This window comes from Heteronotia binoei, chromosome 14 (genome assembly GCF_032191835.1).
Source record: "Heteronotia binoei isolate CCM8104 ecotype False Entrance Well chromosome 14, APGP_CSIRO_Hbin_v1, whole genome shotgun sequence".
In the NCBI taxonomy this organism is placed as follows: Eukaryota; Metazoa; Chordata; class Lepidosauria; order Squamata; family Gekkonidae; genus Heteronotia; species Heteronotia binoei.
Window position 1 is genome coordinate 5225426 of NC_083236.1, and position 72089 is coordinate 5297514.

The window sequence follows — 72089 nt, forward strand, 5'->3', positions numbered from 1 at the left end:
GAAGTTCTGCTATGCAAATGCCCACTCTGGTGGGCGCCAGGACTGGTGCTGGAGGGTACCCCTTTCCTAAAATGTCCTCAAGCGTCTGCCAAGGAGAGGAAGAAACAAAGAAAGCAAATAGACAGGGGAGGGAGGAGGAGAAGGAAGGAAGGAAGAAACAGCATGAAACAATGCTTGGAGACTGCTCTTGCCAGTGGCTTAAGCTGACTGGAAGAGAAGCTGGCCCCGGGTTCTCTGTGCAGTGAGGAGGTCTCTCCTTGCTGCATGGAACCCTGCTTGCAGGCTTCTCTTGATGGGTGGCTTAAGCGGTCAGGCAACAGATGCTCTCCCCAGGATCTATGTTCAGGAAGGAGGTCTCTCCTCGCTGGACACAGACCCCCCCACATGGAGGCTTCTCTTCACGGGTGGCTCAAGCCATCTGGGAAGATAAGCTGGCCTTCTCGGGGGGGGGGGGCGTCAAGGGGAAGGAAGGTGCCTGAAGCTTTCCGCCCATCCCCCCAGCTCACAAACGCATGCACACCTCCCCCAACAGTGGTGGTCCTTCAAAGAGTGCCCAGCTGCACTGCCAATGGGGAGATGGCATAGAGGCACACAGACACATGTATGTGTGCCACCCCCTGAGAGCACTGGCCCTTTTTCTTGCCCAGCTACTCCTCCCTCTTTCCTGCCTGGCTGCAAAGACAACAGGAGAAGCTGGGCCATGCAAGCTCTTCCCCAGGCTGCCTGGAGAAAATGTCCCTGTGGATGGCCAGGGCAGGCCTCATGAGGTGGAGAGACAGGAGCAGTTCTCTGGCCTGCTCTGGCCTGAAATGAGGCCTGGCTTGGCCTGTTCTGGGTTGCCTGGGGCAGGGGTGGACACTGGGTGGCTGGGTTCCACTGGTGCTGTGTGGGATGGGGTCACCGCAGCTTGTTTCCCAGTGATACCCAAGAGTGGTGAATTTTGCCTCATTCATCATTTATTTATTTATTTATATTTACATTTATATCCCGCCCTCCCCGCCTAGGCGGCTCAGGGCGGCTAACAACATTTCACATATTTAACAAAGGATAAAACTTTAAAATTTAACAATTAAAGAAATTAAACATAAAAACCAGTTAATTAAGTTAAAATATTTAAAATACATAATTCATTACATAGAATAAATCTGGCAGCAGTAAACTTGTTTGGCGCTGGTTCTGCCAGTTTAGATGGTTCCATAATCGTATAGTAGATGGCGGCTGCTTATTCTTAGCAACTCAGCAGATATCAGCATAGGCTTGCCTAAAAAGAGCGGTCTTGCAGGCCCCGCGGAACTGGTCAAGGTTCCGCAGGGCCCGCACTTCCTCCGGGAGCTGATTCCACAGTACAGGAGCCGCGGCTGAGAAGGCCCGAGTTCTGATATTTTGAAGTTTGACCTCTCTCGGCCCAGGGATAGTCAATTTATTTTTGCCCATCGACCTCAGTGCCCTCTGGGGTTCATATGGGGAGAGACGGTCCCTTAGGTAGGCTGGTCCTCGGCCATATAGGGCTTTAAAGGTAATAACCAACACTTTGTACTTATCTATCCAAGTGGTGAGTCAGTGCATGACATGATTCCCAAGCACTTGTGCTTGGTTTGATACACATCCTTTGACCATGCCATATGCATTGTTCAGCAGTGTGGCATAGGGACAGAGATGGCCAAATACAATATTAAACCAGACTTTCACCTTCACCCAGTCCACCCTTCTGACTTCAAGTTGCTGGATTTTGCTTTTGGAGGCTAATATTATATGGATAGAGCGCTGCCAATGGGATGCTCTGTTTCATGCACAGTGTTGGAACGTTTCAGTTTCTTTTTTGGAAGGGGCTCTTCAGCACTGGACAGGGTTAGCAGACACTAAATCACATAGATGATTGTCTGTTTAGAGGCATGCCTGGTTCTGGCCAGTGTGCTAAATTGTTATCTGAGTTGACTAGTTTGATGGGGCAGCTGGTTGTCCCCCTAGCCAGGGGAAAGGCAGAAGGGCCCAGGGCTACTTTGACCTTCCTAGGGAATGGGTGGAGTTAGATATGGTGGCGCAAACTTCCTGGCTGCCCAATGATAATGCAGCAGATTTACTGGCTAGGACTGTGGTTTTAAAGGGCAAGAAGGCCACCTTAAGGAGGTAACAGCCGCTACTGGGCCACCTCAGTTTTGCATGCAAGGTGGTGGTGCCAGGCCTAGCCTTTTCGGGGAGGTTATGTGAGACCTTGGCCAGGCTGCAGCTCCCCCACTGCAGGGTCTGTGTTACCAATAGCACGAGGGCTGACCTGTAAATATGGAATTCTTGTGTTCCTTTAACGGCGTTTCTTTTTGGAGGGTTGACATTAGAATAGAAATGGAATTGCAGGTGGGTCATTAGACTTTGAGGTTTATTTTTATGGACATTGGTGTGTGGAAGATGCGCTGGCTTAATGGGCCGAAGTGGGGATCACTAGGACCTGACATTTCTAGAGTTTTCTCCTATTGTGGTGGCTGTTTGGTTGTGGTCAGAGGACCTTGCTAACCATATGGTCCACTTCTGGTATGATAATTTAGCTATGGTTCACATCATCAATTCACTTACATCTAGGGTTGCCAAGTCCAATTCAAGAAATATCTGGGAGTGTTGGGGGTGGAGCCAGGAGACTTTAAGGGTGGAGCCAGGAGACATTGGGGCGGAGCCAGGAACAAGGGTGTGACAAGCATAATTGAACTCCAAGGGAATTCTGGCCATCACACCTTTTTAAATGTCTTCCTTCCATAGGAAATAATGAAGGATAGGGGCACCTTCTTTTGAGGCTCATAGGATTAGACCCCCCAGTCCAATCGTTTTGAAACTTCTGGGGTACTTTAGAGAGAGGCACTAGATACTATACTGAAAATTTGGTGCCTCTATCTCAAAAAACACCTCCCCCAGAGCCCCCAAAACCTCGAGATCAATTCCCCATTATATCCTATGAGAATTGATCTCACATAGAGAATAATGAAGTGCTCAGCAGACGTTTCCCTCCCCCCACCCCGTTTCTGGCGACTCTGAAGTGAGGGATTGACCTCTTTACTCATGAGTTGCAGCCAACTTCTTCCAAGTAACACAGACACACCATCCCAAGAGGAAGCCTTTCAGTCAAAGACTGAAGCCTCTGGAGGGGGAAAGTCACATGGTGGCTTTGGGGGCGGGGCTTCCCCCCGCTGACCAGCTGACTGGGAGCGGGAAGGAGCCTGGGAAAGTGGAAGAACCCCCGCTGGAACCTGGGGATTGGCAAGCCTACTTACATCCCTCTGAGTTATGATGCTAGGGTTTCTGCCAATGCTTTTGTTAGTAAAGCACATGGCTTAACAGAGGTTAGAGGAGACTTCCAGTCCAGAAGATGTTGGAGGGTTGATTGCATGAAGTAGATGCGCATAGGGATGATAGAGAATCAATTTCTCCCATGGTTCTTAAGGGCCTACATGGGAATAGGGAAGATGTTTGCACTTCAGTTTTGAGGCCTGCCCTCTTCATGTTGCAATGTTGATGGTCTTTTGGGGGGCACTACATATAAGCAAGCTGGTGGTCAGCTCGTTCAGTGATAGATAAGGTTGGGCATTGTGAGTCCAAGATGTTTGCTTTTCTGGAGGCAATGTCCTTCTTAGGATTAGGCAATCCAAGACTGCCCAGTGTCAGAAAGAGGTTGATAAAGTGACTGAAGCTTGCTCTGAGCTTGAACTCTGCCCTGTTACTGCCCTCCATCATTACTTAGCTATTAGGAGTATGGATATGGACATACTATTCTGCCATTTTGAGCAAGTGTCAGTTTTGAGCTGTTATTAGTTGTGCCTCAGAAAGGCTAGGGCTAGAAGGGTTTCAATTTGGATTGAATCAGCTTCTATGTTTTAGGATTGGAGCAGCTTCTATGGTGATAGTCATGACTATTTGGGTCCAACCGTCATGGCTATTTGGGCAACAACCCTCTTGCTGTGCTGGCTGGGGGGTGAGCCACGTATGATGGGTCATCCCGGGGGCAAGGTGGCTCACCCAATGTATGGCAAGAGGGATCTGGGATGACCTGGGCCTCACTGTTACTTTGCCCTTGCCACATGAAAGTTGTAGAGTCAATAAAGTGGCCCTTATTAATCCCAACCTTGTGTCTGCCCCTTTCTTCCAACTGGGGGGCAAAGGCAGATGATAAATAAAGTCAATAAGTAACAAAAATTAAGACCTTTTAGGCCAGAGCACCACCCCCTGCAGTCAAGTGCTGAGGCCCTCAGAGGTTGTGCAGCACAAACACACAGGGCTTGGGAGTTCAAAAGACAAACAGGCCCATTCTCTAGATACAGTTTGGACAAAATAATGAGCTAATATAAATCTTCTGAAATATACCGGAGCCTTTGGGTAAGCACGGTCATCTTAAGCCTTGGAAATCAAGCTTTTGTGGATTTCAAAACTGAAATTAACCCATCTTTAAACAAAAACATTCAATATTGAACTTGTCTTCAAAACAAGAGGATGAAGACTCTGAAGAATCTTCTTTTTATTGGAGAACACTGGGTACCTTGCCCAGAAAGGGGCAGAGAGGTGAATGCTCACCAGCTTTTAGACAGCCTCATGATATGGCAAAATGACAGCAATCTGGCTCCCCTCCCCCCCCTTTTGATCCATCATATGAAAAAGATCTAAATTTTATCTGCTGACAATAATTAAAAAGGAATGTTGTGCCCCTCGTTTTGTAAGGTAAACAGCCCTGTGAATCTTTAGTGAGGCTTGAAATCCTCAGATAATCTGCGGTTATAAAATGTGATGTGCATAATAAAAGAAATGTTCTAGGGATTTATTTCTGGAGAATGCCATTTTAATCCCCCCCCTCAAAAAAATAATAGTTTGTTCTAAAAATGTAGCCAAACACAGACAAAAAAAGGCATCTATCTACCTGTCTGTCTGTCTATCTGTCTGTCTAACACACACACAAACATTTATTACTAGAAGCCCCCCTCTGAAATGTGTTTTCTGTATTTCCCATGATTATCGGAGAGAAAGGAGAGCTCTGGAAAGCAGAGCTCTGGCTGACACTCCTTGTTTAATGCTGCTTACTGAGTGACTGGCATAATGATAAGTGATGGTAATTTCCCTTAAAAACCTTAATGAGCAGATCATTACTATAGAGAAATGGGAAGAAAACTTTAATCCCACTGAGGCTTGTCTCCATGCTTGGCTGTGCAATAACCAGACAGAACTCTCAATGAGATTCCCAAGCTTGTGTTCCCCCGATAAAATTTTCCTCTCCCCCTACTTTTGCAAAGGTAATGAGGAGGTAATGAGGCTTGACTTGATATTTTTTACCCCTTCTCAGTCCTCCATTCCCTTCGTTCCCCCAGCAGGTTCCCATAGGAGAGAGTAAGATGTTGGATTTCTATAAAAAGCTGTGCTGATAGATAGGTGGAGGGGCTGAAGGCAGGCTGTTGGGTCTGAGATTCTGCCTGGTGGGCGGGTGGGTGGGGGTGGGAAGGACTCTGATCAAATCTGAGGGTCTTTCAGTATTGTCCCTGCACTGTGATAGTCTCTTCCAGCAAAGATCATCTGGTGCTGCACCGATCTTGTTGGGCCTGTAGACTGTTTATATTGTCGCTCTGTTGATATTAAATACTGATTTCCCCCTCCTCTCTTCCTCCCCCCACCACTGTGCTCTGTTAAATCTGAGCCAATAATAAAACTTGGAAAGGTAGGCAGAAGTGCTACATTAGATCATTAGCTTAATTTGAGCTGAAGGTCTTTGTTGTAAGTTGGGGGGTGGGAAGGGACCTGGGGACCTTTGCAAAGTATTTTGCTGGCAAGCTTGTTGAGATGTGATTGCCTTTGTTGTGATAATCTAAAATTAATTTGCACTTGAACCCATCTTTCTTCTGGGCTCAATTTAAACACCGTAATAATTATGCACCCGGCATGAAATTGAGAACAGACACTGATATGACAAGTCTGGTTTTTTTAAAATATTCCCCAGGTACTAAAGGCTTTCCCCTCACTTATATCACAAGGTAATAAAACAAAATGTTCCAGTGCAGCTTATGCTTAAGAGAGAGGTATTTGCCTGAGGGGAAACAGTAGTAATCAGTGTATTTCTGCACATTTACTCATGTACTTTCTCAGTAGGGTCAATCTCTTTCTTTTAAAGTGATATTCAACTTCTGCTAATATTGGTCGATTTGTGCCTGGTACCATTTTTTAAAAAAGAAAAGAAAAATTAAAAAGAAGATATATTTAATTCCATTGTACGCTCTCATCACGTAAAAGACTTTATCTCAAACAGCCATTCCAATACAAATACAAAAGGAACATGATGGCCACTGATTCTCTGAGCTGCCGCCCACCTTCCTTGTTCTCCATTTGCAACATAATATTATCAGCATGTTTTTAGTTTTAACCTAGACTAATGGTTTTGGTGAAGAATCTCGTTATTGACAATGAACCCATTTTCCCCCTCCCTTTTGCAGGTTGGCTTTCTTTGGGATTGCAATTTCCAGGAAAATGCAATCAAGGTCAAAGCCCAGAGTGCAAACTCTTTCAGTTGCCAGTCAGTTTAGTGGAACCACACTCCTCTGAGAAAGAGATATTTTTCTAAGTTCTAAAATGTACCTGTGCATTCTGGTCAATAACAAAACGGAAAAGTAGAAGGGGGAGACAATTATGGGTCTGACAAATTTCTATTGGATTCTCTGGGATTTCTTTTAGGGCTGCCAGATTTTAGGTTAAAACAATTTTATTTGGCAACATATGGTAACAAATTATATTTCTTGCATCATTAATAACTTCTTTTATCTATCCTATATATTACTTTCTACTCACCCCTCCCCCCGTTACTTGACCCCCGCCGGTGTTATTTACTTAAAGTACTAATGTTTAAAGGTACCCTTAACTAATAAAAACAAAAAATAATATTCTTCTTTTTTCTAAGACTTAATCATTATCAAAAATTGTCCAATGTCCTTTTATTTTCCACTCTTTTTCTACATATCTTCTGAACTTTTTCCACTCCATCTTAAAAACTTCTGAATCATAATCTCTTAAAATTCTTGTTAATTGGACCATTTCACTCCATGTCATAACCTTTAACAATCCAATCCCATTTCTCTGGTATTTTTTCTTGCTTCCACAACTGTGCATATAATGTCCTAGCAGCTGAAAGCAAGTACCAAATTATAGTTCTATCTTCTTTTGGAAATTTTTCCATTTGTAATCCCAACAGAAAAGTCTCTGCAACTTTTTTAAATTCATATCCCAGGGTGACATGATAGAGGTTTACAAGATAATGCATGGGATGGAGAAAGTAGAGAAAGAAGTACTTTTCTCCCTTTCTCACAATACAAGAACTCATGGGCATTCGATGAAATTGCTGAGCAGACAGGTTAAAACGGATAAAAGGAAGTACTCCTTCACCCAAAGGGTGATTAACATGTGGAATTCACTGCCACAGGGGGTGGTGGCGGCCACAAGCATAGCCACCTTCAAGAGGGGTTTAGATAAAAATATGGATCAGAGGTCCATCAGTGGCTATTAGCCACAGTGTGTGTGTGTGTATAATTTTTTGGCCACTGTGTGACACAGAGTGTTGGACTGGATGGGCCATTGGCCTGATCTAACATGGCTTCTCTTATGTTCTTATGTTCTTCCTATCTTATTATTCATCTTTGCCAATTTCTTAGGAGTCATATACCATCTATACATCATTTTAAAACAGTTCTCTTTAATACTATGACACATCAAAAGCTTCATAGAGTTCTTCCACAAATATTCCCAAGTTTCCATCTGTATTTCTTTATTTACATTAATTGCCCACTTAATCATTTGAGATTTCACTACTTCATCTTCTGTAGACCATTTTAAAAGTAATTTATATAATTTTGATATTAATTTTTCGTTGTCTCCAAGCAGAACTTTTTCCATTTCTGTTTGCTCTTTTCTTATTCCTTCAGTTTTAATGTCATTCTCCACCAAGCTCTTTATTTATTGCATTTGAAACCAATCATATTTATTATTCAGCTCTTCAGCAGTTTTCAATTCTATTTTGCCACTTTGTATTTTTAATAGCTGATTATATGACAACCACTTTTCTTCACCCGTCTCAGCTGTTATTTTTATCACTTCGGCTGGCACTATCCATAACGGTTTTCTCTCATCTCCATATTTCTTATATTTTATCCATTTATTTAGCAAGCTGTTTCTTATATAATGGTGAGAGAAAAAGCTGTCTATCTTTTTCCCCCATAATACATATAAGCGTGCCAGCCAAATTTATTTCCATGACCTTCCAACACTAAGAGTTTTTTGTTTAACAACATTATCCATTCTTTTATCCATACTAAGCAAACTGCTTCATGATATAATTTTAAGTCTGGTAATTGAAATCCGCCTCTCTCTTTTGCATCTGTTAAAATTTCCATTTTAATTCTTGGTTTCTTCCCCGCCCACATAAACTCTGAAATTTTTCTTTGCCATCTATTAAATTGTTTACTGTCTTTCACAATCGGAATAGTTTGAAACAAATACATTATTCTTGGTAGAATATTCATTTTAATTGCGGCTATTGTACCCAACAGTGACAAATTAAGTTTATTCCACTTTAACATATCGTCATCCATTTTACGCCATAGCTTCTCATAATTACAGTAGGGAAAGTGAACAACCGTGTCTTGTACCTTTACTAATTATAATGTCTTCTGTAAGATCAACATTTATACATAGCCTTGCGTGTTGTTCAGTATATATTGCTTTTATCATTCTTATAAAGCTTTCTCCCAGCTCCATTTTTTCCATTACTGCAAACATAAAATCCCAATTTAAATTGTCAAATGCTTTCTCTGCGTCCGCAAAAAATGCTACTTCCTTTTCTAGATGTCTTTCATAATATTCTACAATATTGACAACAGTTCTGATATTGTCTCTTATTTGCCTTTTGGGAAGAAGCCCTGCTTGATCTTCCTTTATAAAATTTATCAAATATTGTTTAAACCGTTCTGCCAAGATTCTTGTATATATTTTATAGTCATTATTTAATAATGAAATTGGTCTATAATTTTTTTACGTTCGTAACATCTCTATGTTCCTTTGGAATCAACGAAATAACAGCTTCCTTCCACGTATTTGGTTTTTTCCCTTTTGTTCTTATCATATTTATCAATTTCTGACGTTTCAGGATTAACTCCTCTTTGAGGGTTTTAAAAAATTTAGCTATATATCCATCTGGCCCAGGTGCTTTTCCATTTTTCATTGCATTAATTGCTGCTTCAATTTCTATTTTTTCAATTGGATTGTTCAAAACTTTTTGCATATTTTCTGCTAAGGGTGCTATTTTTATCTTTTGTAAGTACTCATCCATCTTTTCTTTCCTTATTTTAACACCTTTAAATAACTTGGCATAATACTTAAAGAATTCTCTTTTTATTCCTTCTTGATCTACCACCTGTCTTCCATCCACCACAATTTTATTAATAATTTTACTTTCTCTCTTTTTCTTCAGTTGCCAGGCCAAATATTTTCTGGGTTTGCTCCCTCGAAAGATTTCTGCTGCAATCTTTTCAGATTCCATTCCAGTTCTTTATTTAACAAATGTCTCATTTGTGTTTGTAATATTGTAATCTCCCTTATAATTTTCTTTTTCCCTGGCCTTTTTCTCAGTTCCCCTTCTTTTTTCTTTATTTCATTTTGAATGTCCAACATCTGTTTTTCTGTTGCCCTCTTATCTTTGTTATTCAATGTAATCAATATTCCTCTCATTACTGCTTTATAAGCATCCCAGACTGTCTGAAATTCTATATCCTCTTTATCATTTATTTGGAAGAATGCTTTAGTTTCATTTTCTAGAGATGTCACTATTTCTTTATTCTGTAGTAAATCTTCATTCAATCTCCATCTTCTCAACTTCTTAGACAATTTTGTAATCCACATTATTGGGTTATGGTCAGCCCCAATTTTAGGTAAAATCTCTATTTTCTTTGTTATAAGGCCTAAGTCTTAAGTGCCCCACAACATGTCAATTCTGGAAAAAGTTTTATGTCTTGCTGGAAAAAAAAAGGTATAGTTCCGCACCTCAGGATTAAATTTCCTCCATATATCCTCCAAATTTTCTTATTTGACCAATTCAAAAAAAGACTTTGGCAATTTTCCTTCCTTCCTTATTATTATTTTTTTTACTCCTAAACCTATCCAGTGTGTTCTTAATAGTTATATTAAAGTCCGCCATTATCAAAACTTGGTCATAAGTCAGTTCATCAAATTATTGTATAATGTCTTTTTTAAAAGCATCCTTTGCACCATTTGGTGCATACAGTCCCAATAACAATGGGTTTTTTTTGCATTTAATATTATTTCTACCGCTACAAATCTTCCATCTTTATCTTTAAACACTAATTTCGGCTCCAATTCTTGTTTAATATAGAAAATCACTCCCCTTTTCTTTTGTTCAGCCAATGAATAAAATTCTAGTCCCAGTTGTTTATTCCATAAAAATTTGTAATCCTTTTGTTTGATATGCACTTCTTGTAAACAAACTATATTACAATTTTGCTTTTTAATCCAATGAAATGTTGCCTTTCTTTTTTGTGGTGAATTTAGTCCATTTACATTCCAAGATAATAATTCGTAATCCATCATGGTGCAAATTCTTTATATTCTTCATAAAACCTACGCAGTTCCTGTGTGCTTGTAATTGTAATCCTTTTTCCTTGCAGCTCAAAGCTCAGACCTTCAGGTATTATCCATCTATACCTCATTTCATTGTCATGTAGTTTTTCTGACAATTTTTTGTATGCTTTTCTGTCATTTATCACTTGTCCTGGCAATTCATTCATGATTCTTACTCTGCTGCCTCCCACTATCAATGTCTTTTCAAAAATTTTATTCAAGATTTTCCCCACCATTTCTTTTGTCATATATCTTATAACCACATCTCTTGGTAGATTATTTTTCTTGGCATATAGTGAGTTCACTCTATACATATAGTCATACATGCTTCTAGTTCCTTCAGGATCTTCCTCCAAAAATTCTGCAATTATTCTTATTATATATCCTTTCAAATCAGTCTCTTCATCCTCAGGTACTCTTCTCAGACGTATCTGGGTTTCCATCAATTTGCAGTCATGAATTGCCACCTTTTCTTGCATTTTTAGCAAGTTGGAATCATGTACTTTCACTCTCTCTTCCACCTCTTGCACTTTCTTTGATGTTACCAGTCTCATTTCTGAGATCTTCTATATCTTTCCTTAGCTCTTCAATGTCTCTTCTAATTTCTTTTTTAGAAGCAGTTATCATGTCTCTCACCCCTTTCATCATCCTGGCTTCCATTGCTTCTAATTGCTCTTGCATTTTCTCCATTGAGGCAGTCCTTGCACGGGTTAACTTATGCTCTGACATTTAAAAAAACACCAAAAATTTTGACCTCTCCAAATTAAATTTAAACTATCAGGTTTGATAGAGGCTTGCCCTTTTCAATAAGCCTAATTTCACTGTCCTCAGAGCCTCCTGAGCTCAGATATTAATTTTTGAAGTTTTTTTTCTTCCAAAATGGCAGTAGCGACTTTCTGCTTCCCTTTAAAAAAAAAATTTCCTTCAAAAGGCTTCTAAAATAATTATCAGCGATAATGTCCAATAGTATTTATCTTATAATTGTCACCACTTTCAGCTTCACCAATTTTTAATGTCCCAAACACTTTAAAAACTTTATTTAAATTTTGACCTTCTAGCAATGGCCGCCAATGTTTTTCTATGATATTACAGCCCTAGAGTAGGCTAGCTGCTCAATGATTTCCCTTTTCCATCTGACACTTCCTGCTTTTCTTGCCACCAAATCCTGTTTTCACTGGTAAAAAGATCTCGCGATGTTTGACTTATTTCCTGTGTTCACTGTGAGAGCTGCAAATCTGTGACAATGGGGCTTTTTCACCAAAATTGCAAGTAGACAAAACAATAAATTCCTTTCCACTTTTTAGCACTGTCCTTTAAATTTACAAAGTTCAAATTTCGCCCCTTCTTCCCTTCTTCTTCCAAGCTTTCTGAATCTCTATCTCCCACCTTCTGATTTTATTTTGTTCGACTTTAAATAGTCCTGGAATGAAGATAGTCATCAGTACCTTTTTCTGCAGTTATCCAGATCCAACAACGGTCTTGTATAGCTTTAGATGTTTAGCAGTCTCAAAAAAGGTTAGGATCCTATCAAGCTTATGTCAAATAAATGACTCTGGAAACTTCTGCAGATGATGAATATTCAACTCGTCTCCAGAGACCTCTCAAAGCCTCTAAAGAGCCCCCCCCCCGGGACTCTCTTTTAGCCAATGTAAATCTCCTCAGAGTTTCCTGTGCATATCTTGGACTGATCTCTGACTGAGAAAAGTAGGCAGTAGGCATTAAATTGCCCTCCACTACCCCAAACAGAAGCCCCAGCCTGTTCCCCTTCTGAGAAGCAATTCAGCTCGGCATTTTCCAACCCCGGAAGTCAGGGCTGCCAGATCTTGAATGGAAAATTCCTGTCACTTTGGGGGTGGGGTCTGAGGAGGGCAGGATTTAAGAAGGGGGGGGGGGAATCTCAGTGGTTATATGGCCATAGACTTTACCCTCTAAAGCTGCTGTTCCCTCCATGAGAACTAATCTGTGTAGTCTGGAGATCAGTTGCAATTCCTAGAGAGCTCCAGGGCTCACCTAACGTCTACGGGCAAATCAATCATGATAGTCCTTATTTCAGATGTGTAATGACATTAACATGGGATGGGTTTACCCGATAAAGGAAATCACGGCCTTTGTCTACAAGAACTAAGCAATACTGTTAATGAAGTCATCTTTAATGCATAAGTCGGCCATAAATCAGAAAAGACTTGATGGCACATACTACACACAATAACATTAATTCTTTTTTCTATTATGTGGTTGCAAAACTGGGCATTCGCCACCAAACATGATTACAAAGGGAACTAATCTAAAGACAGTAAACCTCTGAGTAGCAGTGCTAAAAGGCAGCATTGGGGGATGGCTGTGGACTCAAATCTTGCTTGTTGGCCTTCCAATCAAGCACAGTGTGTGAAACAGGATGCAGGACCAGGCAGACCACTCTTCTGATGCAGCAAAGCTCCTCAGGGCCTGGGGTATAAAAGCAGTTTGTGCTGCCAAGTTGCAGCTGACTTCTGGCAAGGGAGAAGCTGTGGTGGTTTGCCACTGCCTTCCTCTGCAGAGCCTCTTTTGGTTGTCTCCTATCCAAGTACTGGCCCTGTTTAGTATCTGAGATCCAGTGAGATTGGACTATGCCATATCATTCCACTTAACATTTCTTTAACTTTTTTTTGCTATCACTGTGGAGTCTTCTGTCCTTCTGAGGTTGGTAAAATGAGTACCCAGCTTGCTGGGGGGAGTGTAGATGACTGGGGAAGGCAATGGCAAACCACCCTGTAAAAAGTCTGCCGCGAAAACGTTGTGATGCGACGTCACCCCAGAGTCAAAAACAACTGGTGCTTGCACAGGGGGCTGCCTTTACCTTTACTGGATGGGGAAGCAGGTCTCCTAGTGGGAGACTTCCTGCCATGGACCTTCATTCTGTGCTACTGCTTGACAGGGCAGCAGGAGAAAGGGCACTGGGTTCACACGTGATGTCATTTCCAGAGCAAATCTGAAATGGATGTCAGTACACCAGTGCAATGCTGTAGGATTCACCCCGAAGGCTCAGAGTCTTCTGCCAGGGTGCCGGCTAAAGTTGGCAACTCAACTACTGAGGATAGTATTGTTGATGAGGAGAACAACCCCTCATCTTGGATGTGTGTCTGTGTAAAGTGCTGCCAAGTCACAGCCAGCTTTTGGCAGCCCTCAAAGGGTTTTTAAGACTAACAGAGGTAGTTAGCCATTGCCTACTCTGGAATCCCTTGAAGGTCTTTCATCCAGTTTCTAACCGGGGCTGATTCTGCTTAGCTCTTGAGAACTGATGAGAGCAGGCTGGGTCATGATGGACTTTCAAACAATGTCAGAAAAAATGAGAGATTGATCCAGGAACCTCACTCTGTGAGTCACCTGGGCCTGCGTGATCGCTAGTCTCAAAATCCTCTGTTGTTACAAAAGGGGGAAAGGGTGTGGAATATCAGGCCCTGTGATCGGCAGGTAGTATGAAGCTTCTGGCCAGATGTGGGACAGAAGCTGGTAGTGTAGCCTTTTGTTTGTACTTCCCCCTCTCCATCCCCAAGAATAACTGGTAAACTTGCCTGGCTGCAACTTATTTATATGTCTAATGGTTGTCCAGATTCAAGAATAAATACATGGGGGGAATTAATTCTAATATGTATTTTAAGTATTCTGTACACTAGGCTTGCTAGTCTCTTCAAATATTTTTGAGACTGTTGGGAGGCCTGACATAGAACAGCTTGGAGGTGAAAGCTAATGGTGGCCTATTCCTGTCTAGGACCTTTCAGACCATTTGGATGAATCACTAGCAGATTCCACGGGTAGCTGTCTTCAGACATGAGCTTGGTAGTTTGTATGACTGTCATACAATGACATAAACTCAAGCAAATGTCCACTGGCCATCAGGAGATGGTCGTTTAAGAACAGCAGAAACAGGAGTCTTTGTGTTGAGCAGAGCAGCAGTCTTGAGGCTACTCCTTGACAAAACAGCATATGGTTATTTCAGGAGGAGACCTGGTTTGGTGAAAGACAATGCAGCTGCAAGCAGATACTCATAGAAACAGTAGATCTGGAAAGTGTGACATTCTCAGTGAAAGGCCCCCCTTCCAAGCAGCACTGTCCTCCAGCCCTCAGTTCTCATGTCTATTCCCCTGATCTCCCCAGGTTTTAGAGACGGGTCAGGAGGACAAGGGTTACTGCACCTGGTCCAATCTTTCTCCGTTCAGGAGAGCTTTTGCCTCTGCTATAGGCTCAGTTTTTCCTCTTCTTCCTCCCTGGACTGGTTATGGAGCCCTTTTTTTTAATGTTCCCCGAGTATCAGCCATACCTTCCTGGATTGAAGTAGAGCTAATTCTGAGGACCTAGCTTTCCCCAGTACTTTCCTCACAGTCACCCACTCCTCCCCTGGGCCAGCTTCAGGAGATCTCCCATGCAAGCCTGACCAGGTGATCAAAGGCTGTAGGTTCTGGGCATGCAGGGTGGCCCTGACAGATCAGTTGGGAGTCTCTAATCTTTGCTGGGATTTCTCTGATCTTCATTGAGGATTCTCTTATATTTGCTGAGGCTTCTGTTTCCCTGATGTTGGCTAATGGCATCATCAACGAGCACCATGAAGCCTGTAGCCACAATGGCTGGTGCCGCCGATTGCCTTTGCCCATGGGACCTGGCATACTCTCCAGTCTTCCTCTGCGACATTCCTCTGTTGGCAAGGTTGGTGGCAGGTAGGGGCCCCAGATCAGCCTTAGCTGTAATAGCAGCACAGGGCCTTATGTGGCTGGCCTGGACACTGATGGCTCTGGGTGCAGCACAGCCAGCCCAAACGCTGATGGCAGTGATGGTGCTGAGCTCAGAACAGTTGGCTCAGATGTCAGTGGCAAGGCTGGGCTCAGGGTGACCAGTCAGGTAAGTGATGGTGTTATCTACCAGCAAGGTAAGGCAGACAGAGTTGCTGTCATTGTTGGGTGGGTTGGGGCCCAAACCTGAGCACCAAGCAAGGAAATTGTACATTTTAACATTATAATAGCAAACGTCCATCATTTTGGATGGTGTCTAGAGAAAACCTTCCATTGTTTGCGTACGTTATTTTAGTAGATATTGGGGAGGGGGGATTCAAAGGGGAAAGTAGCTGTCTTCTGTCTTTCTGTTATTGTTGCTGTCAAGGTAAATCACAGTGACAATCCCATTGTTCCTCCAAGACTGAAAGCACTCTGTCCTCTTGCTGAATGTGCTGAAGTTGCCACTAGTCTACCTTACCTGCAACCCCTGGTGTCACATTTTTATTCTAGCTCTTCTCCAAGGAGCTCGGGGCAAGTTACATGTGTTGTAATAGGCTTCTGAGAGACCCACCAGGTTTCCCAAGAACTGCCCCTCTTACAAAGGAACTTAATGTGTTTATTCATGTTTGTACTACATAACTGCAGCCTTTCCAACAGCCCTTTCGATACATCTACATCTGCTTCTTCCTCCCAGGCTCCACCAGAAGATAGATAACCACTCCTCTGAACATTAACTGTTTATTAACTGCATACTCCTTTTGTATATTCTTTACCCCAACATGTTTTTCCTTTCTTTTGTTTTATCCTCACAATAGCCCTAGAAAGCAGATGTGTGTTCATCTCTCTCTCTGTGTATGTGTGTGTGTGTGTGTGTGAGAGAGAGAGAGAGAGAGAGAGAACCACCGAGTTACCCAGTGAGTTTTTTGGATGAGTGATGATTTGAACTCAGCTCTCTCCGGACCTATCTTGTACTTTAATCAGTATACCATATTGAGATTAAATATGCCATTAAACATTTAAAAGATTTTTTTTTAAGGGAAATGCTATGGCTAGTTAGCCATGAAGATGAAGCACACAAAAGGTAGGAATACTCAAAGAAAACTTCAGAGTCATTCAGCAATTCTATGTAGGGCACACTCCAAGTGATCAAAATCAAGGACTGGTATAGTAAATTGCCTGGGAGGGAATCCAAACCAATTTGAGATAAAGAAGAGAGGGGGAGATTAAGTCAAGACAGTATCTAATGCTTTTGCCAAACACTTCAGCCTCCCCCTTGCTGACATTGATCTAATAGTTGGCCATTTAATTTCCAGGTCTCAGCACCAATCTGTTGTCACCTCAGCTGCCCCATATCAAACTTCCAGGAAACACCCCCCCCCTCCCCAAGCAGACAATCAATAATGGGATCAGTAGATTTTATCTTAACAGAAACAGGGCTTGCCTGCTTTGTTTATGGAAGGCTGTTTCTCTCAGTAGGCTAGACGGGGTTGGTTGTCAGTAGGTGACGGTGATATGTACTGCCTGATTGAATGAGTGTAGATAAAGTCACCATGAAATGTGGCAGTGGAAAGGAAAACATATAAAACTCAAGCAGGTGAAAATATGCCACTCCGTGTGTGGGCTGTTGAAGTTCTCCTCACACTCTGCCAAATACAGTGAGCTTTCATTGTTGTTTGGAGATCACCAATAACTGGGCTTATTTCTAGCCAGTCTGCCTTTGGAAATGTCCATATGGGGCATATATACAAATTAATGAACTAGTTCTGTCATGTATGTTTTTGGCTGCTCTTGGCAGTCCTTTGTCCCTCAATGAAGAGTGAATCGTATGTGCAGCAATCTCAGCTTTCCATTCTATGCATAGCTTAGCTTGATCTATGCCCAGACTCCTGTTTATTGCGAGATAAACATCATGTCTCAAGATTGGACTGTTAGATCTAAAAAAATCCCATTTTCTAATGGACAATCTGGGGTACATGTATTCTAGAAGTTCATTTAGGAAGCACTTTATTACCTCAATTTTGAAAAAGAAAATGTGCAAATGACCCATGTCCTGATTTTAAAAAAAAAGCAATCAAGGATAACATGGTCAACCATATTTCATGTTTTTAGATTAAGTGCAAGCTCTAATGTTTTCAGTATCAGTATGAGCGAAAGTCAGACAGAATGATAAGGTTATAGAAGTTTTTGGATGGCAGAAGTTATCAGTCAGAATGATAGGGTTATAGGAGTTTTTGGTGGTCCAGGGGCCTGGCGGCCGTCACTGAGGCCGGAGGAGGCATGGAGGCTGGCAGAACGGCTGTTCCCCAGGACAAGGAAGATGCGGAGGCTGGAAGCCACCCGGCAGAGAGACAAGCCCGGCCCCAGATCCAAGGCCACATGGAAGATGAAGAAGTAATAGCTGCTTTATTTCAACACCATGTCACCTAGCTCCTTCACCCTGACGGGCAGGAAGGGAGGGGCCAGGCCAACAAAAGCACGTTGCTCCAAATCGTGGCAGGCCCAAACACTCAGCCAGCCAGAGAGGGAGGGGGCTGCTGGGTGTCTCCCTGGGAGAGGAGGCACTGGAGCTGGGGAGGGGATTAAAGGAGGGCTGGGTGGCCAGGAAGGGGGCCGATGATGACTGATAGGAGTGGGGCTGGTACCAGAGGAAACCTCATAAGTCTGCCCAGAACCAGAGAGAGGGTGGAGGCAGAGCAGGAGAGATGAAGGACCAGCCAGAGGGGTGGCGGGGTGCTGTAACCCAGCCCTCCACTCTACTCTGAGACTCCCGGCCACCCAGGGAAGGGTCCCGGGAGGCGGACAAGCGATGGCCTCTCGAGGGGTGGGGCCCCCAGACAGAGCGGGGTGTGATACCTTGTTTCTATGATTTTTACCATAGAGGTTTGGGGAAATTCCTAGAGTGTTGTCTGGCAGTAATTTCACTTCTGGGTCAGCCATGTCCCTCCACAGGTCCCACCCCCGAAATGCCTGGGGGTTGGGGGCAGATGCCTGACAACCCCATAAAGGGACCTGAAGCCTAATCAATTCCTTGAGACCTTTAGCCTAAGCAGATATCACAATGCATTGGATTGTATGACTGTAACTCCGATGTTTTTAGCGAAGTTGATTACCTAGATGGGTTATTATTAGGGGATGAATGGGCAGCAGCATACACTTTGCAGAAATTTACTTAGAAGATCCAGTAGGATAGGAGGAAATCCATTGTGGTGTAGTGGCTAGAATGTCAGAGCAAGATCTAGGAGACCCTCTTTGCTGGGTGACTTCTCCTCAGCATAACCTGCCTTCCAGGGTTATTAAGATGATGAAAGAGAGAGTCTGCACTGCAGCTCCCAACTCCTTGCGGGATAGAGATAGGGTAAGAAGCTGAAATCCAGAGAACTTTAGCAATTCACACCAACAACATTTTAAAAGGGCAACTCCAATATGTTCACAAAATGCAAAACAGGGATTAGGTGTTTAGCAGGAAAGGAAGGCATGTCCAAGGGGAAGAGGGATGGTTTGAGTTTGGGGAGGAGGGGCAGGGAGAAGACTTGCAATAATATGCACAAAGAATAAGGTCTGTGCACTCAAGGTTACTTATGTTTCCCACTTTATCCTAAGCAGGCAAATTAGCACTGGCATTACTGCAGACCCGTCATGACTCAGACAAAGGTGCTAATCATGTTGGAAAGGAAATTTCACAATGCAAAGCATAACAATTGCTTAGACATGCATGATATGTTACCATCTGCTGCTCTGTGATGGGTCCCATTGTGCAGCTCCACATGTGTGGTGTACACAGTTGGAAGGGAAAAAAAATATTTCCCAATGCTATGTGGCAGATACTCTCTAACACACACACACACACACACACACACACACATGGCAATACATAACCAAGGAATAAAAAGGGGGGTTGATATCCATAAGAAGAAGCACATCATTAAATTATAGTCGCAATATTAAGGTATAAATCTAGGATGCTGCAGTTTTCCCAGGGAACATGTTCAATGGTAGAACTCACCATGTGGTGATCAGATGTGAGGCAGTCATGAGATCTGTTCAATTTGAAATTTGATGGGGGATGGATGGGCAGCAGCATACACTTTGCAGAGATTTAACTTAGAAGAGCCAATGGGATAGGAAATCCAGTGTGGTGTAGTGGTTAGAATGTCAGAGCAAAATCTAGGAGACCAGGGTCCAAACCCCACTTTGCTGGGTGACCACTCCTCAACCTAACCTACCTTCCAGGGTTATTAAGATGATGAAAGAGAGAGTCTGGGCTGCTGCTCTCAGCTCCTTGAGGGATGGAGATAGATAGGGTAAGAAGCTGAAATCCAAAGAACTTTAACAATTCATACTAACAACATTAAAAAGGGCAAGTGATTGAAGAGGTGATTGAAAGGCCATCGGACTAGTCTACTTTGAGTTTTGGAAAACTGTGCATGTGCAGAAGTGCAGCTGCTCCAAACAGGCCTGCTAAAAGCTGCTTAGTGAAGAGAAGGGGGCTGCACCAAGGCAAAACTCCCTTAACATTAGCTGATCAATATTGAGTGGTCATCTCTGGCCCTAAAGACTTGGCCTTGATCAGAGTCAGGGCCTTTTTGGCTCTGGCTCCAACATGGTGGAATGAGCTCACTTTGGAGATCAGAGCCCTGCAGAACCTATTGCAGTTCCACAGGGCCTGTAAGATGGAGTTCTTCTGCCAGGCTTTCAGATGAGGCTGTGGACATTTGATATGAAATGCCCCTCCTGCTGTATAGTGCCCCAGACCTGTTTTTTTTTTAATCTGCTTATATGTTTACTTGTGTCAAATACCCAGGACTTGAAATTGGCCATTAGAATGCATTGTGCAGCTCCAAGAACTACTGCTATTGTGTATCTTCTTGTTGTTGTTTTTAAATATTACATATTGCTAATTGGGAATTTTATGATTTTATTGCATATGTATTTATGTTGTAACCTGCCCTGAGCCTGCCTTGGTGGGATGGGCAGGATAGAAATCCCAGGAATAAAATAAAAATAAAGAAAAAAAAGCCCACCCCCACAATAGCTGCCGCCATTTACTGGGCAAAGAACAGTAGGACTGTTACCAGTTATGGAGAGAGAGCTAGCAAGGGTTAGCATGCTGGGGGTTAACATCCACAGTGCTGTTTCTTAGAACAAGGCCACTTACCACCCACCCCAGCTGTTATTAGGTCTTGCCTTCTTTGTTCCCTGTTGAGAGTAACAATAGCTCAGCAGGGGCTGGTTTCAACTATAGGATTGACATGGACAGCTATGAGTGGATTTCCTTGCTGAGTTCATGGCCAAGGGGGACACAAACTGGCAGCCTCCAGATCTAGAGCATATTTCCTTCACCCCCTCTCACTAGTTCGAGTTGGCACCCTCAATAGTGTCAGATGAAGTGACATGCTACTGTCCAGCTGGTAGATTCTGCTGGTGAATCGTTTTTCAGGACTTTTATTAAATGTGACAAATTTGGCCCCATCGGGAAAACAGCATCCTTTACAGTGAAGCCTTAACATTGATAAAGGCTTCATATTTTATAAAGTTTTTAGGTGTGTCTTGTGAAAGAAAGATGTATCATAATTGCATTGTGTGTCCCTGAAAATGAAATCTCTTTCACTGGGACATTGCTGAGTTGAAATGTTCAGTCCTTGATATTCCTCTCCGGTCTCTGTCGTTTCATTAGTATTTAAATGTATGTTAATTTCATCAAGGTGCAGAAAGATCTTTTTCTTGCATATACATGAACTAACTTTATTACTATTCAACTAGCTATTTTGTCTTTCTTTACCCAAGAGAAGCTTCTCATATGTTAGCAAAAGTGAAAGCGAACTGCCATAGCAGAGCCTGCGTTGAAAGGGTCATATCCAATCTTGTTTTCCTGAGCAACGGTGTTTTGCCTGATTGGAACAATGGCATTGCCTGAATGCTAACCAGATCTGCTTTGTGTCATCTAGGGTAGGCTAAAATTAGCACATTCAATGCAGCTGAAAACAGTTGCTGGGGGGGAAGAATGTTTACCTTTCTGATCTTTCACAAAGGGCTCATGGTGAGCCGTTGTGGTAGAGTCATCTGGACATCAGACTAGGATGCAGGCTATGGGTTCAAATCCCCTCTCTGCCAGGAAGTTCACTGGGTGACCTTGTGCTTTTTTTCAGCCTCACCGACCTCAAAGAGTCATTGTGAGGACAAAATATTGATGAGAAAACCCTAAAAGAAGGTTCTTTGGAAGAAGAACTTGATTAAAAAAAAAATTACCAGACAGACAGGCAGATATGAATTCAGTGCCCTTGACTCCTGCTTGGCACTATCTACTCTGTTGCCCTCACTATCCTGGGCCCTATTGCATCTGATTAGCTGGGATCAAACTCAGGTCGTGTGCAGAGAGTTTGACTGCAGTACTGCAGATTTAACACTCAGTGCCATGGGGCTCATTATAATGTTTTTAAATAAAGAGATGTTATTTAAACATTATTGGGAGAAGAAAACGTTCACACATGAATCTTTTATTAATATATGGCAACCTTTGGTAGTGAATAGAGTACTGTTAAATCACAACTGATTCACAGCAATTCCATCCACAGGATGCTCAGGACAGAAGATCATAGAGTTGGAAGTGACCATGGAGATCATCTAGTCCAACCCCCTGCTCAATGCAGGATCAGCCTGGAGCATCCCTGACAAGTGTTTGTCCAGCCACTGCTTCAAGACTGCCAGTGAGGGAGAGTTCACCACCTCCCTCGGTAGCTGATTCCACTGTCAAACAACCCTTACTGTAAAGAAGTTTCTCCTAATATCCAGCTGATATCTTCCTGCCCTTAATTTAAACCCATTATTGCAAGTCCTCTTCTCTGCTTCCAACAGCTCCCTGCCCTCCTCTAAGGGACAGCCCTTCAAATACTTAAAGAGAGCAATCATGTCCCCCTCAACTGCCTCTTCTCCAGATTGAACAGTCCCAAGTCCCACAGCCTTTCTTCATAGGGCCTGGTCTCCAGGTCCCTTATCATCCCAATCCCACTCCTCTACACCCACTCCATTCAGTCCACATCCTTTTTGAAGTGAGGCCTCCAGAGCTGCACACAATACTCCAAGTGTGGTCTGATCAATACAGTGTACAGTGGGACTATGACATCTTGAGATTTGGATGTTATGTTTTTATCACCCCAAAATCGTGTCAGCCTTTTTTGTTACTGCATCACACTGGCTGCTCACCCATACCCCAATATCTTGTTCACACACACACACAAACTGCTACCCAGATGAGCAGAGCTGGTTTGCCATTGCCTTCCTCTGCATGGCAAGTCAGGTTTTCCTTGTCTCCCATACAAGTACTGCCCATGGGCAACCCTGCTTAGCTCCCGAGCTCTGATGTATAAAACAAAAGATTGCGAAAAGAACAAAAAATGCAGTGCATAAATTACTGGTTAAGTGGATAATATCACCGTTACTATGTATAATATCTATTTATTGGTATGCACATTACTATTTGTATCATAGTATACAAATAGTACATACATTTGTCTGTATACACTTTTTTTTAAGCATGCAGTTTTTGCTGCATGTGCCACAGTACAAAAAGAGAAGGTGGCTGAGTGTCCAGCACCTGGCAGGTCACAGTCTGTGTCTAGTTGTCAAGCATGCGGGTTCAATGATGAGTCAAAGTTGATACAAAGACTACGTTTATTGATAGACCGATACTTTCTGTGTAACAGATTCTTGAGAGTAATGCTGCATATACATTGATACAATACTTTTAAGGCTTACTTCAAAAGGATTCCAAAGGATGGGGTTGCGGGGTAGCTCTCACACATAAGCTATCATAAATGTCTACATTCCCGCAGTGTTATCAGGACTCTGTCCTTGCTTTCCCCAGATGTCTCACACTCCCTACCGAGAATGTATCGGAAGGTGCTGATTACTTCTTCTCAAGTTAGTTTCATTTCTCACTACTTCTACTCTTTAGGCAATGAAGCAAGACGGGGGGAGGGAAAGAATAACAAGGTTAGCAAAACTGGGACCTCCATGATACTTCACAGACCAGGGTTAGGTAGGACCCTATAACAATCAATTATCAATGGAATTTCACCATGCTTGACATTAGTCAGCTGTGCATAGTTAGGTGGGCACCCACTGGCTTTTCTGACCAATCTCTGAAGAATTACTGGTGTCCTGAACTGCAGTTCAATGAAACATTCAGCAACAGAGCAAAAATAATCAGAGAAAGAGAGAGAGACAGAGAGAGAACTGAAGCTGCCTCCTTCTCTTAATGCCCTTGACTTTTCAAAGCAGTATTTTGAACTGTTTTAGTAGCTCAACAAGGCACATCATCAAGGTCTTGTCTTAACATGGCTGTCATGATACAGTTTAATAAGTGTTATAAGGCTACATGGTGTGTAGTTGTCATGATGGTAGATGGCACGGGTTTGTATAGATTTGCTGTCAGTCTTTCGGCCTTTCATATGTGACAAAGGTTGTCTGAAGCACAGCGGGAGCATGAAGCTTGCAGGGGTTAAGTGTTCCTTGCCTCCTGGCTTCCCAGTGTAGTCCTCCCTGCATACATACAGCAAGAAGGTGCAGGGTACATCTGTCACCAGGTTGATGACATGATGGATTACCCACGTCATTGTCAATAGGTTCAGAATTACTCGACTCCTGATAAGATGGTCTCTTTCTTCCCTCTTAGTAGCTATTTTCTCCCCATCTTGGTGCTCTCACAAATTTACCAGAAATCAGAAACAGATCTTTCTCCAGCTTACTCTTTATATTCCTATCAATTTCCCCATATGTCTTACTTCTATGATACTTACGCCCCTAAATTGGTTCTGGATTTTACTTTTAAACTCCATGCATTTTAAAAAGTTGAGGCTGCTCTATTTTTACAGTATTTACTCTAGTGCAAGGCTAGGGTTTCCCCCTGGTATTCTGTCAAAACCAAAATGTTACAGTTATTTAGGTTATTAAACTTTTCAGTATATAACTTTGGGGGAGTCGCTCTGTTAAATTCAGGTTTGTCTTTCAAGTAAATACGGTATTTTGAATCCACAGTGTATATTGATAATCAAAACATCTGCTCCATTATGATCTCATTACACTTTTCTTAGAGCAAAGAGCCAGCGTGATAAAAAGGATCAAGCACTGAAGTTGAATTAAGACATTTTGGCTTCATCTGCATAGTGATCATAACTCTTTTTTCCTACCTCAGTGCTAAAATGGCATAAATTTGACCTGCATTCATATTTTTCAGCATTGTTGGAGATTCCTTTCCAAGACTGTCTGTGTAATAAATAGCATTTTTAAATGAATTGTGCGGTGTGCATGTGTTAAGTGACTTCAAGTTGCTTCTCATTTATAGTGACTGTATGAATTAATGGCCCCCAAGGCATCCTATCATTATCAGCTTTGCTCAGATTTTACAAACTGAGGGCCCTCGTGGCTTCCTTGGTTGAGTCAACTGATCTCCTGTTGGGTCTTCCTCCTTTCCTGCTGCCTTCAGCTCTTCCCAGCATTACTGCCTTTTCCAGGGACTCGTGTCCTCTCATGATGTGACCAAAGCACGATAGCCTCAGTTTGATCATTTTAGAGTTCAGGCTTGATTTGATCTAGAACCCACTTATTTGTCTTTTTAAGAGGCTTCTCCTCCAACACCACATTTCAGAGAAATCAACTTTATTCTTTTCAGTTTTCTCCCTTGTCCAACAATGGGGAACACTATGACATGAGTTAATTTGGTCTTGGTCTCCAGTGATGTATCCCTACACTTAAGAATCTTTGCTAGCTCCTTCATGGCTGCCCTTCCCAATCTCAATCTCCTTCTGGTTCCTTGGTTGCAGTCTCCCTTTTAGTTGATGATGGAGCCAAGGAACAGGATTGTTTCATTTCAGTTTCTTCATCGTCAGCCTTAAAGTCGTGTAATTCCTCAGTAGTCATTACTTTTGCCTTCTTGATGTTCAGCTGTAATCCTGCTTTGGCACTTCCTGCTTTAGCATTCAGCAGTAGTCATCTCAAGGCTTCACTATGTTCTGCCAGTTATATGGTGCCATCTACATATCTCAGATTGTTAATATTCCTTCCACCAGTTTTCACTCTGCCTTCATCTAAATTTAATCCAGTTTTCCTTATTATATGTTCTGAATATAGATTGAGGAGATAGGAAGACAAAATACATCTTTGTGTGATACCTTTTCCATTGTGAAACTTCTCTGTATTCTGTCTAACAGTAGCCTCTTGCTACTGTTAGACAGTACAGATGTGTGTCAAAACCATTAGATGAATTGAATGAATGAATGAATGAATTTATTTATTTATAATAGTCTTAGACCAGTAAAAAATTAATAAGAATCCAGGTCATAACAGATAAAAAGCAATACAATAACAGGATGATGCCCTCTAAAATATACGTAAAATACACATAAAATATAAGTTAAATTTAAAGCTCAAAACTTCTAAAATTGGCATTAAAATCAAGGATAAACTAAAAGCCCTATCTAGTCTTCTTTGTTGCTTTCCTAATTCGATAAGCCATCCAGCCAAATTTGACAACCATCCTAGTCAAGTTTTGGTTATTGCCCACCAACATAATTGACATAAGTATTGTTCTACTGCAACCGGGATAGGAATTGTCAATAGGCATGACTAGGGCTTTTTTTTAGCAGGAATGCACAGGAGTGCAGTTCCAGCTGGCCTGGCATCAGGGGTGTGGCCTGATATGCAAATAAATTTCTGATGGGCCTTTTTCTACAAAAAAGTCCTGTGCGAAACAATGATTATGTCAGGGGGTGTGGCCTGATATTCAAATGAGTTCCTGCTGGGCTTTTCCTACAAAAAAAGCCCTGGGCATGACCAAAACTTTTTAAATGTCATAATATAAACTGGAGTCAAAAATTACATGTTCTAATGATTCATCAGCTCCCATCCCACACAAGCAATGTTTCTTCTAACATCTAGTAAATCTGGCCTCCAGTATAGTTGAGGGTATAGCCCCGGGGTGCAGAGTGGTAAACTGCAGTACTGTAGCCCAAGCTCTGCTCACAACATGAGTTCGATCCCGGCGAAAGCTGGGTTCAGGTAGTCAGCTCAAGATTGATTCAGCCTTCCATCCTTCCGAGGTTGGTAAAATGAGTGCCCAGCTTGCTGGGGGGTAAAGCGTAGATGACTAAGAAAGGCAATGGCAAACCACCCCACAAAAAGTCTGCCATGAAAACGTTATGATGCAACGTTACCCCAGAGTTGGAAATGACTGGTGCTTGCACAGGGGACGACCTTTACCTTTACTTTAAAGCATTATACCTTAAAAGAATAAAAATTCTCCTGTGGTTACTGTTATGTAAAAATTTCATATAGGGTCTTAAAATTATCTTGTTAAGTGTATTTACATCAAATACAGGGTTCCTAATCCTACTCACATCCATCTGTCATTCTACATCTGCTATTCTTTGTTTTATAAAGGCTCTAGCCTGAGCAAACCCCAAGGACTGTATATACTGCTTAGAAAAACCATAAGAACTCAATTTGGCTTTTATCTTCTTCAGCTGGGGGGAACAAAATTATCTTGCATTGTAATTTGAGTAAGGCCAATACGTGAGAAAATCAGTTTTAACTAATAATGAAAAGCAAAAGTCCATTATTTTGCCTCTACAAGGTCCGGCCCCTTCCCAGCCGAGCCTGCTTGCAGGCCATAGGCTGGGGGCCGTCTTTGCTCCTCCGGAAGGAGGGAGGGGCAGAAGGATCACCCGATATACGGGTGTTTCGCTGGGCGCGGAGGCGGGGCTATATAAGCCCCGGCTCCCGCCTAATACGCAGTTTGATTTGGGCTCTCTGTGGGAGAGCCACGTTGCTGGTGCTGCTGCAGGGCTAGGCCTGGGCAGCGTTGCGGGAGCACGCGCTTGCGGCGAGCTTACTGATCAGCTGTTCGGCGGCTGGTGGGAGCGGCGCAGCGAGCTACTGATCAGCTGTTTGGCGGGTCTTGGGCGGCCAGGCGCGCTTGCGGCGGCGAGCGGAGTGGAGCCTCTGTCCTCAGCTGTGTGGCGGGGAGGCGTTGCCGGCGAGACGCGCTTGCGGCGGCTGAGTAGAGCGCGAGCGGCTTGTATTTCTTCTAAAAGTTTGGGGGTGGCCAAGAAGGCGGTGCGAGGCGGCTCCTGTTTAAGGGGCCGGGGCTGTGGGCCGTGCATTTGGCGGTCCCCTTTCCCGGGGGTTTTTCCTGGGGGTGGGCCTGCTTGCCTGTTGCTTTAGACCCCCCCCCCCTTTTTGCTCCCTTTAACGGAGGACACAGGGCTCAGGGCTTGCGCCTTTAGGTGCCTCCCCCTCTTGTCACCCTTTCCTTACCTGTGGTTGTGAGGTCTAAGGGGCAGTAAAAAGGTTGCCTTGTGTGCAGAAGACCATCGGGTATTCCTGCCATAGCTATTTACAGTTTTAGTGCCTGTTTGGTGCTGGGGTTTGGCTGTTGGGACACCCATTTGTAGAGGCTGCATTTCATCCTACCGTGGGGAGGGGGTTGTGTGGAAGGGGCCTCTGATTGGCTGGTTGACTTCAGCCTTGTTTCATTGCTGGTCACCCGTGTGGTATGGCTCCTAGAAAGGGACAGGGAAAGTCCAAGGGCAAGCAGCCCGCTCGCCCACCCCGTGGGCGGGGTCAACAAGGAGCTCCAGTGGAAGATCAGGGCCAGAGTGAGCGGGTTCGTCTTGCCATCATCAATCAGTTGGAGGCCCTTGAACGGGATCAGGTCGCCAGGGGTGCACCCATCTGGGAGGGCCGCCGCCGTGCTACCGGCAGGTCGGCGCGCCTGACCTTTGAAACTGAGTTACTTGCAAGGCTGTCTGCTTTACAGGGTGGGCAGTCGGAGCCCGAAGTGCCGCTGGAACCTGACCAGGAGGAGGACCCAGGTGAAGGCCCGTCAGGTGTGCCATCGGGCGAAGGGCCATCTGGAAGCAGTGTGCCGCTGCCTCCTGGAGGCTCGGGCGGCTCTCTTGGTGATGGTGGTAAGCCTATTACTCTGCCAGTTCCGGGTTGGCCTTGGGGCCCCGCCCAGCCGACCCCTCATTTGCCGGGTCCGAGTGGGTTGGGGTGGGGGCCGGGGTGGATAGGTGCTAGTGAACAGGGGGGCCCCGCTCAGCCATGGGCTTGGGGTTTTCATACCCCCGGTTTGCTGTCCAATGCAGTTTCTGCCCCTATTAGTCAACATGGGGGTGCTGGGGTGCCGCCTGCGGCTCCACCCTCGCTGCCCTCACCTGGCTTTTTGCCTTGGGGTGGTCAGCAGGGGGCACAGTTGCTGGGAACATGGCCTGCGACGCAAGGGGGAGGGTGGTTCTACCCCCCAAACCCCTATGCCAGCATCCCCTTTCATGCTTTTCCTTACGGTGACACCTCTTTGCCATTGGGTGATCATCTGACGTCGACCACGCGTGAGAGAATCCTCCGCGGGGAGTACGTGGACGTTTTTGGTCTCCTGTTTAGAGAGCTCGAGAAAAAAAGCAAAGACGAGCTCGACGACAGGGACAAGGAAAAGCTAAAGCGTAGGAAGATTGACAGGTCCTGGGCAAATTGGTTGCCCGGCTTCCTAATTTATGCGGGGGTTATTGCAAGAGCGCAGCCGGCTAGGGCGGCCGCCCTCTTTCAATACGTGGACATAATCTATAGGGCTTATACGGACTTCGTCGGTGCAGCCTGGCTGCAGTACGACGAAGCCTTCCGGATGCGGGCTGCTGTCAATCCGGGAATGCCGTGGGACCAAATAAACCAGCAGCTGTGGTTGCAGCTGATGGCTCCTGCAAAACCAAACGCTGGTGATAGGTCTGACAGCGGCCACCTGGTGCAGAGATCTCAGCAACAGCAGTCCACCCCAGCGGCCCGCGTTCCCGCGGGCCAGCCGGTTCAAACCCGGTTGTTGTGCTGGGAGTTCGCTTCCAAGGGGGCCTGTCCCAGGAAGCTCTGTAAATTTCGCCACGAATGTCCCCTGTGCAACGGCCCCCACGCGTTGTCGGCCTGCAGTAGATCTAAGCCGGGAACGGGCGGTAAGCGTCCCGGAAGTGGCGGCGGCGGTTCACAGCCACCTGGAAAAGGGGCCCAGCCCCATCCGCCTGCCGGCCCTCAATAGGCTGCTGGCCGCATATCCGTGTAGGGCTGATGCTAGCTATTTGCAGGATGGTTTCACGCGCGGGTTTCGGATTCCGTACAGGGGGCGTAGGGCCCCCTTTGTAGCTCCCAACCTTAAATCGGTGGTTGGACTCGAGCACGTTGTTCGGGAGAAAATAGCTAAAGAATGCCAAGAAGGCAGGGTCCTAGGACCCTTTGATGTACCACCGGTGCCAACATTGAGGGTTTCCCCGCTGGGGGTGGTACCCAAGAAGGCAGCCGGTGAGTATAGGATTATACATCACTTGTCTTATCCCAGGGGAGCTTCGGTGAACGACGCTATCCCGGAGGAACTTTGCTCCGTGCGTTATACTTCCTTTGACCAGGCGGTCAAAGTAGTTCGCGGATGCGGGGTGGGGGCGGAGTTGGCGAAATGCGACATTAAGTCTGCATTTCGACTCTTGCCTGTCCACCCTGATGATTTTGAGTTATTGGGTTTTTCCTTTGAAGGGAAATTCTACATGGACCGGGCTTTGCCGATGGGATGCTCCATTTCGTGCGCAGCGTTTGAGCGATTCAGTTCCTTTTTGGAATGGGCGCTCAGGGTTAGAACGGGAGTTAACGACACGGCGCATTACCTTGATGACTACCTCTTGGTGGGCCCACCAGGATCTGGTCAATGCGCCAGGTTGTTGCGCTCCTTTCAGGAGTTAGCCCTCGAGCTTGGTGTGCCACTGGCACACGAAAAGACCGAGGGCCCCAGTACGGTCCTTACTTTTTTAGGCATTGAGCTGGATACTATCCAGCAGACATCCCGTTTACCTGAGAATAAGGTCTTTGACCTTAGGAGTCGGTTGGCCGCCTTGAAGGGGCAGCACAAAGTTTCCCTCTTAGAATTACAGCAGGTCGTTGGTCACCTTAACTTTGCCTGCAAAGTGGTGGCCCCAGGCAGGGCCTTTTTGCGACGCTTTTGCGACGCCATGGGCCGGCTGCGCCTCCCCCACCATAGGGTCCGTGTTAATGCTGGAATGAGAGCGGACTTGGAGGTGTGGGAGGAGTTCCTTGAGTCCTTCAATGGAGTTTCCTTTTGGAGGGAGGACCTGAAGATTGAGGCGGAGCTCCAGATTTCCTCGGATGCTTCCGGCGCTAGCGGTTTCAGGGTTTATTTTAGGGGCCATTGGTGTGCCGAGCAATGGCCGGCTGATTGGTTGAATAGCGGGCTCTGTAGGGATCTCACGTTTCTGGAATTTTTCCCCATCTTAGTGGCTGTTTGCCTGTGGGGGGAGCAGCTGGCCAACCATTCAGTTCTGTTTTGGTGCGATAACATGGCTGTAGTACATGTCATCAACTCCTTAACTTCAAAATCGGCGGCGGTCATGAATCTGGTTAGGTTTTTTACCCTGCGTTGCCTCCGGTTGAATGTTTTGTTCCTGGCCAGGCACGTACCGGGGGTATGCAATGGTGTGGCGGATGCTCTGTCTCGCCAACAGATGGAGCGTTTCCGGCAGTTGGCCCCAGAGGCAGATTCATGTCCGGCGGAAATGCCCGCGGAGCTCTGGAGGCTTGGGAACAGGAAGCCGGTAGGGCCATTCAGTTGGCGCTAGCACCTAGTACAAGGAGGGCGTATGCCAGAGCGACCGCTCAGTTTGGTGAGTTTAGGGGGGCTGTTGCACTCCCGGATTCCTGGCCGATCCCTGTGGAGCACATCATGCAATTTTGCGTGCGCCAGAGGGAAAGAGGCCTGGGGCTAAAAACTATAAGGGGTCAACTGGCAGCGTTGGCTTTTGAAAGCAAGGCCCGCGGCCTCACGGAGCCTACCGGAGACTTTAGGGTTAGGAAGATGCTAGAGGGCTGGGCCCGCGAGCAGGTGCGGCAGGTTGATGACAGACAGCCCATATCCCCGTCTGTCCTCCGTGGATTGTTTGGGGGTTGGGCCAGAGTCTGCTCTTCCCCATTCGAGGCGGCGTTATTCCACGCTGCCTCGCTGTTGGCCTTCTTTGGGGCCCTGCGCGTAAGCGAGCTAGTGGTGCAGTCAAAGGCCGACACTTCTGGGAGGGCGCTCCAATCCGGGGATGTAAAAATTACCAATAGTCAGCTGGTTCTGTCGATTCGCAGGTCCAAGACTGATCAGAGGCAGAGGGGAACCGTCATCAAGATCGGCATGTGTGCTTCGCAGGAGCTGTGTCCGGTCAGGGCCGTTCGCCGTTACGCCCAGCTTAGGGGCGAGGCCCAAGGTCCTTTTCTTAGGCATGACGACGGTTCTCCTCTTACCAAATATCAGTTTTGGTCGGTCACAAGCAAGGCCCTGGTTCGATTGGGTCTTACTGGCGTCAAATTTGGGACGCATTCCTTTCGGATTGGGGCGGCTTCTACAGCTGCTGCTATGGGCTATACGCCTTCTGCCATTCAGCATATCGGCCGATGGCGCTCGGCGGCTTATAAGTCCTATGTACGCCCCCTGGTCACCTAGCCGGTGGGTGGGGGGGTTGGTTTATTGTTGGGCTTGTTGCTGACTGTTGTTTGTTTTTTCAGGTGCTGTGGCTCGGGGTGAGAGATGGCGGGTTCTCATCTGCGGGCACAGCATGGTTTTTTGGGCTGCCCATTTCTCCAGGCGATCTCCTGTGGGCACCCAGCTGGGCCTCAGTGAATGGGCCACGGTCGAATGGCTGGGTCGGCGGGGCTTGCGCTGGCCCGGCATCATGCCACTCCTGTTCAGGGAGCGGCAGGCACTACCTCCACACATTCTGGTCGTTCACTTAGGAGGGAACGACTTGGGGCTGCTGCGGGGGAAGGCTCTTTCCCAGCAGGCGTTGGCTGACCTGCGCGAAATTCGTCGCAGGTGGCCTGGGGTCGTATTGGTATGGTCGGCAATTTTGCCGCGCAGGGTGTGGAGGTACGCCATTTCGCCGGGTGGAATCGAGCGGGCCAGACGCAAGGCCAATAGGGCCATCCAGAAGGCCATGGAGGGGGGACTGGGAATATACCTCCCTCATCCGGCCATACGGGTCGATCACATCGACCTGTATCGGCCGGACGGTGTTCATTTATCTAATTTGGGCAACCGGGCCTTTTTAGACGACATTCGGCAGGGGGTGCGGTTGGCTCTGGGCCACCCGGTGGGGCGCTAATGCCTAAGCAGAGGCTTGGCATTGGCGGTGGCTGGATTAGGTTTGGCCACAGGGTTTTCCAGGGGAGCACCTATGGCCTAGCACCTTTGGTGCGGTGCTCTGCAGGAACCGTAGATGGGCTAAACGGCTCAGTACGGTGATGCAGAGCACAGGGAGCCTCACCTGGTTGGATCTTTCCATGGGGATTGATGCCAGCCCGGTTGGTGATGGCTTGAGGCCTGGCCGCTCAGTTACAACCCGATTACGGCGGGTTTGTGCTGGGGGCAGGGTGGCTCGCCCTTTGGACAAGGCGGGGTCCAGGTGTTGACCCCAGGGCTTGTCTGGTCTGTTTTCTCTCCCCCTGCCAGTTATATTTGTTAATTAATAAAGCGGCCCGGTTTTAAACCCAACAACTGTGTCTGCCTCTTCTTTCCAACTGGGGGGGCAAGGTCCGGCCCCTTCCCAGCCGAGCCTGCTTGCAGGCCATAGGCTGGGGGCCGTCTTTGCTCCTCCGGAAGGAGGGAGGGGCAGAAGGATCACCCGATATACGGGTGTTTCGCTGGGCGCGGAGGCGGGGCTATATAAGCCCCGGCTCCCGCCTAATACGCAGTTTGATTTGGGCTCTCTGCCCGCCCACCCTTCCCATTGGCAGTACAGGTGTATACCGGTCGCCTTTTGGGGCCAGGTAGGAATTTTTTCACTCCCGCACAATTGGCCCATGCGGGGGTGTTTTTCGCCTACCTTGTACTGCCTAGTAGGTTAGGTTTTGTGAGTTCTAGTTTGGTCGCTAGCTGGATTAGGTTTGGCCACAGGGTTTTCCAGGGGAGCACCTATGGCCTAGCACCTTTGGTGCGGTGCTCTGCAGGAACCGTAGATGGGCTAAACGGCTCAGTACGGTGATGCAGAGCACAGGGAGCCTCACCTGGTTGGATCTTTCCATGGGGATTGATGCCAGCCCGGTTGGTGATGGCTTGAGGCCTGGCCGCTCAGTTACAACCCGATTACGGCGGGTTTGTGCTGGGGGCAGGGTGGCTCGCCCTTTGGACAAGGCGGGGTCCAGGTGTTGACCCCAGGGCTTGTCTGGTCTGTTTTCTCTCCCCCTGCCAGTTATATTTGTTAATTAATAAAGCGGCCCGGTTTTAAACCCAACAACTGTGTCTGCCTCTTCTTTCCGACTGGGGGGGCAAAAAGCAGGCCTGTCTCCAAGAGCAATGCAGCATTAGAAACATTTGTCGAAACTTGGAAGATGGTTCTTAGAAATTCTGATTGTGTTCTTCCAAGAGAAATCAGTTCAGATTGGAGGAACAATGGAAGAAGAAGAAGAAGAAGATGATGAAGATATTGGATTTATATCCCGCCCTCCACTCCGAAGAGTCTCAGAGCGGCTTACAATCTCCTTTACCTTCCTCCCCCACAACAGACACCCTGTGAGGTGGGTGGGGCTGGAGAGGGCTCTCACAGCAGCTGCCCTTTCACGGACAACCTCTGCCAGAGCTATGGCTGACCTAAGGCCATTCCAGCAGGTGCAAGTGGAGGAGTGGGAAATCAAACCCGGTTCTCCCAGATAAGAGTCCACACACTCAACCACTACACCAAACTGGCTCTCCAGTGGAGCTCCATACAATAACTGGTGTTGTATTACTTTAATAGAAAATAACTTAATAGCAGCATCTATGTTACGACCTCCTTTAACCAAAAGAACTTCTGTATGGCACTAGCATTTCTCTCTGTGTTAGTGGTCAGGTTGTCAGCTTGTGTTCTATTAAAGCTAAGTCTGCTATGTGAAATGTTTATTTACTGTCAACTAACTCTATGAATCTTTGCCTACTAATACTAGAGTCATTGTAGAATGTTGCGGGGGGGGGGGGGGAGAGAAGAAGATGATTGAGACGCCAGAGGCCAGCAAGGTCTTTGAAGTGCAAAAGACTCGGCCGCTTCCTAGGCGCCGGGCAAGGACACCACCGGGAGGAAGACACAGTTTACATATGTGAAAGATAAGGGCGTATGAACCCAGTGTCTCCAAAAGACAAATGGCAACTTTATTATGAGAAGTGATTTAAACCCCCTATTGCTTTGATGTATGTCCATAAATGCCAATACCTTTCTCTATTTCGTTATCAGTTTCAAAGAACCTGTGTAGAGTAACATTGCTGTAATCATTAAAATGAAACTTAGTTTTTAATCAAAGATAAGTCTGTTCATTTTGAAACTCCAATGAACCCTTCGCTGACACAGGTAATCAACATGTCCATTCATGTGACCAGACAACTGGAATACAGCACCCAGATATGTATAGGAGCGAACCTGCTCTATGGGACATGAATCAATAAGCCAGTTAAATGTCCTAGGCTTATTTGCAAATACCATTACTTTGGTCTTAATATAATTTATTTCCAAGCAATTTTGACTCTATTGCGAAAGAGCACATAAAGCTTTCTTAAGGCCATTAGGAATTCTAGAAAGCAAGACTGTATCATCTGCATAAAGTAATTGTGGAATATGTCTATCTGCAAGCTTTGGGGGTAAAATTCATAATTATACAAAGACTGTACAATTCATAATTACACAAAGACTCATTAATGTAAATATTAAATAAAAGTGGTGCCAAAATACATCCTTGCTTAACTCCTCTATCTGTTCTGATCATCTTTGTTAGATGACCTTTTGGATTACATCATACCCGAATAGAAGTGTTTTTGTGCAGTACTCAGTAAATCCGAACCAGAGGAAGCCGTGGAATTACTAAGCAAACATGCAAATAGAAAAACTCACGACTGAAAATTAGTGACACAATTAAATACAATAAATAAATGTGTATGCAGAAATCAGCAATATTGTACAAAAATATATATCTCTGTTCCCAATGTGCCACATAACATAATACTTAGTCACTTTCAATACATGACTTGCCAAAGTCCAGTTGTTAGTGAAGAAAAAGCATCATTACAACAAACAGTAAAGTCCACTGCACACTTTATAAATTTATAATAGGGGGCATTACCATTCTGCTTAATTGTCAGTGGAAGTGAAGGTAGAACCCCAGTGATTCCGATAACAGGGCCACAGGCTGGAAATGGCCGTTTCATGGAGTAGCTTTGTCAAATATTCAAATTGGGGTATACAGACTGTTTTCATTTACATTTTGAGTTTACGCATGAGGGGGGGGGGAGAGACTGATTGGTGTGTAGTTAGCAGGATCCTCTCTGTTTCCTTTCTTATGAATGGGGACAATTATAGCCATCCCCCAGTCCTTGGGTATTTTACCTGTTCTGCCTATTGTTGTAAACAGAGAACTGGAACCCACCGTTCAATATTTCTCTTGATCAGGTCTGCCAGTATAAAATCAGAACCTGGGACTTTATTAGATCTCAGAGTCTGTCTAAGGTTCTTAATTTTACAAGGCTGGATGGGGGGCCAGGAAGGTAATTCTTCAATATCCAACTCTTCCATAACATCCTCCTCCTGACCTCAATAGATATGCTCAAAATAGTTTCCCTGAATTTTAGGAAGAATTATATTACTACAGACAGAGGGGGAACTAATAGAATAATTTGTAACCATTCACCAGAATAACTGGGATTTTTATCTTGAATTGCTGTACTAAGTTGTTCCCATGCAAGGGTAAGTGATCTCCAATGGCCGACTTCAGAGCTCACTCTGAGAGCTCAGTTGAGTTGGACTGGCTGATTCAACTGAGCTCCCAGAGTGAGCCCCAAAGGCCTATAAAGGCCTTCATAGCTCACACTTGGAGCTCAATCAGGCCGGCCCAATCTTGAGGTGGGCTCCAATGGCATTTAAATGCCTTTGGAGTTCACTCAAGACCAAACTCCTAAATTAAATGAACCATGAACTGGTTCATCCAATGGAGCAGTTCATTGGAGGTTTGTGGTTCATGGTTTGTGACTCTCCAATGAACCTCCATTTCCCAGGTTTGTACCCATCCTGAACTCTATTACTGTAACATACTGAATCCAAAATAGCTCCTCTGAGTATTCAAGTGTGTCCTTAAGTCTCACTCTCACTAATTCAAATTGTTTATTTATTGATTTCTTGTACTTACTGTAATCGTGGCAATGACAAAGCTGTTCCTGGCCTGTACCACTTCGGACTGTAGGTATGGGGTATTATATGTATATAACAAAAAAGAAATGCATACATAGAAAATGGGATACCCAGAAAAAGTCTAGCACTTTTCCCCTTGCATGTTTTCTGCATAAGGATGCTTGGTAGATTCAATTAATTCCCCACCTCCCACTTGCACTGAAGTGATGCAATCAGGAACAGTTTTCATATCATTTGATGGGTACACTGAGCTGAAAGCTTTTGATTCTTAATATGCTGATTACTATATATAACTCAGTTTATGAAATCAGAGCCACAATCCAATGGTTGGTTGCATGCATTAAGTACCAATTGAAGTCCATGATGCTTAAGTTCATGTTATTGAGTACTGCCTTGAAACTGAAAGTACTTCAATCTCCAAAAGCTGTTCAGGGCAAGTCCCATGAAAATCAGTAGAATTCCCTTCCATGCCATGAGTTCAGGTGGCCTGGAGGTGGAAGAAAATCTGAATTATATCTCTCCTAATGAGCCAAAGAAAATAGGTGCACATGATATGTGTGCCTAACACAGACATGGACCCTACTGATACACTTTTGTTTTGAAGTTTTAATCAGGTTTAAAAGGGAAGCTATTCAGGGAAATTGTGTGGTCTGAATTTTAATCCACCCGCTTCTGCTTTAGAGCATGTGGTGTGGCCTTGAATTGCAGAATTTTTGAAACATCCATAATGAGCTCAATGTCAAACGGTTGGGCCTTTTGTCTTGCACAATAAGCACTTAGCTCAACTAAATGAATAGAAATTGCTTTAGTGAATTAGAAAAGCCGAGGGCCTTTCAAGGCACTAATTCTGACGTTAATTATTTCAGACATTGTCTAATTATTATTAATTTTTGCGACTGTGTAGGTTAAAAATTAAACTTCTAAACATGGGTTGTAATATTGGTAAGCAAATATCTCAGGGATAAAAGAAGCAGATTTTAAAAAGCGTCCATCTCAGCAACGTTCTTTTCCAATCTGTTTGCTCTTTCATCAAATAGTATACTTAAAACATGCAAGTCCTAATTTGACATTAAGACTTTTCAGGGAGAGAGGAGAAGAGAATGTAAACAGGATGTCTAAGCTCTCTAATTTTCAGAGATTCATAGCTTAGTCCTCTGTTCTCCCATCATGTATCCTTAAAAACATTTGTAATAGAATAGGGTTTCCCTCCCCCTTCTAATATGAGATGTGAATTTATTTATTTCTTGGTACCCAAAGAACAGCATTCAAAAAATTACAGTGAATAGCAATCCATTCTTTAGAAATCCCTTCTACCCAGTTGCTGCCAGAGATCTGAATGCTTTCTCCTAAAGCTGTGTAATCCAATAAGCTTTTGTGTTTAGCAGCTTGTTTGAAACTTGTCTAGCACCCCGGCCTGTGTCTCCGTATGCTCTTTTGCAGGCAGGTGAGTGCCCGAGGGCCTGATTATTATTCCAGCCACAAGGCCTTCACAGACCCAACCAGAATGTAATTTGTAATTAACTGTCATTTACTTCTGTCTGCATTGACTTGTTGTTCAGAAGACAGTGTAGCTGTGCTGGTCACTAGCTTGTCTTTGTTGTGTTTATAATGTCTCTCAGATCTAGCTATTTTCCCCATTTTAGGGGTTGGGGAAGCAAACATCCTTGAAACGTGGGTACTTTTGAGTGGTTCTAATCCCTCCCTCTAAAAATTAAAAATAATGTTGCACATTTGAGTTGTCTGCGACATGGGACTCACAGTCCAGATATTTGTGTAGGTGCCTGGTAACCAGTGGTGTGTTGATGAATTCAAATGAAAGCTGAGATTTCAAAAGACAATAGCCCCATTAAGATTTTAATTACTGCTCCCCTTCCGGTTTGGAAAAATCAATGTTTTCTACATGGGAGGTGTGATTTACTCTGGGAATGGTATTTAACTATGGAAGTGGTATGTTTTCTTGGCGATCCCATTTTACCTGAACTACACTCACACGCAAACTGATAGACAATGCTCCAGGGATATAGCAAACTGTTCCCCATGATTCACACAAATTCTAATGCTACGGAAATATAAGGGAAGAATGCATTTAAAACTTTATTTTCAGCAGAATGATTTCATATAGAAACCAATGACAATTCAACATATTTGTTTGTGACAAGCAGACACACAGTGGTTTCTCCTGTTCGCTGATTTCCACCAGGCTACAGCAGTACTATTTTGAATGTAGCCTATTGTTTTAGTGGCTTGTTCTCTTTTTAGGGGTGTTTCTGTAGGGTTTGTATGGTCACCTCAGCCATACAGTTCCAAATTTGAGAATATGTACTCATATATTTTCAGACATTACAACTGTACATCCCAGGAGCCCACCAACAGCATGTAATGAACGTGTGTGAGCCACTCCATACATGTAGGCATCATGCTGCATGAATAGCAGCAACCCATGTGGGTACCAGGCACACACGTCTTTCGTACGTGCAAACCAACCATTGGGTTTTCAGGGTTTTTATTTACACACTCCAAGGCTTTATGAACACAGTAAATGCACTCATTGTCCCTCTTCACACAACATGGTGACTGCTCAAGTCATAGACTAACCTGATCTCTTTTTTTGAAAAAGTGAGTGCCTTGCTGGATCAGGGGAATGCCATAGTCATAGTTGATCTTGATTTCAGTAAGGGTTTTGATAAGGTTCCACATACTGTCCTTGTTGAGAAGTTGGTAAAATGTGGTTTGGCTCCTGTTACTGTTAGGTGGATCTGCTGGTTGACAGATCACACTCAAAGAGTGCTCATGAATGGTTCCTCACCCTCTTGGAGAGGAGTGATGTGGAGTGCCTCAAGGATCTGTCCTGGGACCTGTTTTGTTCAACATCTTTATAAATGATTTGGATGAAGGAATAGCGGCTTGAGACACCAATACTCAATCCCCGGCCATGAGGGTCTGCAGACGTGTCCCTTGGTCGTATCACTGTTTTTGCCTCTGCTGGCCATGCTCCAAATTGGCCCTGGTGAGCTGCCGGATGGTTGTCAGTTGCTCCTGCAGCTTCTGGACGTAGTCACAGGGGGGTTCCCTAGCATCTTCACCCTCCGGTCATACCCACCCTTCTTCCATGAGGCTGAGGATTCCACGGGGTTGCCCGACGTAAAGCAATTCAAAGGGGCAAAGCCTGTGGAGGCTTGGGGTGTCTCCCAGATGGCAAACAGGAGTGGGTCCACAAGTAGGTCCCAGGCTGTTGGTTGCTCATAGGCGGTCTTCTTCAGCATGCCTTTCAAGGTTTGGTTTAGCCATTCCACCAGCCTGTTGGTTTGGGGGTGGTGGATGGCTGTGAAGAGCTGCCAGATGTCCAAGGTTTGACATACCTGACGCATCAGCTTGGTGGTGAAGGGGAACCCTCGGTCGGCGAGAATCTCAGTGGAGAGGCCCATATGGGTGAAGAAGCGAATTAATGCCCGGGCAACCCCCACACTTTTCAAGTTGGGCAAGGGGACCACCTTGGGATATCAAGTGGCATAGTCCATCAGGATGAAGATGTATCAGGTGCCCAGTGGGGTGCGGGGCAGGGATCCCACGAAGTCCATCACTATCCATGTGAAGGGGATCCCCACTAAAGGGGCCAGGGCCAGGGGGCCTGGGGTTCTGGGTGGGTTGCAGGTCCTACAATAGGCCACAGTCGGCCACAGTCTGCCAGAAGAATTGCTCCAGCACCTAGGCCAGAGTGTTCCGTGTCCCCTGGCGCCCAGCCCAGTTGTGGTCATGGGCACTTTGCAGGACCTCGGGTTGGTATGGGTGCGGTAACAACAACTGTAACTTCAGTCCTAGTCTCCTCCTAACTTTGCGGTACCCTGCCCTCCTTCACTATGTTGGGAAGTCGCCTGCTCAGGCGGTGGTCAACCACCTGACCTTCACTCACCATGACCTTGCACCTGAGCCTAGCAAGGTCCTCATCTTGTTCCTGGTGGGTATATACTGGGGGTCGGTGTGCCATCACTGTCCCACCTCTGGGGGTGCTCCCCCCTCGTCTCTGCCATCCTCCTCTCCATCATCAGCAGCCGGGGTTGGTCCTTGGCCAGGGGGACCATCTGCTGGTCCCACTCCTGTGGCTCTTTGACCTGGCTTGGTCCTGGGTGTGCGGTGGTCAGAAGATTCGTGAAGCACGGGGCATCCCTGGCAAGGAGCACTGGATATGGTAGCTTCTGTACTCGGGCCAACTTGATGTTGTGCATGGCCCCCAGGTAGCGGACAGGCACACAGACAACTGTACACCATTCTGTGTGCCCATGGATGCATGCAATGGTGGCGGTGTGGACCACTGGAAGTGGTGATGGAAGTAGGTGGGCCCAGGCCATGGAGACCGAGCTCCTGCTGTCTACGAACGCGGTGTAGGTTTCCCAGCCCATCCCGATGAGAGAGTCCAGGGCAGTGGCCAGGCCCCCACTGCAGTTGTTTTCATTGCAGTACCCCAGCCCATATCATATTCCATAAGCGGACAGTCCCATTTCAAGTGGCCCCATTGGCCACACGTAAAGAAAAATAAGAAGAATTGCAAATTTATACCCTGCCCTTATCTCTGAATCAGAGACTCAGAGCGGCTTACAATCTCCTATATCTTTCCCCCCCACTACAGACACCCTGTGAGGTGGGTAGGGCTGAGAGGACTCTCACAGCAGCTGCCCTTTCAAGGACAACCTCTGCCAGAACTATGGGTAACCCAAGGCCATTCCTGCAGGTGCAAGTGGAGGAGTGGGGAATCAAACCCAGTTCTCCCAGATAAGAGTCCTTGCTCTTAACTGCTACACCAAGCTGGCTCTCCCACATCACCCGGGGGTTGGTTGGATGGTGGGGCAGTGGACCTTGAAAACTCCCAGCCATGGCCGACCCCCCCCGGTCTGCTGACAGGGGCTTCCCAGCCCAAGCTGAAAGTAACAGGAGAGAGCGGGCAGGCAGCAGTCGGACCTGGCCTGTCTTCTCAGGAGATCCTGCGGGTCGTCCGGGTGGGCCTCCGTTCTGGTCTCGACCTCCCCCTGGGGGGCCTTTCATGGGTGGCTCCCCCCTTGACCCCAGGTCATGGCCATCAGCCATCTGGAAATTCTCCCACAGTTCTTGGGCCGCTGCCAGCCTCGTGGGCTTCCAACATGCGATCCAGTGCCTGGTCCTGGGCAGGAGGACTTGCAACAGCTGCTCAATTATGATGGGCTTGGTGATCCACCAGCCATCCTCCATGGTGGTGCAGAGCCATCAGGTGGCTGCTTCCTTAAGTGTGACAATTGCAGCCCTGGTATGGCCCCCCGCCGGGGGCTGCCAGCTCCTCAGCCGTTGCCAATAAGTCTCTGGGGTGATCTCATAGCAATCCAAAATTGCTGCCTTGACCTTATTGTACTTTGTCGTATCAGCCTTCTCCAGGGCCTTCATGGCAGCTTGGGCTTCTCCTGCCAGGGGCCCAGACTGAAGGCCACTGTGCCGCCTCTGCCACACGTTCAAATGCTTCAAGGTATGCCTCAATGTTGTCCTCAGTACCAAGCTTCATCAGGGGGGCCAGGGACTTTGGCCTGCCTCAAAATGCCCGCCGGGCCCAGCTGGGCCCCTCCCCATCAGGAGGACCTGTTAAAGGTCTCGGACGAGGGCGGCCTAAGTGGCCTGTTGCTGCTGGGTCACATCCTGCAGCATCCATTAGCCGAACTGGGTCAAGTCCATGGCACCAGCATTGAGCCCCTCTGAGGAGCACCTCCTAGTGGTTGTTTGAGCACAAAGTCCTGACTGCTTCTGAAGCGGCGCTGTTATCCCCAGAGCCTTCCCCTTGTTTCAGGGTGCCTGGACTCTGGGCTTGGCTGTGCCTCCAGGCATGCCACCCCGGGGGTGCCAGTAGGTGGGGGCGGGGCACACTAGCAGGTTGACCCTGCCCGCATCCTCCACCACCCTGTGGCACCCTGCCTCCTCACCTGGCTCCGCCCCTCAGGCGGCCATTGCTACTCCCCCTTTGGCAGCAAAGAGGCCTCAGTCTTGGTGAGGGGCCAGGTTACTGTCACCTGGCCCATGTCACAGCAGTACTGGGGGCTTGGTTCAGGTGCTCATTCTCTCTCTTTCTCAGTCTCCTGGTCTCTGCTCACTCTCCTCCTCATCGGCCCCCTCTTGTGCTGCCTCCCCTCCCTTTATCCTTCCCCAGTTCCAGTGTGCCCTCCCTGTTCCTTCCCCCCCACCCTGCCCCCTGCCTAAAGGTGGAGATGCCCAGGTAGTCTGCAGGGTGGGGCTGGCCCTGTTTCCAGCACTGTAGAGGCAGGCCAGTGGCGACTCGCGGCAGGCCCGCAGGGGCTGCCCCAGCTTTGGGCCATGCAGTGGCCAGTGTGGAGGCAGAGGGGCTGGTCAGGAGGTTGTCAGGGCCTTTAGGGGCCAGCCTCCATCTGTGGCAGTTGGCAGGTCCGCGGCAGCAGTTTTGTGGGCTGCTTGGATCTGTGGGTGGGGCCACAGGCTTGGAAGGGCTCCTGTGTCATGCCCCAGACTGCGGGGCCATGTGGCAACTTTGGCCAGCCAAGCCAGCGCTCAGGTAGCTGCGGGGGTTCTGGGGGTGGCACCATCAGACCGGGCCATGCAGCACCCTCGGCTAGCCAAGCTTGCACTTGCATGGGCGCAGGGGCCCCAGAGGTCAGCAGCGAGGGGCAGGGGGTGAGTCCGGCCAGAAGTGGTTGGGACAGGTAGTTATCTGGATCCTCCTTTTTCCCCTTCTTGAAGATAGGGACAACATTCGCCCGCCTCCAATCTTCTGGAACCTCTCCTGTTCTCCAAGAATTCTTAAAAATAATAGCCAGAGGCTCAGAAATTACATCCTCAAGCTCTTTTAGAACCTTTGGATGAAGTTAATCTGGCCCTGAGGACTTAGTTTCATTTAAAGAAACTAGGTGTTTAACTGTTTATGTACTACCCCTATGCTGATCCTAGGTTGGAAGGTCATACCCTCCTTATATGTTCTGTTTTTGCCATGTTGAGTACTGTTTCCCTCAGAAGAGAAGACTGAAGAAAAGTAGGAATTGAGCAGTTCTGCCCTCTCTTCAGTACCTGTTACAATTTCACTTTCCTGCCCTCACAATGGGCCTACCTGTCAAGCATGAGATTTCAAAATAACCAGTCCTTGAATATTGAAACAAAGTTTGGTTTATTGATAATCCATGTCCTTGCTCTTTTTTTTACTCTGAACATAAGAAAAGAACCCTTTTTTGTTGTTTTTAGCATCTCTAGCCAGCCTAAGCTCATACTCAGCTTTAGCTTTCCTAACTTTTTCTCTACAAGCACTGGTGATTTGTTTATATTCATCCTTGGTTACAAGGCCCTCCTTCCAATTCCTAAAGGGGTCTTTTTTATTTCTCAAGTCTCCATAAGTCATGGAGCTTGAGATAACACTCTTCACCCAATGTACCCCACTGGATTATTGTGAGGTAAAATGGAGACAGGAAGACCAATGGATGTTGTCCTGAACTCCTTAGAGGAGATTCAGAATGAGATAACATTTAGCCATATTTCTCACCCCATGCCTTTAAACCTGACCTCAAGGGGAGGGACGGTGGCTCAGTGGCAGAGCATCTGCTTGGCAAGCAGAAGGTCCCAGGTTCAGTCCCTGGCATCTCCAATTAAAAAGGGTTCAGGTAATAGGTGTGGAAAACCTCAACAAATACAAGTTGATGGGGTGTGAACCAGCAGAGACTGACCAAGAGAGAGATCTTGGGGTTGTGGTAGATAACTCACTGAAAATGTCAGGACAGTGTGCGTTTGCAATAAAAAAGGCCAACGCCATGCTGGGAATTATTAGGAAGGGAATTGAAAACAAATCAGCCAGTATCATAATGCCCCTGTATAAATCGATGGTGCGGTCTCATTTGGAGTACTGTGTGAAGTTCTGGTCGCCGCACCTCAAAAAGGATATTATAGCATTGGAGAAAGTCCAGAGAAGGGCAACTAGAATGATTAAAGGGCTGGAGCACTTTCCCTATGAAGAAAGGTTGAAACGCTTGGGACTCTTTAGCTTGGAGAAACGTCGACTGCGGGGTGACATGATAGAGGTTTACAAGATAATGCATGGGATGTAGAAAGTAGAGAAAGAAGTACTTTTCTCCCTTTCTCACAATACAAGAACTCATGGGCATTCAATGAAATTGCTGAGCAGACAGGTTAAAACGGATAAAAGGAAGTACTTCTTCACCCAAAGGGTGATTAACATGTGGAATTCACTGCCACAGGAGGTGGCGGCAGCCACAAGTATAGCCACCTTCAAGAGGGGTTTAGATAAAAATATGGAGCACAGGTCCATCAGTGGCTATTAGCCACACTGTGTGTGTATATATAAAATTTTTTGCCACTGTGTGACACAGAGTGTTGGACTGGATGGGCCATTGGCCTGATCCAACATGGCTTCTCTTATGTTCTTATGTTCTGACTTGAGACCCTGGAGAGCCACTGCCAGTCTGAGTAGACAATACTGACTTTGATGGACCAAGGGTCTGATTCAGTATAAGGCAGCTTCATATGTTCATATGTTACTTCAGGATGGATGGACCAAATAGAAATGTCCCCCTGCCCAACAAAAGAAGTGATGTCTGTGGGTGTGTCCTTTCTGCCAGTACCTTTGAGGAGGCCCCCACCCACACAGCAGATTCATTGAAGCACCAGTCAAGCAAAACCCTCCCTTCTCTGAATTTACTATGTATACCCATTCCCATTGCACATACCCAGTAGACATGAATAAATCCTGTGCCCTGTTTATCTGGCATTCTGATGCCCGTAAGCCACTCAGATAAATTGAGGCAGTACAGTAATTGCCTCTTTATTTGGGAACTGTATACTTCTTTTGAAATATATTTATAAAAGAAGCCCTTTGACTACAGGAAAGCTTGTTCCCCCACCCCACCCCAGGCCATCCACCTCCCTGCCTTAAAAGATTTGCATAAAGCTGGATTAAACAGTGCTTCCAGCCCCCAAAGGCTGGTCTATTTACACTGGGACCTTATTAATTATTTCCTGCCTTTATCTGAAACAATTAACCAGAGAGTACAGAAACCCTGCCACAGAGCTCTTTAAGTTGCTAAGGAATAAAGGAAAAAGACAAACTCTCTCTTCCCGCCCCCCCACACATACATTATTCTATCACTAACCCCCCACTTTGGGAGGGGGAGGATAGCAATTCCTCAGCTATCAAAAGAGACAAGAGGAGGCACCGTTGGCACCTACCCATCCAGGATTGCTGCATGGCACTCTAAATGTGATTAAGCTTCCTTTAGTGCCGCAGTGACATCACTCACCAGCTCAAAGCAGCTCCAGCTCCAGAGTATTAGAATGCATTTCATGCTTGGCTTACTCAAAACTGCCGAGCTCAAATTTACACCTTATTTGATGTTCTTCTGCCTGCTGTTAATTGGTAAAGGGATCTTTGACCCTTTTGATCTCTCGCACAATCCTCTAAATGCCCAGGTCTGCTAAACGGTTCAGCAGGAGCTACACAGCAGTTGCCCAGTGATAGAAAGTCTTTCTTTCTTTCTTCCTTCTTCTTCTCCCTCCCCCTCTTCCTGGCTTTCCTGCCTTTGGTTTACATCCAAGTTGCACAGAAATAAGAGATGACAGTTGTTACAGATATGCCAGTTTAATTACTTGTCAGCTTAGAGCCAGTATCTTGGATGGCCAACATCACGAGCTTAACGTTCTTCTAGTAGCTTATAGCATGACCAACTACTGGTGCTTTAGTATTTACCCATAAAACTCAGGATACATTTAAGATAAAATAAAATAAACAGCCCTTTAGATCTTATTGCAAAAAAAAAAAAAATCATCTCCACTCTTAATTTCATACAGATCTTTTTTTTTTCACTTAAAACAAAGCGATAATATTGATACTGAAGTGAGAGTCAGATTTTTAAAATTAATACTACTTTATAATTACTTTGAGAAGGCTTAGTATCCTGTTTTGTTTATATAATAACACCAATACCAATGGAGGTTGTACACTACCAAATGTTTGAAAAATAAAATTGCACTGCTTTTTAATAGGGTTTCCACTCTGAGGTTACCAACATCAAGTAGGGAAATTCTTGGAAATTTGGGGATGGAGGTGGAGAGGAGAGAGAGGAGGGAAAGAAGCTCAGTGAGAATGTAATGCCATAGAGTCCACCTTCCAATCCTGCCATTTTTTCCAAGGGAAATTATCTCTGTAGTCTGAAGATGAGCTGTAATTCTGGGAGAACATCGAGACTCATATGGAGGTTGCCAAACTTATCCCTAATCTTTTCTGTACATCCAATTTCCAGTGTTGTCTTCCTCCCCTGAAAAAACTGCCAGCATCTAACAACTAAACATATGCCCCAATCAGTGAGGGAGGTAGGGTTTTTTTTACATGATCAAGTCATCTTCTGAAAACATCTTATACTAGCAGCAAAGACCATTGTGGGAAGAAATACAACAGCCATAGAAAAATTATGGGGTGGGGGGGAGTGATGAATATATAAGTAGCAGACAGTATAAGCACACAATAGCATTTGGTAATTCCATGCTCTGCTATGTGCCCATGGGGCACAATGGATTGCATTCTATCCTATAGGACAGTAAGACAGATTGGAGTCCATTCCATTTTATGAGGCCAGCAGCCAGAGTGGAGTCCATGGTATCATATGAGCCCATAGGAAAGGCTGGAGTCCATTGTCTTCCATGAGCCCATAGAAAAGAACAGAGTGCATTCTCTCCAGTGGGCCCATAGGAGAGAGTGGACTCTAGTCTTTCCAGTGGGCTCATAGAACAGATTGGACTCCAATTTGTTCCATGGCCTCATAGATCAGAATGGACTGTAGTCTGTCCTATGGTCCCATAGGATAGAATGCAGTGCATTATCTCCTATTGGCCCATAGGAAAGAAAGAACTCCATTTTCTCTTATGTACTCATAGGGCAGAATGTACCACATTCTATCCAATGGGACCATAGGACAGAGTGGAATCCATTGTATTCTCTGAGCCCATGTGAGGGGCTGAAATCCATTGTGGTCTCTGAGCCCATAGAAGAGTATAATGCATTCTATCCAATGGGCGTATAGGACAGAGTGGACTGAAGTCTTTCTAATGCGCTCATAGAACAGAATGACCCTATGGGCTCATAGAACAGAATGGACTTCATTCTGTCCTGTGATCCCATATGATAGAATGTAGTTCATTCTGCCCTATGGTCCCATAGGAGAGAATGGACTCCATTCTCTGTTATGGACTCACAGGACAGAATGAACTGCATTCTATCCAATGGGAACATCCAATGGAGTCCACTCTATCCTATGAGCCCTTGGTAGAGGCTGGAGTTCATTGTGTTTTATGAGCCCATAGGAAAGAGTGGAGTGCATTTTGTCCAGTGGGACTACAGGTGAGAGTGGACTCCAGTCTTTCCTATAGACTCATAAAACAGAATGGTCTCCGTTCTGTCCTATGGTCTCATAGAACAGAATGGACTCCATTCTGTCTTGTGATCCCATAGGATAGAATGCAGTCCATTCTACCCTATGGGTCCACAACAGAGAATGGAGTCTATTCACTCCTATGGGTCCATAGGACACAATGGAGTCCAATCTATCCTATGAGCCCATAGAAAAGGCTGAATTCCATTTTGTTCTATGAGCCCATAGGAAAGAGTGGAGTCCACTTTCTCCAGTAGGCACACAGGAGAGAGTGGACTCCAGTGTGTCCTATGTCTGAGAAAAAAATGGACTCCATTGTGTCCCATGGTCCCATAGGAGATAATAGACTCCATTCTCTGTTGTGGACCCATAGGGTAGAATGGACTGCATTCTATCCTATGGGATCACAGGACAGAATGGGGTCCATTCTGTTCTATGAGACCATAGGAAAGACTGTAGTCCATTCTGTCTTATGAGCCCATAGGGAAGGCTGGAGTCCATTCTGTTCTATAAGCCCATAGGAAAAAGTGGCCCATTCTATCCTATGTGCCCATAAGAGAGAATGGAGTCCACTCTATCCTATGGGCTGATAGGATAGAATGGAGTCTATTCTGTCCTTTGGGCTGTTAGGATACAATGAAATCTATTCTCTCCTATAGGCCCATAGGAGAGAATGGAAGGGTTGGGGCTGTAGTGCGATGCTACACCACAGTAGTGAGATGGTAGTGCTACACCACAGTAGTGAGATGATAAAAGATGGTAAGGTGGCAGAGAGGGCGATTTCAGGGCAGAACCTACTGTTCAGTGGAGAAAAGTGGCAGGTGTTTTTGAGGCTTTGAAGGGTGGCAGTGAGGGTGGTGCAGAGGCCATGGCATGGGGCGCTGTGTCAGCTCTGCTGCTATCTTCAATAAAAACACTTTCCATGTAGTCAGGATAAGTGTTTATTTTGAACAATAGATAATAGACACTTCCAGGGAAGTGTCTAAACTGAGGTGGGGTAGGTGTCAAGCATTGGTATTTCGAATAATCAAGCTTTGTTTAATTCAAAGACTTGCTTTATTGATAATTCAACACTTGCTCCAGGAAATGATACTTTGGAAGTGATACATAGTTTTGCATGGCATGGAATCTTAAAGGATACTTCAAATGCACAATAGCAGATAGTTTCAAAAGCATAAGATACAGATGTGAATTGCATAGAAGGTTCAACTATTCATTTGGTCACCACAGCATCACCTAGTTCCCACACATTCTTGGCTTACTGATAGGACATATGACTGGGAACTGGTGGGAGAGGCAATTTGCTTACAAAGACAAGGTTACTTGCATATTCTGAATCCTTTAGTGTTATCAGGTAGGGGGGGAAGCTTTGAAGGGCAATCTTATGCAGGAAAGAGGAAGAGAAAGAAAAATAAGGTCCACTAATACATGTTGATTTTATAATCAGAAATAGCATACTTGACATACTGCCCTCCCTAAGATTTCTTCCGGGCTTTAGCTGGATGCAACTTATAAAACTTTTTTATTAATTCTTTTGCCTGCACATTTGAGCTTTCTACCCATTCATCATGACTTGGGGGGAAATGCTTCCATCTAATTAAAAAGTATAGTACTCCTTGTTTTAACTTTGCATCCAAATTTTCCTGGACTTCATAGTGACTCTGACCCCTAATCTGGATAGGTTGTGGAGTTTGTGGTCGAGGGTGCCAGGGTGTAGCTCCAGGATCCCGTTGAAGTAGACTGCAATGAAAAACAGGGTGGATTTTACTAAACATCTTAGGTAACTCCAATTCTACCATTACTTTGTTGATAACTCTCTTTATTTTGAGTGGACCAAGAAATTTGCAGGCTAGTTTCTTTGACGGTTGCTGCAGGGGCAAATTCTTAGTAGAAAGGAAAACCATTTCTCCTACTTTAAAATCTCACACTGGAGTATGACTTTTGTCATAATGTTTTTTGTAAGTATCTTTAGCTGCTTCCAAGTTTTCTTGTATGGCTTTCCACACCTTCCCTAGGTTTCCCCACCAATGTTCAAAAGAGGAAGGTAGGTCCGGGGTGGCCCCACCTGGTAACAGCGGGAAAGGTTTTCCCTCATATCCATTCACCACCAAGAAAGGGGAGGTTTTTGTAGAGCTATGCACACTGTTGTTATATCCATATTCTGCAAAAGGTAAAAGCTCCCATCCAATTGGATTGTTGGTAATTTACAAAGCACCGTAAATATTGTTCTAGAAGCGCATTTACTCTTTCAGTCTGTCCGTCGGTCTGAGGGTGGTATGCTGAGCTCAGACTCTGTTCCATTCCTGTCAGTTTACAAAACTCCCGCCAGAAGTTGGCAACGAACTGAGGCCCCCTGTCACTAATGACCTTGTCTGGGAATTAGTGTAATTTAACCACATGTTGGAAAAACAATTGGGCCAGTCTCTTTGCCGTGGGCAGTTGAGTACATGGAATGAAATGCGTTTGTTTTGAAAAGATGTCCACCACTACCAAGATTACTGTTTTTCCCTGGGATACCGGGAGTTCCACTATAAAGTCCATCGAGACCACAGACCACGGCCGGTTAGCAGTTTCTAAGGGCTGCAATAATTCTGGGGGTTTCCCGCCCCTTTTCTTGGCCATGATGCACATTGGGCAAGAAGCTACAAAGTTAGAAATGTCCTTTTTCATGGAGGGCCACCAGAACTGCCAGTTTACCAAATGCAACGTTTTCACATAACCAAAATGTCCAAAATGTTGCTACTATGGCAGAATTACAGTACTTCTTTTCTAAAGCTTGTGGGTACATAGAGTTTCCCCTCATTATACCAGAATCCTCCTTCTCCTTTAATGATTCCATCTGGCCTATGGTCCCCTTCCTTTTCAACTTCAGCAATCAGTCTCTCTCCCTCCCATTTCTCTTTGAGGTTCTCCCTCTTAGCTTTGGAATAAGTAGTCGCTGACCCCACCAAGTGATTGGGTGAGATGAGGGAATTGATCACTTCTTCCCTCTGACTATTATGTTGGGGAAGTCGAGACAATGCATCTGCTAAAAAGTTCTTTGAACCAGGAATGTGTCTCAAGGTGAAGTCAAACTTGGTGAAGAAACCCACCCAACGGATCTGTTTCTTTGTCAACTTCCTATGCCTCGTGAGGGCTTCTAAATTCTTATGGTCTGTCCAAATCTCAAAAGGAACTCTTGCTCCCTCTAACCAAGATCTCCAGATTTTTAAGGCAAAAGTTACTGCGAATGCCTCCTTATCCCACACGGACCAAATTCCAGTGTTCTTGGGAGAACTTTTTAGAAATATATGCACAAGGCTTTAGCCCCCATCATCATTGGGTTGCATCAGGATCGCTCCCACAGCGACGTCGGAGGCGTCGCATTGAACCACGAAAGGTTTCAATTCATTAGGGTGAATGAGAATAGGTTCACTAGTGAACAGTCTTTTCAGTTTATTGAATGCCTCTTGGCACTTGGCTGTCCATTCCAATTTTGCCCCAGGCTTCTTAGCCTTGGGACCTTTCCCTTTTGTTTTAAGAAGGTCCGTCAGGGGTAGCATCGTTTGGGCAAACCCTTGAATGAAATTACGGTAAAAATTGGTGAACCCAAGGAATGATTGGGGCTGTCTATGTGTCCTCGGGGATTCCCAATCTAACACCGCCTGGATTTTGGCTGGGTCCATTGCCAAACCTCTCCCGGACACTCTATATCCCAAATAGTCAAGCTCCATTTTGTGCAATTCGCATTTGGACAGCTTGGCATACAGTTTGTTTTTGTATAGGGTGCTCAGTACTTTCCTCACCAGTTTCACATGTGATTGTAAGCCTTTAGAATAAATAATTATATCATCCTGGTACACCACAACCCCTCTATATAAGTATTTGTGCAATACTTCATTTATGAAGTTCATAAAAACTCCAGGGGCCCCTTGTAATCCAAATGGCATGACCAGGTATTCAAATTGCCCCATGGGGGTATTGAAGGTGGTTTTCCATTCATCCCTCTCCTTTATGCGTACTCTGAAGTACGCATCCCGCAAATCTAGCTTGGTGAAAACTCCCTTCTGACACCGTACTTAACAGGTCTTTGATTAGGGGTTTGGGGTAGGCATTCGAGGTAGAAATCCCATTAATTCCTCGAAAATCCATGCAAAGTCGGAGCCCCCCACCCTTCTTTTTTCGGAAAAGTACAGGAGCTGTGTGGGGAGCAGTAGCTGGCCAGATGAAGTCCCTCTTTAAATTTTTGTCTAAAAATTTCTTTAATTCGGCTTTCTCTGCCCACCCCATTGAATAAAATTTGGCTCTGGGGAGCTCCTGTCCAGGGATCAGTTCTATGGCACAGTCAGTGTCCCAGTGTGTGGGGGGGGGAGTTCGTTTGCTTCCTCTTCACTAAACACTCTTTTTAAGTCTTTGTATTCCTTAGGGATCAAGCAAACTTCTTCTATGGTTAAGCACAGTTTCTCGTTATTGGGTGGTGGCTCAGCGCCACAAGTTTATCCCAGCGATGGTGATCACACTTCTTATCAGTAGTTCTCCCCATTTAATATCGGGCTTGTGTTTTGCCAACCATCCTACTTCCAATACAATGTTAAAGGACGAAGAGGAGGCTATCACAAAGACTTCGGTGTCCCAGTGGTTCTCTATCCCCACTGGCACTTCTTGTGTCTGGTCAACGCACGGCTCCCCTCTCATTATAGTCCCGTCCATCTGTTCAAATTGTATAGAGTGCGGCAACCGAGTTTTGTGGAGGCCGAAGGCTTCCACCAACTTGGGTGTGATTATGTCTCTTGTACACCCCAAGTCAATTAGGGCCAGAACATGCATAAATCGCTTTAACCTTGGGTTCAATAATGTCAGAGGGACAAAAAATAATGATCCAGTTATTCTCACCCTTAGTGGTGCCGTTAGTTCCACGACCTGCTGCTCATCACCTCTCAGTGCAGGTCATCCCCGTTTCCTACTGGTTCATCATCCCAGGACATCTTGCTCAGCTCATCTATGATGATGGTGTCTTCGTCCACCGAAGTGGCAGCCACTGTATTCCCTTTCGTTGAGTCTTTCGGGTGACCTTCATTCTTCTTCAGCTTTGGTGTGCCAGGCTTCGGAGTCGGGGGGGACCTTGAGGTCTTTCTGGGCAATTAGCGGCCAGGTGATTCAGGTCCCCACATCAGAAACAGCATCATGGGGTAGCTGGTTTGTTAGCTCCCTCTGTGGGGTTGGACTTTTCCCCGTCTGATTTTACCCCCGACCGAGACTCACGTCCCCCCTTTTCCCCTTGCTGCTGCTGCCATAGTAGGGCCACTCTTTTCATGTTGGTCTCGACCTCACTGGCTAGTTGCACCCACCTATGTGGTCGGGCGGGCTTGCTGTAGTGCTCGGTCCAACACACTCGTATTCAGGCCCCTTTGGAATTGCTCGATTTTCATCAGTTTGTTCCAACCCTGGACTTTAGCCGTGTTGGCGCGAAATTCGGCTGCATTCTCACGCACTGACTTCGACCCTTGCTGCATGTCTCTCAGGGCAATCAAGGCTCTGGTTTCTTGCAGTGGGCCTTCGTACCGCATCAGCAACGTCTGGAGGAAAGTGGCCACAGTATTCAACTCAGGGCTCCTGGTTTCGTACAGACTTAAATACCATCTCTTGGCAGCCCCCTTCATCTTCGACCCCGAGTAGTCCACTCGACTGAATTCATCTGGGAAGGTGTTCCCCAATAGTGCATGTAGCTATTTGCTTGGATGGGAAAGTATTCCACTTCCTCGGGGTCCCCATCGAAGGTGGCATCCAGTTCTCTCCCCCAGCCATACTCTCGAGGGATGAGTGGCAATAGAGATTGTGGCACTGCTGGCTGCCTCCCTGGAGGGGGGATTGAGGCCCCTCTGGGATCTGCCGGCGGTAATACTTTCTCCAGCTGCCTTCTCATCTCTTGAGCCATGAAGGTGGCGTTGGCTTGCATCTCATCTCTCAAACACTGCCATTTTGGCCATTTCTCTCCCCACCATTTGAAAGAGCCCTCGATCATCAGGCTCGGGATCCTCTTCCTCCTTGTCTGGGCACGGGGGTTCAGGATCCTCGTATTCTTCCTCCTACTACAATTGGGATTCTTGTCGTTCCCCCACTCCTCTGGCTCACGCACCATCTTAACTGCTCTTGCTCATCACCCTTGCCCGTTGGGAAGGTTGCGCCAGGATCACTTCTCTCCGAGCCGGTGCCTCCTCCATCAGGGTGGTGGAAGTTCGAGGCTCCCAGCCTCTGGGGGTGATGAGGAGTTGTTGGATGTGTAGAGGAGACCCTCTCCCCATAACTCTATGGGCATCTAGGATGTGCCACGGAGGGCTCCGTACCCTGGCTTCTTCCTCTCTGTGTTTGCCTCGTCTCCTCTCAGGGGATGTAGGGAGCTTGCCGTTGTCTGGTGTTCTCTCCGCCATACAGTTAGAAAATTGCCAATTCAGTTAAGTCCTAAGTAGGATCACTTCCAAAATGTCAAGCATTGGTATTTCGAATAATCAAGCTTTGTTTAATTCAAAGACTCGCTTTATTGATAATCCAACACTTGCTCCAAGGAGTGATACCTTGGAAGTGATACATAGTTTCGCATGGCATGGAATCTTAAAGTATACTTCAAAGGCACAATAGCAGATAGCTTCAAAAGCATAACATTCAGATGTGAATTGCATAGAAGGTTCAAAGGATACTATCAACTATTCATTTGGTCACTACAGCATCTCCTAGTTCCCACACATTCTTGGCTTACTGATAAGACATATGGCTGGGAACTGGTGGGAGAGGCAATTTGCTTACAAAGACAAGGTTACTTGCATATTCTGAATCCTTTAATGTTACCAGGTAGGGGGGGAAGCTTTGAAGGGCAATCTTATGCAGGAAAGAGGAAGAGAAAGAAAAATAAGGTTCACTAATACATGTTGATTCAATAATCAGAAATAGCATACTTGACAGTAGGATGTATACAGGTTATATACCTTATCTGGAGCCATTATCAGCCTGCCAGAATTCAAGCAAAAAGTGCGCCTTACCAAAACAATTAGTTCTCACAAGAAAATTAAAGAGAAACAGTTACATACACCATGAAATATCTTTAACCTTGAGAGCCAGCTTGTGCTGACCTAACCATGGGGCCAGTTTTGATACAAGGTAGACAATATTTGAGAAGCAAGCAAACAGCCTAAAATAACACCAGTAAAACAACATGGCAAGGGATCTTAACACACTGAGTAATGTGGTGGTGAGGGTGGTTTTAAGTGTCAAGCATGCTATTTCTGAATGTTGCCCCTGCCCCCCCCCTTCTGCCTATATTTCTTCCAAGGTTTTGGTCATTGGAGCAAGTCATAGAGTTTCAAATAATCCAAGTCTTTGATGTAAACAAAAGCTTGATTATTTCGAAATATCAATGCTTGACATTTTGGAAGTAATCCTTCTTGGGAATTTAACCGAACTGGCAACTTTCTAACCGCATGGCTGAAAGAACTCCAGACAATGGCAAACTCCCTACATCCCCAGAGAGAGTACGAGGGGAACCCAGAGAAGAAGGTGCACCTCCAGAGAGGCAGCCAGCTGCACCCCAACCACCGCTGCCCCTCTTCCTTCGCGATTATGGGAGAGGGAGAGAACTGGATGCAACCTTCGATGGGGATCCTGAAGAAGTGGAATATTTCTCTATCCAAGCTAACAGCCACATGCACTATTGAGGAAACACTTTACCTGATGAATTCAGTAGAATGGACTACCTGGGGTCGAAACTAAAGGGAGCTGCCAAAAGATGGTATGTGAGCCTGTACGAGACCCCGAGCCCTGAATTAGACATGGTGGCTGCTTTCCTTCAAGCACTCCTGACTCAATATGAAGATCCACTCCAAGAAACCAGAGCCCTCACCACTCTATGAGACCTACAGCAGGGGTCCAAGTCAGTGCATGAGTACACTGCTGAATTTCGAGCCAACACGGCCCAAATCCGGGGTTGGAATGAGCTAATGAAGATACAGCAGTTGCAGAGGTGCCTGAACGCGGGCGTGCTGGATCGGGCACTGCAGCAAGCTCGCCCCACCCCACTGGTGGGGTGGGTGCAACTAGCTGGTGAGGTGGAAACCAACATGAAACGAGTGGCCCTACAACACCAACAGCAGCAAGGGGGTAAGGGGGAACATGAGTCTCGGTCAGGGGCAAAACCAGATGTGAAGAAGGCCAACCCCGCAAGGGGAGTGAATAAGCCGGTTACTCCCCGAAGTTGCTTTTGGTGTGGAGACCTCAACCACCTGGCCACCAATTGCTCAGAGCCATCTCGAGGCCCCCCCCCCTCACTCCAAAACCCGGTGCACCCAAGGCAAAGAAGAACAAGAGCTGTTTGAAGGAGTCGGCGAAAGGGAGCACAGCAGCAGCAACTTCGGTAGACGGGGAAACCATTATCATTGATGAGCTGAGCAAAATGTCTTGAGAAGGTGAGCCGGTGGGAAACAGGGACAACCTACACTGAAAGGTGCCGAGCAGCAGATCACGGAACTAATGGCATCGCTAAGGGTGAGAATAACAGGAGCTTTTTTTTTTGTTTCCTTGACATTGCTAAACCCCAAACTAAAGCTCATGCTTGAGCGCTAATCGATTCAGTGTCAAGCATCGGTATTTCGAATAACCAAGCACTTGTTTAATACAAAGACTCGTTTTATTGATAATCCGATACTTGCTCCAAGGTCCAAAACCTTGGAAGTGATACAAAGTTTCACATGGATGGAGCTATCACAAAGAATTCTGTGTCCCAGTGGTTTTCTATGCCCACTGGCACTGCTTGAGTTTGGTCAACGCATGGTTCTTCTTTCATTACTGTCCCGTCCATTTTCTTGAATTGTATGGGTTGTGGTAAGGGGATCTTGGGGAAACCCAAGGTTTCCACTAACTTGGGCATAATTATTTCTCTTGTGCACCCAGAATCAGTTAGGGCCTGTACATGGACAAACCATTTTAGGCTCGAGTTTAAGAAAATTAATGGGACAAAAAACAAAGATCCGGTTATTCTCACCCTCAGTGGTGCCGTTAATTCCACAACCTGCTGCTTGGCACCTCTCAGTGCAGGTCGTTCCCATTTCCTGCCGGCTCGTCTTCCCAGGACATCTCACTTAACTCATCTATGATGATGGTTTCTTCATCCAGGGAAGTAGTGGCTACTGTGCTCCCTTTCACTGATTCTTTAGGGCGACTCGCAATCTTCTTTAACGTCGGTGCACTGGGTTTCGGAGTAAGGGGGGGCCTCGAGGTTGCTCTAGGCAGTTAGTAGCCAGATGATTCAGGTCCTCACATCAGAAACAACGTTGTGGGGTAGCCGGTTTATTGGCTCCCCCCGTGGGGTTAACCCTCTTCCCGTCTGGCTCCCTTGCTGCTGCTGGTGTTGCAGGGCCACTCTTTTCATGTTGGTCTCTACTTCACCGGCTAGTTGCACCCATCCCACCAGCATGGTAGGACAGGCTTGTTGTAGAGCTCTATCCAACACGCATTCAGGCCCCTCTTCATGAACTCGTTCCACCCCCGGACTTTGGCTGTATTTGCCCGAAATTCGGCTGCATACTCGCGCATTTTCAACCCTTGCTGCATATCTCGTAGTGCTGTCAGCGTTCAAGTTTCTTGGAGTGGATCCTCGTACTGCATGAGTAGGACTTGAAGGAAAGCCACTACTGTGTCCAACTTGGGGCTTCAGGTCTTGTACAGACTCACATACCATCTTTTGGCAGCCCCCTTCAGCTTCCATCCTAATAGTCCACTCGGCTGAATTCATCTGGGAAGGTGTTCCCCCAATAGTGCATATAGCTATTGGCCTGGATTGAGAAGTATTCCACTTCCTCGGGGTCACCATCGAATGTAGTGTCCAATTCTCTTCCCCGGCCATAATCTCGTAGGGCAGGGGGTAGCAGCAGCTGTGGGGCTGCAGGTTGTCCTGCCAGTGGGGGTATTTGGGCTCCCCTTGGATCTGCGTGCCGCACCACCCTGTCGAGCTGTTGCCTCATCTCTTGCACCATGAAGGTGGTGTTGGCTTGTATCTCATCCCTCAACCCCTTGCCAGGTTGGCCATCTCATTTCTCGCCGTCTGGAGTATTCCTCGGTCATCAGGATTGGGCTCTTCCTCTTCCCCTTTGGGGCATGGTTGCTCGGGGGCCTTGCCTTCCTCCCCCTCCTCAGGTCAGGGTTTTTCCTGCTCCCCGCCACCTCTGGCTCACGCGCCTTCTGGCTCGCTCTCCCTGATCATCACTCTCACCCTGTGGAAGTGTTGCATTAGGATGGCCTCCCTCCGAGCTAGGGCCTCCTCCATTAGGGTGGTGGAAGTTCGCAGTTCCCAACTTCGGGGGGTGATGAGGAGTTGTTGAATATGCAGAGGAGATCCTCGCCCGGTAACTCTATGGGTGTCTAGTATGTGCCACGGAGGGGTCCGCACCCCGGCCTCTTCCTCTCCGTCTTCACTTCATCTCCTCTCCAGGGAAGTAGGGAATTTACTGCTATCTGGAGTTCTCTCTGCCATACGGTTAGAAAATTGCCAGTTCAGTTAAATTCCTAATAGGATCACTTCCAAATTGTCAGTCATCGGTATTTCGAATAACCAAGCACTTGTTTAATACAATGACTCATTTTATTGATAATCCAGTACTTGCTCCAAGGTCCGAAACCTTGGAAGTGATACAAAGTTTCACACAGTATAGATTCTTAAAGACTACTTCAAAGGCAAACAGAAAAGATAGCTTCAAACCATAAGATGTGGATGTGAATTGCTCCAGAGGTTCAAAGGGTACTACCAGCTACCATTATGTTACTACAACTTCTCCCAGTTCCCAGACATTCCTGTCTTTCTGATAAGATGTAGGTATGGAAAAAGATCAGGGGAGGCGCCTTGCTTCTATCTTCAAGGTTACTTGCATATTCTAAATCTTCTATCAGGAGGTGAGAAAGGAAGGAGAGAAAAAGGGGGAGGGGGGAAGCTGTCAGGACTTGTAACTTTTACTTTGCTTGCTTTGACCAAACTGACTCCATGCTGTAATTTAGAGTGCCTGACAACGGTCATTAACCCTGGCCCCTCTGCTATGCCAAATATTTAGGGCAGGAGGGCAGGCGGCAGATAGTCTCTGCTTAGCATCCACAGGTGCCCTTTGAAGACAGGCCGTTTGGCCTTCGCAACAGGGGAGCATCCTCCCTTCTGATAACGAAAGCTGGGAAGACGAGACAACTGTTTGAGACCGTGTGAATAATTGTTTTATTATGCTTTGCTGCTAGCATAAAATGTAACCAACTGCCAAGAGTCGCCATTACTGTTATTTCGTTACTCTAGCACTGTAGTTCTTCAATAAAGATCCTAACTTGTAACAAGTATTGGACTCGACTGAAGTTCATCCAAGTCCTGACATTATAACAGTAATCACTATTTCTGGACTTATCTGTACGGGCAACCTGGCCCGATGGCGGCAAAGGCTCCAGACAACGGAGAGCCCAACATTCCACCTGACGAGGAACCCCTTGACCCGAAGGTAACCAGAGCGAGGAGGAAACTTAAGGTCCCCGCGCCTTTTTCCGTTGACGCCTTCCCGCCCCGAACCTGGAGCCCGAGAAAGTCTACGGCCGCTATGGAGGCCGCGGAGCAACGCTACCGGATCCTCACCACAGGCGGCGGAGAGGATGAAGGGGACGAGCCCAGAGACGAGGGGCTCGGCACCTACGGCGGAGGAGACCCAATCCGAACACTGCGCAACGAGTTGTTCGATTGGGTGAAAGAGATCCACGACGAGGTCCACGCATCCCGAACCTTGATGGCAGAGGAGATGCAACAGAACCTGGGGGCGATACGCGACCAAATACGCACGCTCCAGGGTGCCGTGCCCGTGGGCCAGATTCCAGGCGGAGGAGCTCCAGCAGGCCCTCCGGTCGGGCCTCCAGCGGGACCTCCAGCGGGCCCCCCGGCCGGGCCTCCAGCGGGACCTCCAGCAGGCCCCCCGGCCGGACCGCCCGCAGGTCCACCGGCCGGCCCCCCGGTGGGCCCTCCGGCCCCGCCACCCGGCGGACCGGCTGCCCCGGCGATACCGGCCCCGGTCGCCCCGGCCGGGGGCGACGGGGGAGGAACCAGAGAACTAAAGATCACGTTCGATGGAGACGGGGACGAAGTGGAGTACTTCACGATCCAGTGCAACACGTTCTTCACGCACTGGGGAGCGGGCTACCCCACAGAAGCGAGCCGAGTCGACCATATCGCTTCCAAGCTATGAGGGCCGGCTCGGAAATGGTACGTAGGGCTCTACACGGGAAGAAAGCCCGAGTTGGCCACGGTGGCCGACTTCCTACAGGCGATGCTCCGACAGTATGGAGACCCCCTACAAGAGGAGAAAGCCATCGCGGCCCTACAAAGGATAGAACAGGGCAACCGCACCACCCGCGAGTACGCTACTGAATTCATGGGCCACTGCGCGGCAGCCAGGGGTTGGAACGAAGTAATGAAATATACCGCATTCAAGAACGGCCTGAACGCGAACACCCGAGACATTATCACCCCGCGCCTAGTGGAAGCACTGGGGCTGGCCACGTCCCCCCTTCCCCACCCCATCCAATTCGAACAGATGGATGGGTCGATTATGAGAGGGGAACCTTGCACCCTAGAGACTCAGGCTACCCCTGTGGGGACGGAGGAGCACTGGGGAGTAGAAACTTTTGTGATAGCCCCATCCTCTTCATTCGACGTAGTGGTGGGGGCAGGGTGGCTGGCTAGACACCAACCGGACATTCGATGGGCCGAGCAAATTGTGCGATTCCCGGACTGGAGGTGTGAGCACCACCACTGGAAGACAGAGTGGGGCCCGAAAGCACCTCCCCAGAACGAGAGACTCTGCCTCACCCTTGAGGAAGTAGGGTCGATCCCCAAAGAGTACAGGGACTTGAGGAAAGCCTTTAGCGAACGGGAGGCAGACGAGCTCCCCCCGCACCGCCCTACGGACTGTGCTATCGAACTAATCCCAGGGCAGACGCTACCAAAGGCAAAACTGTACTCAATGGGGTGGGCAGAGAAAGCCGAACTGAGAAAATTCATTGACAAAAATTTGAAGCGAGGGTTCATCCGACCGGCCACGGCCCCCCATGCAGCCCCGGTCCTATTCCGCAAGAAAAAGGATGGGGGGCTTAGACTTTGCACAGATTTTCGCGGGATAAACGGGATTTCCATGTCCAATGCTTATCTGATCCCGCTGATAAGAGACCTATTGAACACCGTGGCCGAGGGAAAGATCTTAACCAAACTCGATCTCCAAGACGCGTACTTCCGCGTGCGGATTAAAGAGGGAGACGAGTGGAAAACAGCATTCAACACACCCATGGGACAGTTTGAATACTTAGTGATGCCCTTCGGGCTTCAAGGGGCGCCAGGGGTTTTCATGAACTTTATAAATGAAGTGTTGAGAGAGTTTCTGTATAAGGGGGTGGTGGTGTACCTTGATGACATCATTATCTATTCGAAAGATCTCGAATCGCATGTACCCTTGGTGAGAAAAGTGTTAACTACCTTGTGCAAGAACAAACTGTATGCTAAATTGTCTAAGTGTGAGTTCCACAAGACGGAACTAGACTACCTGGGGTTCCGGGTGTCGGGGGAGGGACTAGCCATGGACCTCGCCAAGATTCAAGCGGTTCTAGATTGGGAACCTCCCTGAACCCGACGGCAGCTACAATCTTTCCTCGGGTTCGCAAATTTTTACCGCGGATTCATTAAGGGGTTCGCCCGGGTGATGCTCCCCCTTACAGAGCTTCTCAAAATGAAGGGAAAAGGGGATGAGGCAAAAAAGCCCGGCGCGCGCCTAACATGGACGCCGGAGTGCCACCGAGCCTTCCAAGAGCTCAAACAACTCTTCACCTCTGAACCAATATTGGCTCACCCCAATGAATTGAAACCCTTTGTGGTGCAATGCGACGCTTCCGACGTCGCCATAGGAGCCATATTGATGCAGAGGAACGAAGAGGGGGAACTACGTCCTTGCGCCTATATCTCTCACAAATTTTCAAATGAGCAAAGAAACTGGTCGGTCTGGGACAAGGGGGCGTTTGCAGTGATGTTTGCCTTAAAAACATGGAGATCTTGGTTGGAGGGCGCCCGAGTCCCCTTCGAGATTTGGACCGATCACAAAAATCTGGAGGCCCTCACCGGCCGCCGCAAACTGACTGCCAAGCAAATCCGATGGGCGGGGTTCTTTGCCAAATTTGACTTCGTGTTAAAATATATCCCCGGCACCAAAAACTTTTTGGCCGATGCGCTATCACGTCTGCCTCAGCACGAGAGTCAGAGAGAGGAGGTAGTCGATTCTCTCATTCCCCCCTCAGCAGTCACGGGAGGGGTCACCACCCGTTCGGGGAAGCAAACCGGGGCCCCTGAGTTACCACAAAAGGGGCGCTTCGCCACTGAAGCAGAGTTGGAAGGAGGCGAACGCCCGGAAGGGCTCGAGAAGGGTGAGGGGGGGATTTGGCTTCACAAGGGGAAAGTGTACGTGCCTAAGTCTTTGAGAAAGGAGGTCTTGGAACAGAGCCACTCTAACCGCCTAGCGGGCCACTTCGGGTATGTGAAAACCCTCAATTTAATCATCCGACAATTCTGGTGGCCCAAACTAAAGAAGGACGTCTCTGAGTTCGTGCTCACATGCCCCACTTGCATTATGTCCAAACAGCGGGGAGGAAAGCCCCCGGGCCATGTAGTTCCTCTCCCCACAGCCAGTTGCCCATGGGCAGTGGTGTCAATGGATTTTATAGTAGAGCTCCCTCCTTCCCAAGGGAAGACAGTGATACTGGTGGTGGTTGACACCTTTTCCAAACAAGCCCATTTCATCCCCTGTAAAAAACTCCCCACAGCCAAGAAGTTGGCCCAATTATTCTTTAATCACGTGGTCCGACTACACTCATTCCCAGAAAAGGTCATTAGTGACCACGGGCCACAGTTCGTTGCCAACTTCTGGCGGGAGTTTTGCAAATTAGCAGGCATCGAGCAGGGGCTTAGCTCCGCGTACCACCCGCAAACGGACGGACAGACGGAGAGAGTGAACGGGCTTCTCGAGCAGTACTTGAGATGCTATATCAACTACCAGCAAACCAATTGGGTGGAGCTCCTACCCTTCGCAGAATATGGGTACAACAACAGCCTCCATAGCTCCACCAAAACCTCCCCATTCTAAATAGTCAATGGGTACGAAGGGAAGCCCTTTCCCAACCTTCCCTTACCATCCGGATCTCAGGAGCCCACTTCATGCCAACAATGGTGGGAGGGACTAAGGGAGGGGTGGAAAGTGATTCAAGAAAATCTGGAGGAGGCGAAAAGAGAATACAAACGGCACTTTGACAAAAAGAATGCCCTCCAGTGGAAACTGAAAGAGGGAGAGACAGTGTTTCTATCCACCAAAAACCTGCCTCTCCCGCAGGGGTGCCGCAAGCTTGTGCTAAAATATCTGGGTCCGTTCAAAATAAAGAAGGTTATCAATAAAGTGACTGTGGAGCTAGAGTTGCCCAAATCCTTGAGTAAGATCCACCCTGTTTTTCATTGCAGCCTTCTTCGCAAGGACCCTGGAGCTACGCAATTTCATCCTCGCCCCCCGGAACCGCCTCCGACCCTAGTGAAGGGTCAGAGTCACCATGAGGTGTTGGAAATCCTGGACTCTAAAGTCCAGAGGGGGGTGCTGTACTATCTTATCAGGTGGAAATACTTTCCCCCTAGCTGTGATGAATGGGTGAAAGCTAGCGATGTATCCGCCCCGCAACTGCTCAAAAAGTTTCACCTACTGTACCCACACAAGCCCAAGGCGAAGAGCTTAGGGGGGGCAGTATGTCAGGACTTGTAACTTTTACTTTGCTTGCTTTGACCAAACTGACTCCATGCTGTAATTTAGAGTGCCTGACAACGGTCATTAACCCTGGCCCCTCTGCTATGCCAAATATTTAGGGCAGGAGGGCAGGCGGCAGATAGTCTCTGCTTAACATCCACAGGTGCCCTTTGAAGACAGGCCGTTTGGCCTTCACAACAGGGGAGCATCCTCCCTTCTGATAACGAAAGCTGGGAAGACGAGACAACTGTTTGAGACCGTGTGAATAATTGTTTTATTATGCTTTGCTGCTAGCATAAAATGTAACCAACTGCCAAGAGTCGCCATTACTGTTATTTCGTTACTCTAGCACTGTAGTTCTTCAATAAAGATCCTAACTTGTAACAAGTATTGGACTCGACTGAAGTTCATCCAAGTCCTGACAGAAGCAAGCTTTGAAATGCAACTAGGAGAGAGAAGAATTTTGAGGCAGCTAGGAAATGGCTTCCAATATTCACATTGATTCAATACAGAAATAGCATGCTTGACACCAGAGACATAATTATGCCTAAACTGGTGGAAGCATTGGGCCACCACGAAACCCCCTTATAGCACCCGATACAGTTTGAGCAAATGGGTGGAACTATAATGAGAGGGGAACCATGTACTGAACAAACTCAAGAAGTACCAGTGGGAATAGAGGATCACTGGGACACAGAATTATTTGTAATAGCCCCCTCCTCATCATTTGACATTGTTCTAGGGGTAAGGTGGTTGGCAAAACATGAACCAGACATAAAATGGGGGAAACAAACTATAGACTTTACTGATAAAAAGTGTGGCCACCACCTCTGGAAAAAAGATTCCTAGAAACCTAGAAGCTATGCTTAACCATAGAGGAAGTACGGTCGATTTCTAACGAGTACAGAGACTTGAGGAGAGTATTTAGTGAAGAGGAAGCCAATGAACTTCCTCCCCACAGAAATACCAATTGTGTTATAGAACTAATCCCTGGGCAAGAACTCCCGAAAGCCAAACTCTACTCGATGGGGTGGGTTGAAAAGGCCAAGTTAAGGAAATTTTTGGGCAAGAATTTAAAGAGAGGATTTATCCGACTGTCCACTGCCCCTCATGCTGCTCTAGTACTTTTCCAGAAGAAGGATGGCGGGTTTTGGCTTTGCATGGATTTTAGTGGGATTAATGGGATTTCAACCTCCAATGCGTACCCAATACCTCTAATAAAATACTTACTGAGTATGGTGTCAGAGGGGAAGATTTTCACCAAGCTAGGTTTACGAAATGCATACTTCCGGGTGCACATAAAGAAAGGAGATGAATGGAAGACAGCGTTTAATACACGCATGGGTCAATTTGAATATCTGGTCTTGCCCTTTAGATTACAAGGAGCCCCAGGGGGTTTTACGAACTTTATCAATGAAGTTCTACACAAATCCTTATACAAAGGGGTTGTGGTGTACCTGGGTGATATAATTATCTATCCCAAGGATGTACAATCACATGTGAGGTTGCTAAGGGAGGTGTTGAGCACCCTCTATGAAAATCAGCTGTATGCTAAGTTATCCAAATATGAATTCCATAAGATGGAACTTGATTATCTAGGACATAGAGTGTCCGGAAAAGGACTAGCCATGGATCCTGCTAAAGTACAAGCGGTGTTAGATTGGGAACTTCCGAGGACACGTAGACAGCTCCAATTTTTCCTCGGGTTTGCCAATTTTTACCGTAATTTCATACAAGGCTTTGCCCAAATGATGCTACCTTTAACCGACCTCCTCAAAACCAAGGGGAAGGGCCCGGACGCGAAATGACCGCTTGAATGGACCGATAAATGCCAAGAAGAATTCAACAAACTAAAAAGACTGTTCACTAGTGAATCCATATTGATTCACCCTAATGAATTAAAACCCTTTGTGGTCCAATGTGACGCCTCCGATATCGCTGTAGGAGCAATTCTGGTGCAGCCTGATGAAGAGGGGGCATTAAAACCTTGTGCATACATTTCTAAAAAATTCACCCAGGAACAACGAAGTTGGTCCGTTTGGGACAAAGAGGCGTTTGCAGTGACTTTTGCTCTAAAAACCTGGAGGTCATGGTTAGAAGGAGCAAGAGTCCCCTTTGAGATCTGGACAAACCATAAAAATCTAGATGCTCTCACTGGGCAAAGGAAACTGACCGAAAAACAAATTCAGTGGGCAGGCTTCTTTGCTAAGTTCAATTTTACCTTGAAGCACATCCCGGATCAAGGAATTTCCTAGCAGATGCCTTGTCCAGACTCCCCCAACATAATAGTCAAAGGGAGGAAGTGATTGACTCCATCATCTCACCAAATCAGTTAGGAGGGGCTGTAACTACCCGCTCCAAAGCAAAGTGCGGGAACCTTGAAGAAAAGTGGGGGGGGGAGGGGGGAGAAAGACTAATTACAGAATTGGAAAAAGAGGGAGAGCGTAGACTGGAGGGAGTCGTGAAAGGAGAAGGGGGGTTTTGGTACAGAGAGGGAAAACTCAATGTACCTGAAAGCCTTAGAAAAGAAGTACTACAATTCTGTCACAGTAGCAAACTTTCGGGGCACTTTGACTATGTAAAACACTGCATTTGGTGAATCGACAGTTCTGGTGGCCATTCATGAAAAAAGACATTTCTAATTACGTGGCCTCCTGCCCAGTGTGCATAATGACTAAGAAACAGGGAGGGAAACCTCCGGGGTTATTGCAACCCTTAGAGATGGCCATTCGACCATGGTCAGTAGTCTCGATGGACTTCACTGTAGAACTACCTATGTCGCAAGGGAAAACTGTAAACTTGGTAGTAGTGGACACCTTTTCAAAATAGGCTCACTTCATCCCATGTGTTCAACTACCTACAGCAAAAAAGCTAGCCCACTTATTTTTCCAGCATGTGGTGAAATTACACTCATTTCCAGACAAGTTCATTAGCGACAGGAGCCCACAGTTGATTGCCAACTTCTGGCAGAAGTTTTGTAAACTTACAGGAATCAAGCAAGGTCTAAGCTCTGCCTATCAGCCTCAAACGGACGAACAGACGGAAAGGGTGAACGCGTTACTAGAACAATATTTATGGTGTTTTGTGAATTACCAACAATCTAATTGGGTGGAACTTTTACCTTTTGTGGAATATGGATACAATAACAGTGTGCATAGCTCCACTAAAACCTCCCCATTTCTAATAGTGAATGGGTATGAAAGGAAACCTTTCCTGTTACCGGGCGGAGTGACTCCGGAACTACCTTCATCTTTTGAACATTGGTTGGGTAATCTGGGCAAAGTTTGGAAAATAATACAAGAGAACCTGGAAGCCGCTAAGGATACCTAAAAAAACACTATGATAAGAGCCATACTCCAGTATGGGATTTTAAAGAAGGAGAGACAGTCTTTCTTTCCACAAAAAACTTACCACTGATTCAACCTTCTAAGAAACTGGCATACAAATTCCTAGGTCCATTCAAAGTAAAGAGGGTGATCAATAAAGTGGCAGTAGAATTGGAACTTCCGAAAATGTTTAGTAAAATACACCCTGTTTTTCATTGCAGTCTACTCCGTCTAAATCTTGGAGCTACGTCTTGGCACCCTCAACCGCCAGCTCCACAACCTATCCAGATTGGGGGTCAGAGTCACCATGAAGTCAAGGAGATTTTAGATGCAAAGTTAAAATGGGGGGTGCTGTATTTTTTTGTTGTTTTAATGTTTTATTACATTTAACAACAACAACAATATATATATATACAAAACATAAACTTAGGGATGTAGACCGTGGGATGCATTATATACTTATATCATTAGAATACAAATCCTTTGTTCTAACCTAACCCAAAAAATACATTCTACAGTTAACCCCTTTTTACACCATATTCTTATTATCTTTCCCCCATAACCATTCATACAATAAGTTCCATTTCCCTTCTATCTATTTGTCTATTTGTTAATTTCTTCTCTTAATATCTCCATCAGAGTATCTACCTCAGCTCAGTCTAGAACCAACCAAAAATACTTTCTTTCTTCTGCACTATGATCCAAAAGAACATTTGGCATTTCAAGTCATCTTACTTTGTTTATAAATTACATAGTATCAATTTAATTCCCTGCAACAACAAAAAAACCCCAGCAAGTTCGGAATACACTTTCATACAATAAATTCCATTTTTCGTCTATCTGTTTGTCTATTTGTTAATTTCTTCTCTTAATATCTCCATCAAAGTATCTAGCTCAGCTAAGTCTAGAACTAACGGAAAAAAACTTTCTTTCTTCTACACTGTGGTCCAAAAAGGAAGAAAAAAAAAAAACATTGGCATTTCAAATCATCTTGCTTTGTTTATGAATTGCATGGTATCAATTTGTTTCCCTGCAACAAAGCAACCAGCAATTTCGGAATACACTTTCTTCAGTTTTATTGGTATAATATGCCAACGATATAACTTTAATGATTTGTCTCTCATCGTCTGGCAGACCAATTCCTTCATTTTCCTCCTAATACACCTTATATAAACCTCTCTCAGCAGGAGGTGTTCCTTGAAATAAATAAGGCAAGCTCTATAGCCATTTTCTATATCTTTCTCCAGTTCCTTTTTCTTCATACCAAGAACTGGTGTCAAGATCTCTATTATCACCTCCTTTATATCATCATACCTATCCTCTGGAATATTCTGCATTCCTGAAATATGCACTTCCTGCGCCGTTTCTATTCTCACTAATCTGTCCCCTTCGTATTTTTGAACTTTTTCAGTCTCCTCAGACTTTTCATTCACTACTTCCAACTTTCCTTCCACATATTTTGTAGATTGTGTCAAGCCCTGAATCTCTTCTTTTACTTCTGTCAGTTGCTTTTGCAGGCCATCTAATTTCTTATTTACTCCATCTAATTGTTCTGTCAGATTTGCCTGCACCTGACTCAATGCATTCATAAAATACAGTTGCATAGAATTCTGCAATTCCTCTATAACTTCCTGTGAGGATGTTACCTCCATCAGTTTTAAAGTTGCCAATAGTGGGACTTACCTATCTGTTTTGTCTTACTTGTATGTCGTACTCATTTTTCTATTGTCCAAGGTCTTACTGTCACCCCAATTCCAATTCATATACTACTACTTCGCCTTACTTCATTCAAAATTCATACATCACCTTCCTTTAACACTCTCACATGCCAGTTGGTTTTTATATCCTTAAATTACTATTCTTTACCACCAAACACCCTTCACCCGAACATTCACATTAACTCATTACATATAGAAAATCAGCAGTAATCAAATTAACAATAGTTAATTATTCAATCCATTAATTATTTGTTAACTGTTTCTTTGGAATCCTTAATGTTTCCCAACCCCTTATCCTTCTGTCTTCCTCTTCTTCTTTTCCCTTTCTTCCTCTTCTTAATCTCAATCTCTGCTCCTCTCTTCTGCTACCAGTTCAAAAAGCCAGTTCAGTAAATCCATTCCTGTTCTTCCACATCTCTGCCAACGGAATTCCAGCCTCTCCACCTCACCTCCGCCCTTGCATTCCTGGAAACTCTATACTACATCAAAAGTCTCCCATCTTTAGCACCTTATCTCTTTAAGAAAATCGCCGTGCACGAGCATATGGGAAAAGAGAGAGGAAAAGAAGTTCATGAAGGCTCCCCTTAAATCGTCAGAAATCTCCTGCTTCTTTCCTCTTTCCTCCCTTTCTTCACCTCCTCTGTCTCAGTGCTCTTCACAACTTTTACAATCACAGCCAGTCTGCGACTCCCAACCTCCGCCGTTGCTGCCAAGGTAGTCCTCCACGACTCCTCCACTTTCTGCCTTTGTGTATTCGCCAAACCAAGTCTCTTTCCCCCCAGCTTCGGACTCCACTCGAAAGTAGGAGCAAAACAACTCACTTAGTAAGTTCTTTCCTTCGTTTATGTCTCCAGTTTTAGAGTCAGATATACTCCCCCCCCCCTCTTTACCATTTATTCTGTCCTCCAAATGCCGCTTCGCCTACTCCCCTTCTCCGGTGGTCACAGCTAATTCGCCATTAAGGCGTCTGGTCTATCCGGGCTTGAAGTAGTATGTTGAATGGGCTCTATGCTCAGAAAAACCGGCACAGAGCACCCAGCACTCCTCCGCACGAGTGCCCCTCCAACAGGGGCACCACCGAGTTTTTACCAGCTGAAGAACCCCCCCCAAAAAGACCAGCACAGACGCTGCAGAGCCGGAGCTCCGACAAACACGTCTGTTAGCACCGTGCCGTTACCGGAAAATGGGGGGTGCTGTATTTTTTGATTAGATGGAAATACTTCTCAGCTGCCCACGACAAATGGGTCGATAGCTCAAATGTGCAAGCAAAAGATTTAATAAAAAAGTTTTATAAGATTAATCCTTCAAAGCCAAGAAGAAGATCTTAGAGGGGGCAGTATGTCAAGCATGCTATTTCTGAATGTTTTATCGCCTATATTTCTCTCAGCTATCCCTTCCCCCCCTCTCCCTTTCTTCGTTCTTCGTTTAACCCCCCCCCCCCATGCATAATAAATCTCGCCAACTCAGGATGTGTCAGTAACTTTGTAATAGAAATGTAAATGCCTCTCCCACATGTTCTCACCAAAAGGTCTTATCAGCATGGGAAGAATGTATGAGAACAGGAGATGTTGCCATTCCGTAGTGACCAAAGAGATAGTTGCTTGTAGCCTTTGAACCCTCAATGCAATTTACATCCTGATGTTATTCTTTTGAAGTTATCTGTAACCCCTGCCTTTGAAGTAACTTTTAAGATGCTATGCAAAGTAACAACCTGTATTACTTCCAAGGTTTTGGTCCTTGGAGCAAGTCATAGAGTTTCATATAAACCAAGTCTTTGATTTAAACAAAAGCTTGATTATTTTGAAATATTGATGCTTGACATTAGGAGTGGATGGGGGTCTACCAGTTGAGTCAGAGGGCAGCAGGAAGTCTTGGCACTTGTTTGAGGGGAATGGTGGTATATTGGGGGATTTGGATGGCAGTGGGGAGGGGGCTTGGCAGGAGGTGGTAAAGTGGCTTCAATAGCATTTTTGGGTCCATGGGGGGGGCTACCAAGTGAGTGCAATGGTGGCAGGGAGTTTTGGTCAGAGGCGTCCAATCCACAGTAGCATTGTTTGTGTGTGGAGGTGTGTGTGCTCCCAGTCCAGATTGACTGTAGCTGGCTTGGGAGAAGGCGATGAGGTGGCAGCAACAGCATTTTAGAGGATGGGGGGGGGGGCTACTGGGTGAGAGTGATGGTTGTGTGGAGTCTATACTAGATATAATAATGCATAGATATAGTATCCTTTAGTAATAAAAGTCAAGTCGTGGTGGCAAATCTGAGCAACTTGATTGCTTGGGCTTGTTGGGACTGTGGCGCATCACTGTTTGGCCCTTCAAACCATTAATGAACAGTGGTCTGAACTCTCTCTGCTCACGACCTGAGTTAGATTCCGGCAGAAGCTGGATTCAGGTAGCCGGCCCAAGGTTGACTCAGCCTTCCATCCTTCCGAGGTTGGTAAAATGAGTCCCCAGCTTAGTGGGGGGAAAGTGTAAAAGACTGGAGAAGGCAATGGCAAACCACCCCGTAAAAAATCTACTGTGAAAACGTTGTGAAGTAACGTCACCCCAGAGTCAGAAACGACTGGTGCTTGCACAGGGGACCTTTCCTTTCCTATGGTTTTACCATAGATTTTCCAGCTATTTCTAGAGTCAGATAGTCCTGAAAGTCACGTAGATGTGACTATGTGTCCCCATGTCCCTGTCCCCGCCAACCTTCTGCTGGTTGCCAGGCATGACCTAGTAACATTAAGTGGTATACATGGTTCTTTTTCATTTACTGAGCAAGCCTAAGCAGGTCTACTGAACATAAGGGCTTATTCTCAGGGAAGTGTTTGATTACAGCCTTGGTCTCACAACAACTCTGTAAGTCAGGTAAGACTCCAAACTCTATACATGTCTGTAACTGAAAGCCAGTTTGGTACAGTGGGTAGAGTGCCAGAGTAGAGTCCTAGGACACCCAGGCTGGAATTTCCATTGCACCATGGAACCTCTCTGGGTGACTTTGAGCCAGTCATACTCTTTCATCATCGACTGCGGAGTGACATGATAGAGGTTTACAAGATTATGCATGGGATGGAGAAAGTACTTTTCTCCCTTTCTCACAATACAAGAACTCGTGGGCATTCAATGAAATTGCTGAGCAGTCAGGGTAAAATTGATAAAATGAAGTACTTCACCCAAAGGGTGATTAACATGTGGAATTCACTGCCACAGGAGGTGGTGGCGGCTACAAGCATAGCCAGCTTTAAGAG